This window comes from Ahaetulla prasina, chromosome 12, assembly GCF_028640845.1.
Source record: "Ahaetulla prasina isolate Xishuangbanna chromosome 12, ASM2864084v1, whole genome shotgun sequence".
NCBI classification, from domain to species: domain Eukaryota; kingdom Metazoa; phylum Chordata; class Lepidosauria; order Squamata; family Colubridae; genus Ahaetulla; species Ahaetulla prasina.
In genome coordinates, this window is record NC_080550.1 from 26,330,207 (window position 1) to 26,400,422 (window position 70,216).

Here is a 70,216-nt window from a genome sequence, read left to right on the forward strand (position 1 = left end):
AACCCAAGAGCTTTCTAGGGCAGGGATCTCCAACCTTGGCAACTTTAAACCTGGCGGACTTCAACTCCCAGAATTCCCAGCGGGCAAAGCCGCCCCGTGTCTCTGGGAATTGAAGTCCTCCAGGCTTAAGGTTGCCAAGGTTGGAGACCCCTGTTCTAGAGGCTTCTCAAAGGAAAGCTCCTTTGCTTGTTCTGGGACTATCCCTTGCCACAGCTTTTCTTATTCGCTACACTGTTGCTTCAAGTTCTATTCCATGACCCGGTAGAGCACGGTTTCATCTTTTCCATGGGCCAATCAATTGCAGATTAACTGGGAGATAACAGAGTTGGAATGGAACATGGAGGCCTTCTAGTCCAACCCCCGCCCAAACAGGAGACCCCATACCATTCCGGACAAACGGTTGCCCAGCCTCTTCTTGAAAGCCTCCAGTGATGTAGTAAGGTAGCAAGCAGAGTTAGCAAGCATTAAGTCCAGTATAAATCTCTTTGTTCATGGAAAGTCAAGCCATCTGGCCCACCCATAGCAAGCAAACCTCCTGGGGTTTCTCAAATCCCATCAGCAAGTTCCGTCTGCGCAGCCCCTGCCAGGTCAGGCGGCTCTCCTCCTGGAACAGAACCTCTGGTTGGAGAGCTTGGGGGATAGAGAGACGCATGCAGAGGAACAAGGGCTATTTTGATGAAAAGAAACCGAGCAGGACCTACTTGGCCGGAGAAGCAAGACAATTGCAAGACGGAGGAATAGCCACATTCAAGTATCTGAAGGGCTGTAAAGAAATCGGGTGTATTAGCTGTTTCTCCAGAACAGGAAGACCCAGAGGCTGAACTAGAGCTGGCCCTGTTGCCTAGCTGGAACCTGGAGCCCAAAACCATCTGGTAGGTCAAAGTGACCCCAGTCCAGCCCCAGAAAGCAAGATCAATGGTCCTCAAAGGATCACTTAGCTTGGGCAGTTTCCATCTGGTCTCCAAGCTCCCCTTTCCAGGGAAGGTCCAGGTGCGGAGTGGTTGCGTGGCAGCTTCAGAGAACTCTGGGTCAAGATGATCGAGTCCCCGTACAGTTGGGGGTTCAGACCAGGGTTGGGGAGAGATGGCATTGACTGCACCATGGAGGACCTGTGGCAGGAGCGTCACTCGATGCCACCTATCATGGAACCCTTCTTGGCTGGGTTGGCAAGTTGGGGATGGCAGAACTGCATTGTGCTGGTGCTCCTTCCTCCAGGGCCAGTTCCAGTCAGTATTGATAGGTGGGAGAGTGCCAGGCTGTGGCCCCTGCTCTGTGGGGTGCCTCTGTTCTCTCTCCCCCCTGCTCTTTAGCATTTACAGGAGGCTGTTGGGTGAGGGGATCCATCGTTTGGGGTGAGACATCGTCAGTATGCAGACACCCAGATTTATGTCTCCATGTCCAGCTCCCTTGAGTGATGCCGTGGATATCCTATCCCAGGGCCTAGGGACTGTTGGGGACTGAAGGTTGCAAAACAGGCTCCGACTCAACCCTAGCAAGACAGAGAGGCTGTGGGACCGCTGGAGACAAGACTCTTTCAGGTTTGGTTCTGAAGGGGTTTGCGCTGCTCCAAACAGACCCAGTGTGCAATCTGGGGGGGGGTCCCCCTGGACTCCTGCTCAGAGCAGGTGGCACCCATGATTAGGAAAGCCTTTGCCCACCTCTGGGTGGTGCATCAGTTTCATCCATACTTGTACTGGGAGGCCCTACTCACAGTAACTCATGCCCTTGTAACCTCCAGGTTAGACTACTGTTATACACTCTACTTGGGGCTGCCCTTGAAGACCATTGGGAAACTTCAACAGGTATATAATGCAGCCGCATGGGAAGTAGCTGGTACCACCTATGAAGCACACATAACACCATTTCCTGTGTGAGCTGCATCGGCCACCAGTGTGTTTCAAAGTGCTAGTGGCTCCCTATAAAGCCCGACCTGGCTTGGGACTGAGGGATTGGCTTTTCCCCAGAGTCTCTACCCATCCGGGACCTGCTGCAGATCCCATCTGCCAAAGGGGGTCAGCCGACAGGACCAGAAGGCAGCTTTTTCTGCAGTGGCTCCTGCTCTGAGGAACATCCTCCCTTCAAGAGCAGAATGGCCCCCGCTCTCTTAGGCTCTAAAGGGCTGGCTTTGCTCCCGAGCCTGGGATGCTACGCGTTTCCTGGCTGTACTGTTAACAGGCCAAGTCTCTTGCTCTTCTGTATCTTGAGTTGGATGTTTTAATGCTTTTTTATTGGTTTTATTGTTTAAAAGCTTTTTTTCAAATTTAATTGTAATACTGTGTTTCCCTGAAAATAGGACAGGTCCCGAAAATAAGGCCAAGCCTTATTTTTGGGGTGGGCCTAAATATACTCTCTCCCCCAAAAATAAGCCCCCACCCACATGCACACAGACACAGGTCCCTCACCCCCCCCAACCCTCCCAAGGCAGCCACATCCCTGCAAACTCCTGCGCCCCCCCCCACCCCTTTTGCTGACCGTAGACCTCAAGCACCGGCTCCTGTACCATGGTGGCAGCCCGCCCACTCTCGCCCCCATGCCCAGGCGCTGTATCCACGTAGCCCGCGCTACTGAGTGCCTTCCACAGCAGCCCCAGCGCAAGTATCGCTGCCCCGGGGCTTCCTTGGCAGGGTGGCCACCAGCGGCAAGGAGGCTTCCGTGCACAGCAGGCAATCACAGAGTTTGGCGCATCCCGGATGGCCGAGGTGCTGCTCCCGCCGCCACCTGCAGAGGCCTGGCTCAGCCACGGGCGAGGAGCATTGGCTGTGGCTGTGGCTGGGCCGGCCGAGCTGTGTCTGTTGGGGATGCCCTCGGCATGGCTGCCTGGCATCTCGATGCCAGGCACCTGGAAACCGTAAACTGGACCTGCGATTGGAGTGGACAGGAGCAGGGGGGCAAGGGGGCCCCCCCCGGCGACTGTCACCATAGAGTGGGAAGCACACTCCCAGAGTGGCCGCTACCCTGGCTGGGGTTTGGAAGCCGCAGAGGCAGAGTTTGGGGTAGAGAAAGACAGACTTCTGCTGCTTCTGCTTTTGGCTGCATGCAAGGAAAGCAGAAGAAGCAACAGAAGTCTTTCTTTCTCTCCCCCAAACTCTGCCTCTGTGGCTTCCAAACCCCAGCCAGGGCAGCGGCCACTCTGGGAGTGTGCTTCCCACTCTATGGTGACGGCTCGAGCTGGACCCTGCAGGGAGAGCTACCCAGGCCGTGGCTTCGGGCTTGGTGGCTTCGGGCTGCTCGTGTTCTAGACACACCCACCCACGGGAGGGGAGTGACTTGATGGCGGGAGTCCAGCAGAGAGAGAGCGCAGGCCGCCTGGGGCCTCCTGCACCCCCAAAATAATAAGACCCCCCCCAATAATAAGGCCCTTATTTTGGGGTTCAAAAGAAAATAAGACCCTGTCTTATTTTCAGGGAAACACGGTATATTTTATGAACTGTAAGCCGCTCAGTCATTGATTGAAATGGGTGGCCACAGAAATTAAGCCTACAACCAATTTAGTAAGTAGAGTAAGCATTGGAACCGCCCACTTGCAAGAACCGAGTGGAAGCCATGGGATGATCCTCGGAGCCTCCCGTTCATTGTTTAGGGAAAAGCGGTTTGCGATCCGTCTCTGCGGTCAAGTACAAGAGGCCAGAATTCAGTGGTTCATTACACGGTTTAAGAGGAAGAAACACAAACACTGGGAACAATACAATCACTGAACACACACGGAGGCTGACTGGACTGACTTCGCTCACCCACAAAAGCCAGGAAAAGGCAGCATTTGACTGCCCCCACAGGGGAGGAGACCCGGGTCTCAGGAAGCCGGATGGGGCAGACCAAGCCCATTTTCTGAAGAGGGGTGCAAAGGAACGGACGTCTATCATTTTTTGCTACTCAAGTGTAGGAAGCCTGGCAACAAAGAAATGACCCCCCCCCACAATTCCTTAGGGGCCAAACTGCATACTCTCAATGAAAACATAGGATTTTCAACAAGAGCTTTGGGCCCGTTCAGAGGGAAGCTTTTTGGATTACGGCTGGTGGGAGAAAAGCTGCCTTTGAGGTCAAAAGCACCAGCCTCACCTGACTCAGGTAAATGGGCTAATGCAGGTGCCCAGCCAGGCCTTATGAGTGCCCAAAACAAGGAGTGGGAAGAGCTCAGAACCGTCCCAGGCAGGGAGATCCTTGCCTAAGCTCGGGGTCAAGACCTTCGGGGCCCTTGGAAAGACCTACCGCTGACCATATTGGCAGGAGGACAGGGAGGGCTGGAGCTGCTGCTTAAGGTCAGAGCCACCATCTGGAGAAGACAGGATGGAGCCCAGCCAAGCCAAGGCTGGGCCTGTTTGGGGACCCAGAGGCCACCCAGGAAGGGAGAAGCAGGGGTAGGCCCATAGGAGGGGGGAATTAAGGGCGGGGGAATGTCGTTCTAGCAGCACTCCAAGCACAGGATCACTTGCTAAGCAGCCACTTCCAGGGTGCCTCAGAAGGGCCGCCCTGACCTAGGCTGAAAAGCCCCGATGATGGTGGTCATGAAACAAACTGGTCACTCGGTGGGTCCCAAATGGGGCCCCCAGGATGGCTGCGGATGTGAAACCTTCTGATGCGCCCAGCAAGATGCCTTCTCAACAGCACGACGAGTCAATACAGATACAGCACGATTTAGCCTGTCCGATTCTGGCAGGCACAAGGAGTCCAACAGGAAAGGGGGATAGGTGTGGAAACCCTCCTGCCTGTTTCCCCAGGCGGGGCTGAAGAAGCCATCCAGGACATCTACGGGCTTTGCCAGACAAAGGGAAACACTCAGAAGATGGGGATGTAGTTGTCAATCTTTGCTCGGTGGCGCTGCGCAATGCACTCCGCGATCCAAACAATGTTGCGACATTCTTGCTCCTTCAGTTTCACAAAAGCGTAAAACACACCAAAATGGAACTGGTTCAGGAAGGCCAGCTTGTTCAACTTCACCTGCCAGGAAGAGACACACCTAAGCAGGCATCCTGCTATCCTGGGAAACCCCCTCCGTCCTGAGGAAGAACCCCCTTCTTCAATGGGCTTGGCAGGGGAGATTTTTGCCGGCAGCACCGCATAGAGGGAGCTCCCACGTGACCTCTGCTGTGATGGCCGGCCACCCCCCAGCCCCACCCGAAGGTGCTGCAGATTTGGTGAGCCTGCCAGGCTAAACACTGTCCTTTGAAGCACAGCTATTCCCCTGCTGAAGACAGGCAGCTGCTCTTGAGGGCGCAGCTCACCATTGCCCTGCTCTGGACCAAGGGAGCCCTCTGGGCAGAAGCAGCAGAACGGCCTCTAGGCTGTGCCTGGATTTATAGCTAGGAATTGAGGATTCTCCTCTCTTCTACTGCAACTTTGGCAATGGCATAAAGTTACGGAGGGCAACAAGGCCACACCACAAGTTCTTGGTCCAAAGGCCTTCAGCAAGCCTGATTGCATGGAGTGAAAAACTGCAGAAGACAGCAAAGGACGGCTTTGTATTTCTCGGCTGTCATCTTCTGATGCTGATCATCCTCACAACCCACAGAGGGCAGCCTTAGAAAAGGGTCCCCAGAAGAGACGCAGCACAGGAAGAAAGGGCCCCCTGGCTGCTGCCCCCCTTATTCTCCCTTCCTGGAGGGTGGGGGCTTCCCTCTTTGTCATAGAGTTAAAGAGCTACATGTGTATGGGGAGCTCCCATCTGCTCACCTCGTGCTCAAAGAATCGGTCTTCGAGAGTTTTGTCACCAGGGTTGCTACCTGCTCCTTCAAAGAGCAATTTATATTCCTGCAGGAGAGAGAGAAATGAGGGGAGAAGCTGGCATCCCACACACCCGTAAGGCACCTTTCCTCAAGCAGTAAATGAAATACACTTTGGTTGAGAGGTCGTAAAAGACTCAGAAGGGCAAAAAAAGGCATCACTCAGGCTGCCTTTACGGACATGTGCCAGAGCATTCTCTCCAAGACAGGGGAGAGCCAAATTGGTGGGGGGGGGGGTGGGGGTGGCTAAGGGGCTGCTGACCCTGAGCCCTGATTCTGCTTCGAGGCTGAAAAGCGGCTGGGTGACCTGGGCCAGTCCTCCCCCTGCCCAGCTCACAGGAGGAGAACACCTGAGCTGCCTTGGTTAATCAAAAACAAAGGAAGGGTAAACATCAACACAGTCTCGTCTTCGTTGGACCAGTGCAAGATGAAAGCAAGAAGAAACATCCTAACTTCTCTCAGCAAATGCTATCACCTGTACCGGGAAGAGCAACCCATCCTGAAGTCCAGCCCAAAGATCCAGAGGAGGCCAGGCTGGGCGATGCCTGTACTGAGAAGGAGTCACAAAAAAGACACCGACTCTAATGCAAAACTCAAAGTTCAGAAGGATACCAACGCAGGCAGCACTGGCCACTGTTCAAGCCAGACTGCCCTTGTGAACTGGGCTCTGCGGCTCCCTCACGCTGACCAGCCCCACAACGCACGGGTGACCCAGAGCCCTTACCGGGTAGTAATTGGCCACAGTTTTGACTTGCTCGTAGTCATCTGCCCGAGCGAGCTGAGCCAGGCCCTCGGGGTGGAGTTTGCCACAGTGGGGGAAGAGCTTGGCGCGGTCCTCCTTGGACAGCTCGGTGCCAAAGGAATTGATGGTGATGATGAAGGCTCTGCGATCCGCTTCGAACTAGAGGGAAAGAGGGCCAGGTCAGCAGGGGAAGCAGGTGTGTGTGTGTGTGTGTGTGTGTGTGTGTGTGTGTGTGTGTGTGTGTAACCAAGGCAGCATCGGAGACAGGAGGATGGGGTACAGTCCATTCAAAGGCATAGAAGAGACCAAAGATAAAAATTGTGAAAAGCTAGAAGACACAAAAATATATTAAACTATTTTTTTTTTATTGAAAGAGTTTTAAAAAACAAAAAAATTTTCCCCTTTTCCCCTCCTCCCAAAAACCCTTCCCCTCCTCCCGGCTTCCCGGGTCAATCACAAGGTATTGTTATACATAAACCAAACATAGAATAAAATTTTCCCATCCAATCCAAATAACCACATCCAAAGCTTTTCATCTCCCGACCCCCTCCCCATTACATAAAATAACTTTCTAATTATTCAAAGGCAATCTGATATTTCTTAATCTGATATCTGTTTTGTAGATAATCAATCCATTTTTTCCATTCAATTAAATATCTTTCCTGCGTATTGTCTTTTAAAAACGCTGAGATTTTAAAAATATATTAAACTATTAAGTAGACATAAAAAAAAACAAGAATTCAAAAGAATCTAAACTTAACGACAAGCATTAAATTGCTAAAATGTGTAAACTTTTGTTGAGATTTTAAAGAGAAGAGAAACAGGTTAACTAACGTATGATAAAGTGGGCTTTTTGGTTGCAATGCAGGTAGTCCGAAACTGAACTGGCATTGGAACTTCATCACTAAGCAAGGTGGTTAAGAGAGCCATACCCAATTTTGTGACTTTTTTTGCTGTGGTCATTAAGTGAAAAACTGTGGTCATTAAATGAATCGTGATTAAGTGAACCTGGCTTCACCCATTGATTTTGCTTGTCAGAAGTAATTATGTGTTATGTATAAAGAGACTTCAAATGTTTGTTGGAAAAACAAACAACATGGACATTTTAATCATGCTTGGGTGTAAAAAAATGGATTCAAGTACATAGTTTGATACAGAGGAGTTTAAAGGTTAATATTTAATTAAAGCCAGAACATTTCCTTTTAGGACTAATGGTAAGCCGTTAGCAAAAAGCCACAAAAGTTTATTTAATTACTGCAATTACTGCAATTACTGCAATGAAATTATTATATGCACAGAGATGGGAAAAGGACACCACCCACTGTGGAGGGATGGTTGGTGAAATTGACAGATCTCATCGAGATGGTCAAGTTAACATTTGATTAGAGAAAAGACTATCTGCATTTACTGGACCTAATTCTTACTAATAGAGAACAAGTGATAGAGGGAGTCGAAGATGCCAGAACCTTGGGCGAGAGTGACCATGTCATATTGGAATTCAATATAATGCAAACACAAGCAATAGAACATAATCCAGCCAGTGTCTTAAATTTTAAAAGAGCTGATTTCCACAAACTCAGAGAGAGCCTAAAAAAATTCCATGGATGAAAATCCTAAAGGGGAAAACAACTCAAAGAGCGAAACTCTGACAAATCTGATCATAAAAGCCTAGTCCAACACAAAACCACTGAAAAAGAAAAATGAGAAACCCAACAAGAAACCAGAATGGCTGCACAAAGATCACTCTGATAAACTGAAAGGCAAAAAGACAAAGTATAAAAATGGAAAGAGGGACTAAGTAAGGCAGAGTATCAGCAGATAGCCAGAATCTATAAAGATGAAGTCAGGAAAACAAAGGCTCAGAATGAACAGAGACTTCCAACAAAAGTCAGATGGATTTGTAACTGGCTGGCAAACCATGCTCAACAAGTTGTCCTTAATGGTACTACATCTACATGGAGGAAAGTAAGCAGTTGGGTACCACAAGGTTCCGTCTTAGGCTCAAGACTCTTCAATATCTTCATAAATGACTCAGATAAGGGAATAGAAGGGGAACGCATCAAATTTGCGGATGATACTAAGCCGGCAGGAATAGCCACCACTCTAGAAGATAATCTCAGGATCCAAAAAGATCTTGACAGACTTGAAAACTGGGCCTTATCCAACAAAATGAATTTTAATGTGGGAAAAAGCAAGGTTTTATATCTGGGCAAGAAAAAACAAAGGTACAATTTCCGATTAGGCAAAACCTGGATCAAAAACAGTAACTGTGAGAGGGATCTTGGAGTTCTAGAAGACAATCACTTAAATATGAGCCAGCAGTGTGTGGCAGCAGCCCAAAAAAAAAAGGCTAATACAATCCTTGGTTGCATAAACAGAGGCATAGAATCAAAACCACATGGAAGTATCAGGACTGCTTTATAAATGCTTAGTAAGGCCACACCTGGAATCCTGCATCCAGTTTTGGTCACTACATTACAAAAAAGATGTTAAGACTTCAGAAAAAGTGCAAAGAAGAGCAACTAAGACGATTAAAGGCCTGGAGACTAAAACATATGAAGAACCGCTGCAGGACTTGGGTTTGGCTCCCTTCCAGCTCTATTCTGATTGATTGATTGATGTGATTGGAAACCCCTTATGGACTTTTTGCGTAGAAAAGGGAAAAAAATGAATTTTGTGATTTAAGGTTTTGATGATTAGAAAGGTTATGTTATGGAAAGAAAATTATCACGACGTCACATTAGAAAGAATGTTTAAAATATAGTTGCATTTATAACTGCTGTGAATAAGATTGGATGTTGTGTTGTATATTTTTTCATTCCTTTCTATTTTTCTTTTAACCTTTTTTCGTGCACATTTGCTTTCTTTTTCTCTTCTTTATATTAATTTATATTAGTTTTGAACTATTTAGTAAAAATACATTATCTAAAAAGAAGGTGTGATGACTCGGGGCGTGATCCAAAGGCAACACAGCCAGAGAACCGATAGGAGTCCCTTTATTATCACCAACCCTGCCCCCCAATGTCCCTTTCAAGTCTCCGGCCTGGAGAGAGAGCTCTTCCACCAACCTGTAATAGTCTTTGGCTGGCAATACTTCAGTCCCAAACGTTGTAAAAGAAAACTTTCAACAAAAAAAAATCCAACAAGGCAAAAGAAGAAAAGAAGAAAAGAAGCCAATGTCCAATACCTTGTGCCATATTCAGTTTTTCCAGAAACTGCTTGGACTTGAGCAAAGACCAAAAGGAGCAGAGCTGCCTTCTTACAGGTTGTAAAACAGCTGGGACCCAGCATAGGCAGAGACACCCAAGGCTCCTTCCCTCCTGCCAAGCAAGCAGGAAGCCGGACCCCCACAGAGCAGGTGCTAAGTTGGCTCCTACCTCCAAAATCGGGCACATGGCATCTGCTGTTGTGCCTCCCAGGCTCTTGCAGAACTTGTAGAAGGACTCCAGGTAAGCCTGGGGAGAAATCAGCCAATAGTGAAGACCTGGCCCAGCAAGGCCACCAAGAGCAACCCATGCAAGCTACAGAATGGCCCACAGAGAGTTTGGAGCTGACAGCCTCTTGGAGTTTGGAGCTCCAAGAAGTGGGGGGGGGGGGGAACCGGTTTGGCAGAACAGTGAGCAGCTTTGGGACAGGGGAGAATCTTGAAACCAAATCCCCAGGAGAGACAACCTCTACGTATGCTTGGGAACATACAAAAGCAATCAAAGCAGACAGCATAACTGGTGGGTATTTTGCAGGCTACTTTGGACGTTAGCACTTAACATCTCCTTGCCTTGCTCCCCTCCTGAAATCTCTAAAGGCAGATGGACTGGCTTTTTCTTTTCGGAAGATTCAGCCAGCCAGGCTGGACTATGAAGCCACACAAGGACTTCTTCAAGGAAGCAGACATCCTTGGCCAAACCTGTCTAGCAGCCCCTATGCTCAACTTTCTGCCCAGACCCCTCCCCACATTCCTTTTTCGCTCTGATGTCCACTTGATGACCTCTGGCTCGCGCGAGGGAATCTGTCTGATCAAGCGAAGTAGGCAGAAGCAGCATCCTGGCTTTGCCAGGCATGAAATGAACCAGGAACCAAGCCAGTCCTTGACCTCAGTGCTTGGCGGCCGAGGGAGTGACAGCAGCTGCCCACAGCACCCCTGGCATTTCCCACCTCCTCACCCTCCCTCGTCTCACAAAGTGCCAACGCACTCTTTCAGCAGCACTACCAGTTGTTCTATCATGGCAAAGAATTGGCACGCTGAACTCCTACAGGGCAATCATTCAAGTCTTCCATCAAGTGCTACAAGTGGTCCAACTCACCTTTTGCCCTTCAAATTCAAATGGATGCCCATATTGACTTCTCCGATATAACACGTGTGTTAAATTAATTTCGAGAGTTCTCCTAAACGAGTAAGTCTTCCTCTGGCTGCCATCCAGAGACAAGAGGCAAGCCCAGAGCTTCTCAATCTTTTCTTCACCACGGACACCCCCCCCACCCTTAAACACCATTTGTGGCTACCACCAAGTCTCAAGATTTCTTTAAGCCTTTGCAAGTTTTCTTCAAGCCTTGTGATGACATCTCAAAGACCAGTTGAGACCCCCTGGCTTAACACAGCCTTACAAAAGCAGGACTTCTATAGAAGTTGCTCTCTACCCGTTGTTTACTTTGCAGTTCCTCTGGGGGACTGAAGGAGAGTAAACGGGAGCCTCCAGGGTGCAAGAGGCTGAGGCCTGGCCAACATGGCTGCTGCCCCCCCCCACTATGGAGGAAGAGGGGGCTTTGCCCTGGCCCTTCGGCTTCAGTTCATCCTGCAGACCCAGCAATGTTGCACAAATGGGAGAAGCTTTGTGGCACCGCATTTATTCGTCTCTAAGCACTAACCTTATACAAAGTGTTTCGTATAATTTCTATGTTCATCTCATCCAGGTCCTGCTCAGATATGCAATCCTGGAAAAAGGCGGCTGAAAGATAAGAAAAAGGGTGAGCAGGAGAAGAGAGACCACTCGGCATCCCTGCTCAGGCCTGCAGCTCGCACTGCTTTGTGGAGGAGGAGGAGGAGGAGGAGGAGGAGACCCCTCAGCTAGCAGGCCCTGAGGCTCTCCACAAAGACTCAAGCCAATGACCAAGCTTGGCAAGGCCGCCAGTTCTTCCGTCCATCCAGGACTGAGCCCCATTTGATAGCTGCCCTCTTATCTTACCGAGAGGCGTGTCCACCAGGATGGCATTGTATAGCTCAGCTGGTGTCTGGGCAATATTCACAGCCTCCATCTGCTCAAAGCTGCCCAAGGGATGGCACTTGGGGACCAGTTCTGCAATGGAGCGTTGATGGAGTGTCCCGGTAATCAGCAGAATGACATTATCGATCATGTAGCTGTAGCTGAAAGGAAGCAGCGAGAGCAGGGCTAGGAAGCAAGCAACCCAGGGGGAGGTCCTGTCGCCATCCGCAGGGCCTCGTCCTTCACATATACATTTCCAAAAGGCTTCAAGGGCTTTCTCAACAGCAACACCAGACAAGTGTGGAGTAGACCCCGGACTGGGGCTTCGGCTATTTGGGGAAGTTACAACTTCAAACCTGCTCCCTTGCAAGAAAGAAGTTTAAACTCCTCCTCAAAATCTCAGCGGATGGGGAAGACCTGATGAACAGCCTGAGTCAGCCTGGCATTGTGGCAAAAGCAACTGGATTAGAACTACAAGTCTCTGCCTCGGCCACAGAGGTTTGCTGTGTGTCACCGGGTCAGTCACTTTCAGCCGAGCCACAGCAAACACAAGGAAATCACAGGTCCTCTCCAGGGAGGACAGCCCCTTGGTGCTCAGAAGGGAGCCTGAAGGCCCCTGCCAGAGAGGTGGCAATAGTAGAGCAAGGCTGCGTTACTCTGAGAAGCTTCTCAAAAAGCTGTCAAGCCCGTTTGCTTCAAGTGATGCCTGTCTTACTACAGATCTTTTGTAGTGAAAAGGTAAAAAGGCTCCTCTCCCGAGCAAGCAGAGCACGCAGAACATCCCTTGTGAAGACTGGAAAGCAGGACTGAGCAAGCCTGCCAGATGCCCTTAGTCCCACTGCACAGCCCAGGGCAAGGGAAGGCAGCGTACCCACGTGCCCTTGAAGCCCCCATCTGGGCAGAACAGCAAAGCTGCCAAGCAGACGGTCTTCTGAAGCAGGAGGGCCTGGACCCAAAAGATTCAGGGGGCCAGGAAAGGAGTTTGAGTTCTCTGCTGTACCCCAAGCAGTCCTGAAAGCAACCAGACCCAGCCTCTGATCAGTACAGTCAATGTTTCCATTGCCTGCCAGTGCTCAAGATTTCATCACACTCACCACCACCCCCCCGAGTCCTTTCACGAGTTCTCATGTGACCTCTTTACATTTTTGGCCTTTAACTCTCATTATAAAACCAGGAATTAGTGATAAAAACCACTGGCTGTCCTATTTCTTTGTCTTCCCTTTCTCAAGTCTCTATACAATTCTATCGTCAAATCCTTTCTGTCCAGTTCCTCAGTAAATGACTTTTGAACCATCCGTCCAGGAAGCCAGAGATGCTTAAAATAGCGTTAACCATCCTAGGCTCCTGCCTGCTTCTTCTGTGCATCCTAATTCCACCCGTTCTTCTGCATTTCAGATCCAGCAGCTGCCTCCTCCGTTTCAGGAGGACAATGGAAGGATTCTTTTAGGCAGGCACGGTCAAAAGGGGACTTTGAGAAAGGATTTTATGGACCTCACCAGTTCACTTACACCAGGAACTGCATTTCCTTGAGCCATGGCAGTCCCACAATTTTTGGGAGAAAGTCACTGTCCCTTCCAAGACTGGATGCCATTTTGAAGGAGCACTTCCATCATCCATCAATAACCTCAAATCATCCAGATGTTTAGATATCAGATTTTCAAAGAACTGCTACATTAGGGGCAGGTAACCAGCACACTGCTACTTTCCCAGAGTTTCCTGCCACTTTGGTGCCACGCAAAAACCACAGCGATATAATATTCTGGAATTTAACCGTAAACAATATCCATGGATGTATTCGTGTATTTATCAAATTTATCTGGCTGCCAATCTCACAAGAAATTACTCTGGGTGTAATAATCACCCATTATTTTTGTATCTAGTTTCCTGGGAGCCCCAGACCTGACAGCATAACCAGGGCTTGAGGGACGCCTGGAACTTTGAAAGGGAGAAGGGAGCTGATCCAATGTTTGGGGGTAGAATCTTCCACAAAACGGGTGCCGTGGCAGAGAAGGCCGGCCACCTTGGCCCCACCAAATCTAAGGCCCTGGCTGTAGAAGGAGTGGCAGGACCTGGGGTGGAGTCAAAAAAGGAATCAGCCTGCTATCTCTACATAGCCACAAATGGACTGAGGCAGGGCCTTTCTGAAGTCTGTTGACCCTTCTCTAGTGCCAAAATAGTGCTAACCAGTGGGGGTTCGGGCAAACCGGTAGCAGCAGCGGTAGGAGGCTCTGCCCACCTGCCTGGATGTCATCAAATACGATCCGCGCATGCGCAGAAGTGGCACCTGCACAAGCGAACCGGTAGCAAAGGTAAATGGTTAGCACCCCTGGTGTTAACCATTAGCTGAGTAGATTCCTGGGCACATGCATGATTAGCAATAAAATCAGTTTAATTGGGCCTTGATGTATGTATCTCGTCTTTTGCGCCTGACACTGGCAGAGGGCATCAGCAGCCTCCTCCTCTGCCAATCTAGTGGGACAGGCTGACATAATCACAGATCAGCTGTGTGAATATGAATCTCTCCAGCAGAGTTTCCCAGGGACTTTTCCATTCCTCGGTCAGGAATCTGAAAGCTCCAATGAGCACAGCAGTGCTGACCAAGCTCCACAGGTGCCTTGATATTAGGAGGCCCCTCCCATCCTCTCCTTCTGCCAAGCATTCTTTATAAGGAGACGGGAGAGTGGTGCAGCCCTTCAAAATGGGGAGAGGGGGCAGAGGGGAAAGCAGGGAGGATGTGGGGGCACACACTCCTCAGGAGGGGTTTAGAGAAACCACCTAAAGGGACAGGGGGATCCCAGAGAGGGTTGCGGCTCAGTCTATAGGGGCCCATGAATGCGCTCATAGGCCTGAGAAGAAATGATCTGCAGATAATCCTTCCATTTCCGGCATAAATACTTGGAAAATATATTTCTGAAGCACTTAGTTAGGGATATGATTTGACGGCAAGGGCACCTGGCCCCAGATTTTAGTAGCCTGTTGTATAACTACACTCTAAAAAAAACAGTGGAGCCATGTTGCAACTGCATCTACCTTCAAGATGGGGTGCACAAAATTCTACAATTTTGGGTTGTCCCCAGGGGAGGCAAAATGAGTTGCAAGGGCAGCTTCAACAGTGCGACCAATGGGGACTTCCTGTTTGGCACCGTAGGTGATGGCGGTGATCTTTACGATCACCAACCTCTGGATTATGTGGAATCGCTAGGACAGCTTAAATCTGCTGTCCAGCGGTTCGAAAAACCCTCTTTTCGGGAGAAGAAAAGATGGTGAGCTGAGGGCAGAGGTTGAATTTCCCTAAAGCCCCTGAGAAAAAAGGGGTTTGAAGGGTTAAGTTCCCTCCAGCAACCCAGATCCGAGGATTTTTCTGCTTTGGCGGAACCAATCACCACGACCAAACACCGAGATTTATTTTGGACAATAAAGGATTATACCGGACAGAACGAAAGTGGGAGAACTTTATGCAAGTAGCCAAGCCAATTCCCCGATACTTTGTAACAAGCTTGAAAACAGCAAGAAAATGGAGGCGAATTGTTAACAAGTGGAAAGCGAAAGTGATACTTTTAGCATTTCCCTCTGCTGCTGGTAAATTACATGTTATTTGCTACTTTAACTCTTTAACTCTTTGCTGCCTGCTGATAGAATCTAGGGGAGATTTTTAAATATTGCTTTAAAAGACTGTGTTTCTCAGAGGTTAAGAAGATTTAAAATGAATATTAAGTTGGAAATAAATAAATAATTTTATAGAAGATGGCAGCCAAACAATTAAAGTCTACTGTAACAAAGGGCTCTGGAATCTCATCAGCTGGTGCCTCTCCAGCTCATACAGTGGAGACTAGAACATTGAATTTAGAGGCGTTACAAGAGAACTTAAAAGACTTTATACAAGAAAAATTTAAAGTAATAACTGATGAGATGTCTGAAATGAAAGAGCAGATATTAGAAATCCAAGTGGGAAATAAAGAAGTTAAAGAAGGATTTGTAATTGCAGTACAAAGTTTGGCAACAAATGTGATTTTATTAGAAGAGGAAGTTGAAGAAATTAAGCAACATAATTCAAAATTAGAAAATAAAATGGCTGAATTTCAAAGTAAAATGGAAAAAACAGATGATGAAATAGTTTTGATACAATATAGAAATATGGAATTTGCTCTAAGAACCCGTGGTTTGAAAGAGAATAAAGAAGAGAATTTGCTGAGATATTAGCAGCTCGTCCAGCAGATGTATCAAATTGATAAAATATATTGTGTGAATTCTTGGATAGCAAGGCAAAAAAAGTTGCCAAGGGATGTTGTTATTTATTTTACAAATAGAACAGTGAGAAATCGGATTTTGCAAGCCTCATATAAGGGGGAGAAGATTCAGATTGCTGGTCAAGATATTTTAATATTAAAGGAAATGCCACCAAAAATGTTAAGGGCTAGGAAGGAATTTGCCTTCCTGGTGAATGAACTTAAAAAACGTCAGATTGAATATAGATGGGATATTCCAACTGGTATAATAGTATATTATGCAGGGAAAGTACATCGTCTCAATACAGTTGGAAAAGCAAGAGAATTTTATGTTGAGGAATTAAAAGTTGGAAGTCTTCCTCCATTGGAAGCTAGTTACCATTTTAGAACAGTGGGGAGGGAGAAAAGAGAGAGTAGGAGGTAGGAAAGAGGAGAAGAGGAAGGAAGAGGGGTAGAAGAGGGAGAAGGAAGGTGTAGGGTGGAGGGAGGAGAGGATGTAGATAAGAGAAGGAGAGGAAGGTCTGGAAAGTAAAAGAAGGTAGAAGAGGGAAGAGTGTTAAAAAGGGGGGTGGTGACTGGGCAGGCCTGACTAAATGTATATAACTGTACATTGAATGAGTTGTTTGACATGATTGTAAAAATAAAACTTTTTTACTAAAAAAAAAAAACAGTGCGACCAATGCTCCACCTGTTTTTTACACACCTCCTCTTGCCACAGCCATGCTTGGCTTTGTCTGGCCACACCCTGCAACCACTACGGTTCCTCCATTACTTGGTCTGTGGTGTGGATGTTTGGGTGGTTCAGGGGTGGGGAATTTGTGGTGGGTGGGTGGGGATTGTTACGTGTGTTGGGCCTGGTCTTTGGGTGTTATGTGGATTTCGTTGTACGGGTATACTGTGTATATATGTACAATGACAATATTTTATTTATTTATTTTATTTATTTTATTTTATTAAATTTTTATACCGCCCTTCTCCCGAAGGACTCAGGGCGGTGTACAGCCGAAATAAAATACAGAGTATATACAATTAAAAGAGATTAAAATAAACTATTACTAAATGGCCAGTAATTAAAAGATTTAAAAATTTAAAATATTACTAAAACCCCAATTTAATATCCACTATTTATGCCAGTCCTGCTTGAATGAATAAATATGTTTTTACTCACGACGAAAGGTCCAAAGATCAGGCACTTGACGTAAGCCAGGGGGGAGTTCGTTCCAGAGCGTCGGTGCTCCCACAGAGAAGGCCCTACTCCTGGGGGCCGCCAGCCGACATTGTTTGGCGGACGGCACCCTGAGAAGGCCCTCTCTGTGAGAGCGTAAGGGTCGATGGGAGGCATAAGGTAACAGCAGGCGGTCTCGTAAGTACCCGGGTCCTAAGCCATGGAGCGCTTTAAAGGTGGTAACCAGGATCTTGAAGCGCACCCGAAAGACTACAGGAAGCCAGTGCAGACTACGGAGCAGTGGTGTTACATGGGAGCCACGAGCGGCTCCCATTACCACTCGCGCAGCTGCATTCTGGACTAACTGCAGCCTCCGGGTGCACCTCAAGGGCAGCCCCATGTAGAGAGCATTGCAATAATCCAGCCGAGCGTGAGTGACTGTGCATAAGGCATCCCGGTCAAGGAAGGGACGCAACTGGCGAACCAAGCGAACTTGGTAAAAGGCCCTCCTGGTGACGGCCGCCAGATGTTCATCAAAGGACAGCCGTCCATCCAGGAGGACGCCCAAGTTGCGAACCACCTCCTTTGGGGCCACTAACTCGCCCCCAACAGTCAGCTGCGGATGCCGGCATCCACAGCCACTCCGTCTTGGAGGGATTGAGCTTGAGTCTGTTTCTCCCCATCCAGACCCGTACGACTTCCAGGCACCGGGACAGCACTTCGACCGCTTCGTTGGGGTGGTCCGGGGTGGAAAAGTACAGCTGAGTATCATCAGCGTACAGATGATAACTCACCCCAAAACCACTGATGACCTCACCTCAATAAAGTCATCGTCATCATCATCATCACCGAAGGCAACATAGTTGGACTGCGCAAAGGGGGTCCCTGACTTAGAACTCGTAGCTCTGGGATAAGATTAGTTCCCTGCTTGGGTTTTTTAGCAGCCACTTGCATTAGGCTTTATCCCTGTTCTGGACAAAATAGCAGGGCTGGAAGGGCTCTTGGAGGTCTTCTAGTCCAACCTTCTAGGAAACCCTGCACCGTTCTGGACAAATGGTTGTCCAATCTCTTCACAAAACCCTCTGGTGATGGAGCAGCCACAATTTCTGAAGGCAACTTCCGTCCCACTGATGAATTTTTCTCACCGTTGCGAAACGTCTCCTTATTGACCTTACAAAATATGTGTGTGCGCGCATTTACTTTCAAATCAGGGTTGTCTCCTGGACAATCCCTGCAGTTTTTTCAGCAAGATTTCAGAAGTGGTTTGCCATCGTCTCCTCCCTAGGACTGAGAGAGAGAAAATGGGCCAAGGCCACCCGGCTGGCTTTGGGCTCAAGGCAGGACTAGAGCTCACACTCTGCCCATTTCTGCTTGCAATATTGCAGGTTCAAGTCCCACCAGGCCCAAGGTTGACTCAGCCTTCCATCCTTTATAAGGTAGGTAAAATGAGGACCCAGATTGTTGGGGGCAATAAGTTGACTTTGTATATAGTATACAAATGGATGAAGACTATTGCTTGACATAGTGTAAGCCGCCTTGAGTCTTCGGAGAAGGGCGGGATATAAATGCAAAAAAAAAAAAAAAAATTCTAGTCTGGTGCCTTAATCACTACACCAAACGGGCACTACTCAACCACAAAAGAGAAAACAACCCAAACATGGAATTTCTCACTGTTGTCATGACAAGTCTGCAAAGTTGTCCTCTGGGCCATGATTCTGCACAATACGCAAGTGGCTTCAAAAGAAAACGTCTGAATTGATTCAGATGACTTAGCATATGGCTGTGACCTCTAGATGACCCAACCCGACATCAGGAACCAAGCAGGGACAGCCCCAGCCGGTCGGTCGGTCGTGAGAACTCTTGGCCAGACAGGCCAGTAAAACCACCACGGGGGAAGAAAGCATCTGGAATGCCAAGAGAATCGCAGGAATGCAACCCTCAGGAGCGGAGCTTCCTTTGAAAGGTCGTCCATTGTTTCAAAGTTCTTACACATGAATGCTGCTCTGTTCTTAGAAAGCTTCTTCCTCAGAACAGGGAAGGATCGGCTGCTGCTCCCGTTGGCAGCTTAACAGGCTTTGGCTCGACTCCCCCACCAGGAACTCCTCAGGTTTTACAAGCTAGAAGGTAGGAAGTATATCCCTGATTTTTGCAGATGGTGTGATAGAAAAGCATCTATCAGAACTTAAAGGTTCATCACCCATGCGAGTCATTCAATGACTACCTTGAAAATCGGCCATTATTATCTGGTTGTTGCCGCAGAAAAATCAGCCCAACCTTTCTCGGCCTGGAGCCAGTGGCCATTTCGCCCTCCTCGGCTTCCCCAAGGGACCTCCACCTCCAGTGCCCAGAGGTTTTCTTCAGAGATGCATAAAAGAAGCCAACTTCTCAGACCAGGCCACCCAGTGGAGCAGGTGGCCATTCAAAGCTGTGCCCAGGCCTCTAGTGGAAGATGCCACCAAGGGAACCAACCTTTCCCTCCGCAGGTGAGTGTGGACTGGGGACGAGAGAGACGATGGGACTCAGTTCAAGTAAGGACGGGACTTTTGCAGTACAAGGGGGTTACAGAGGATTCTCTAGTTGAATCCTTGCTCAGTGCAGGAATCGTATTAGCCAAGAGATGGTTCTCTAGCTTCCACTTCAACCTTGACGACTTTAAGCTGCAGGGATTTGGGCTCCCAGCATGCTGGCTGGGGAATTTTCAGAGTTCAAATCCATACAATTTAAACTCACCCAGGTTGAGATGCACTGTTCTACCTTCAATGAAACTCGCGAATTCTTTGTGCCAATGTTTCTATCGCTGAATTATTCCAGAAAGTTGGTTTTCCCTCCCCACCCTACAGTCAACATTATTCTCTGTCTTGCACTGAACAACAAAAGGAGACTGAAGAGTGTGAGTGTTGGTGCAAGAGACCTGGCATGGCAGCCAGATCGGCCAATGCATTGCGCCCAGGAAAGACTGGTGCCAGTTAAGCCGTGTCCGGTTGTGGGGCCCGGCAAGCCAACAGGATATGGAGAAGCTGGATTGGGTTTAGGATGGTAACAGGCCTGGGAAGCAAACTGATAAGGAGGAATGGTTAAACTGTCTGGGCATGTTTATCTTTCAAATAGGGGAGATTTAAAATAAAAGTCTGCACACTTCTAAATAAAAAAAAAATACAATTTTCATGAGGGAATAGACTTATTGTCTGTTTAAACAGGAGGCAGAACAACGACCAATGAATTGAAATTAACTCAACAACTGAATGTTATTATTAAACTCTTTTAAATATACAGATAGTCCAAATGTAATGATTGTAACTGGGATGGGCAACTTTGCCATTAAACAAAGTGGTCATTAACTGGAAAATCACATGATTGCAACAGCGGATGCAAAGAGACAAGACTAGTCATTTTCATACTTTTAAAAACGCTTGCTCCTGGGGAGGAAAGCCATGGCAAATCTAGACAGCGTACTAAAAAGCAGAGACATCACCCTGCAAATAAAAGTGCGTATAGTCAAGGCTATGGTTTTCCCAGTTGCAATGTATGGCTGTGAAGGTTGGACCATAAGAAAGGCTGAGCGCCAAAGAATTGAGGCCTTTGAACTCTGGTGCTGGAGAAGACTCCTGAGAGTCCCTTGGACTGCAAGGCAATCCAACCGGTCAGTCCTAGAGGAGATCAACCCTGACTGCTCTTTAGAAAGCCAGATCCTGAAGATGAAACTGAAATACTTTGGCCACCTTATGAGAAGGAAGGACTCACTGGAGAAGAGCCTAATGCTGGGGAAGATTGAGGGCAAAAGAAGAATGGGACGATAGAGAACGAGGTAGCTGGATGGAGTCACTGAAGCAGTAGACGTGAGCTTAAATGGACTTCAGAAGATGGTAGAGGACAGGAAAGCCTGGAGGAATGTTGTCCATGGGGTTGGGATGGGTCGGACATGACTTCATGACTAACAACAACAAACAAGCCAGCATTTTCTAATTACTGTCCCCAAGATTTAGTATCTGGTCTCATCTTCCCAGCGTTCTTTTCTTCATTTCTTACTTTGTAGAACATTTAGAGAAATTGCCAAATTCTCTGTTTTGGACATCTTAAGCCCCCTTAATCTGGAATTGTCACAAATTTCCCCTCTTTAAATTAAATTCTCTTCAGTTTCTAATGAATTCAACACAGAAATTCAAGGCTAGAATAAGGGGTTGTGATCTTAGGGAACAATTTGTAAGCATCAGGGGCGGGTTTCAAAACCTGTTGCTACCGGTTTGCTGGTGGATGTGCGTGCACTCGCGCTCACATGTGATGCTTCTGCACATGCGCAGAAGCGTTCAGGCAGGTGGGCGGAGCCTCCTGCCACCACTACCGGTTCGCCCGATCAAGGGGCAACCCACCACTGGTAAGCATGAAGTAAGAAAGACTCTAGAAGCTCAAAGCTTCCCCTATATAAACGAATGCAAAGTGTGCTGTGTTTCCACATAACACCCCCCCCCCCCGTGGACTTGAGCCAGCCAGATTCCCAGGGATTTTTGGCCCTGCAGATCCAGCACTTACGTGATGAAATCCAGGAAGCTGGCCAAAGGCTCGTAAGCGTGATTCCGCATGTGGCGGAACTCCACAACCATCTTCTCCTTAAGCTTGTCATCAATGACAGAGACAGTGAGAGGAGAGGCCTCATTTGCCAGGAAGTTCCCATAGTCCGTACTCTGGAGATGAAGCTTCAGATCTGAAAAATTAAAAACAAATTTCAGGCAGGAAAAGTGATGGAAGATAGACCTGGCAATCACTGGCAATAGTTTCCCCCCCTCTAGGCTGGAGCTTGACATTTTTACTTGCCTAATGTATAAGGTACGTCAGCTGCCACCTTAGGCTTACTTGTGCTTCACTACTAGGCAGCGAAAGACTTCCATGAACTGTGGGGGAAAGGGGAATGAAGGGGGAGTACCTCGGGAAAGGAAAGGAAGGGCTGTATCCTTGCCTCAAGGTCACCCAACTGGAGGTGGGGGGGCATACCAAACTATCCTTTAGGAAAACATCTTGCCTGAACCCAATTGGTTGCACTGGGGGAAGCAACAAGAGACAGTTAAGGGAAGGAAAAGTAGAACTTTGGCGCACAATTTTCAGTTTTGGCTTTGCACTACTGCAATACACTTGATTTCTAATAAACTATAACTTTCTCAACAAATGGAGCCAAGGATCGTTTTTATTTAGAACTTTGTGACAGGTCTGAGAAGGTGTACCAAGAGTCTTTCTAGGGATCTGGAAGCATGAGTCCCTTGGGACAAATCTCTGACAAAACAGGCCCCTCTTTCCAGTGCCTTTTCCTATCTAGCTTCTGGAAGGTGTAGCTGCTAGGGAGCCTTGAGTGGCCCTGCATGCTTCAAATCCAGGTCACTGCTGAATCACACTTGAGAACCCAGAAGGAAATACAGTATTCTACAAGAAGATCGCATAGACCAAGGGTTTCCAACCTTGGTCCCTTTAAGACCTGTGGACTTCAACTCCCAGAGTCCCTCAGCCAGCAAAGTTGGCTGAGGAACTCTGGGAGTTGAAGTCCACAAGTCTTAAAGGGACCAAGGTTGGAGACCCCTGGCATAGACTGATGACAAACAATGGCATGACAAAGTAACATTGGAAGATCCACAAGAATCCCATTTGCCTGCAAGCAAGAACTGGTCAGACCACAAAATAGACAAAAGTAATAGAAAATGTAGAAGCTAAAGTGGTCTGGGACTTTAGAATTCAAACAGACAAGCACTTGCCCAGATTCTACAACTGTCAATAAGAAAGACACAACCCGTCTGAACAGTGGACTTGCCAATACCCGGAGACAGCAGAATAGAGAAGGTAACAAAACACCAAGACCTTAAACAGAAACGGAACGACTTCAGCAAAAGAAAGCAAAGATAGCATCAATAGTCATAGGCTCCTTGGCTGCAATCCCAAAACAGCTGGAGCATCACTTGAACAGCATGGGCATTGACAAATTTACCTTGGATCAGTCAATTGCAAAAGGCAGCTGATATCCTGCGACGAAACTTTTAACACCATCAAGCATCAACATTTCCTATCTGAGGTCTTTGGGAAGGACTCGACAGATGGATAAAAATGCCAAATCCAGTGTGAACATCTGCTTTACTATGCGACGAACAATAATAATTGAAGTCCTTTTAGCCAAAGAAATGAAGTGCAAAACACTAGGAATATAGAAGTGGGCCACTGATATGCCTTCAGTCCACTCCTACTCCATACAAGACCCAAATTAAGCATCCTTGAAAGATGGCAGATTATTTTTTTCTACTTTTGTGAGAGACCTGTCTCTCCACCATCCCAATGACTACTCCTGCCAGACTGCTTCCCTGTATCTCCCAGCTCACGCAAATGTTCTTCACATCACAAATGTTCCATATGAAGAAGGGTCTTTTCTTGCTGTTCAAGTCCAATCCCTGCCCCAACAGACTGAGCTAAGGCAGCCAGAATAAACACTAGTTGGGCTTCTCACAGAGCAACTGGCAGCCTTAATCTTCCTCTGACCTTTTCAGTGGTTCAGTTTGACATGCTTTAGCCAGCCAAAGTCTGAAGTCTTGGGGTAGAGATGAGGGGACAGAAAGGGGGGGAAAGTGTGAGAGAGAAACTGATTGGAACCAGATGGAATTGACACGCTTCCAAAGACTTCTCAGATTTTGGGAATCTGGAAGAGTTCAAGGCACTCTCTGCCTTCAGGGAGTCCATGAATTGCATAATTACTTTTCCGTTCGGTATCAAAAAGGCAGAACAGAGAAGGTGAGGGATTATATGCTAAATCAGGAGACCCAGAGCACCACTTTCTTAGTGAGTTGCACAGAGATGGAATGGAGGTAGTCCAAACAGGAGTGCAGCCATGTATGAAGAACAGTCTAGAAAATGTTGACGTTCAGCTTCTGGGTGAAGTTTTACCACATACTAGATGTGTCCAAAATAGCGGGAAAAGTGAGTGAAATGAACAATGGCCAGTGATGATTCTTGGCCAGTTAAAAGTCCTTCTGGGTAAAGGACAGAAGGAGAGATCACCCATCTGTGCCCCGGACAGCTGGTCCTTGCAAGGAGATTGCAGGATGGAAGTCTTGTGGTCTTCTCATGAATAGAGTGGGTGGGGGTCACAGAAAAAAGCAGCTTGCTTGCACTTGTCATGCCCGACTTTTAAAGGACTCTGAGTTTGACCCTTTACTTCTTAAATCAGTTTGAGATATAATCAATTTACAGTTGAAAACAAGAGCACAAAATAAACTTCTTGGACAGTCAGCTTTCCTTCCAAATTACAAAAAGCAACTGTACTTAAATCACTTCCAATTAGAATACTACACAAAAGGGAGAAGTATTGTTTTTTTGATCAACAAACTTAAACCTAAAAAATGTTATTATATTGACGGGATAAATGAAAAAGAGTGATGTTCACTTTTAAACAATAGAGGTTCAGATTGAATTTGGTCTAGAAAGTGAGAGAATTGTTAGAAATGTTTAAAGGTGAACTGCACTGAAAATGACGAAGAGCCTCAGCACTTTGGATTCTGAACAGCTACAGGAATCTGAGGGAGAGATCGCCATATTGGGCATTAGAAATCTTACGTTTTTGGTATAAATATGGAATATAAATGCCTAACGTGGAATATAAATGGGACAAGTGATCCTCAAAAAAGAAGAAAATGATTTCAGTACTTAAAAAATTGAAACAGGATATATAATCTCTTTTAAAAAAGCATGTATTTTAAAAAAGGATTTAATATTTGACTCGTTACCGTTACCCTGATAAATTAAATAAATGAAATACCTGGATAACATCAATGATGAGGAAAGAACAGAAACGTACTGGCTTTTAACTTGTACCAACATGGGGAAAAAGTCTGGCACACAATGAGTGCAACTGCAAACAGAATTCCTGATGCAGCAACAGAAAACAGCTCCCAGGAGTGAAGGGCAGCCTACTTGAGGTTCTGGTTCATGGCTCAAGAGGATGAGATGCTCCTAACCTGGTCTGGGTGGGGTTCTTCTATGCCCCTGGTTGCTGTTTAGGATCACTCAGCTGTTGCTGGATTTGAAAGAGTTGAAACAATTGCAGCCAGAATGGCAAAAGTCAACTTAGCAAAGGTTCCCTCTGTCTTGGTGACAAGTCCTGCAAGGCACTTTGCTGCACATCTCTCTTAAGAAGTATCCAGGCATTAGCAGATTAACAGAGTTGGAGGAGACCTTCTAGGCCATCTAGTCCTTGGATATTAGGATAAATTATCATGTATGTATCCTAATATCCAAGCGAAATGTTGGAGGTGTGATTGTGATGATGCTACATATTTTCATATTTGGTGGACTTGCAAGAAAATTAAGGTCTTTTGGATAAGAATTTGGTGGATTATTCAAAATGTACTGAAGAAGAAGATAAAGTTCCTGCCACAATTTTTCCTTTTGGGAATTATAATGGATTGTACAGGGATTGAGACTAAATTGATTTTGAACTTAATAACAGCAGCAAGACTGTTGATTGGACAATACTGGAAGAAAGAAGAGATACCTACAATAGAAGAATGGATATTGAAAGTTATTAATTTGGCTGAGATGGCTAAAATCTCAGCTTTTAAAAGACAATACGCAGGAAAGATATTTAATTGAATGGAAAAATGGATTGATTATCTACAAAACAGATATCAGATTAAGAAATATCAGATTGCCTTTGAATAATTAGGAAGTTATTTTATGTAATGGGGAGGGGGTTGGGAGGCGAAAAGCTTTGGATGTGGTTATTTGGATTGGACTTTACCTTGTGACTGACCCGGGAAGCCGGGGAGGAGGGGGTGTTTTGTGTTTTTTTTTGGGAGGGAGGGGGAAAAAAGGGGGAAAAATGTTTTTGTTTTTTTAAAACTCTTTCAATTAAAAAAAAAAAAAAAGAAGTATCCAGGCATTAGCAGATTAACAGAGTTGGAGGAGACCTTCTAGGCCATCTAGTCCAACCCCTTCCCCCGCCCCCCCCACAGCAGGAGACCCTACACCATTTCTGACAGATGGGGGAGTCCAGTCTCTTCTTGAAAGCTTCCAGTGATGAAGCTCCCACAACTTCCAAAGGCAACAATTACAACAGGCGCAGAATGAAAGGAACAGCCAGGCCACTGATATGAGACAGAGGAACATCTCCTTGCACAATTTAAGTGTTTTTTTTTTTTTACAAAAAGAATGAGCTGACAGCCTGCAGGGTCCCATCTCCCACCAGAAACCGGCGGATGGGGAGGCTGCAGAGGCCCCGCTGCCTCAACTGGGGATGCAAGAACCCCATTTCGCTCCCACAACGCCACAAAATGGTAAAAGTGCTTCACTTTTAATACTTTTAACGATTTTAATTCCTCCCCCCTCTCCCCCGTTTTTAATTTGTTCTGTGTTTTTAAAGCTTATAAGCCGCTTCGGGTGTTGAAATAAAATTTGCAGATGACACCAAGCTGGCAGGAATAGCCAACACTCCAGAAGATAGGCTCAAGTTACAGAAAGATCTTGACAGACTTGAACATTGGGCGCTATCTAACAAAATGAAATTCAACAGTGAAAAAAGTAAGGTTCTACATTTAGGCCAAAAAAACAAAATGCACCAGTACCGTATATGTGGTACCTTGCTCAATAGTAGTACCTGTGAGAGGGATCTTGGAGTCCTAGTGGATAACCATTTAGATATGAGCCAGCAGTGTGCAGCAGCTGTTAAAAAAGCCAACACAGTTCTGGGCTGCATAAACAGAGGGATAGAATCAAGATCACGTGAAGTGTTAGTGCCACTTTATAATGCCTTGGTAAGGCCACACTTGGAATATTGCATCCAGTTTTGGTCGCCACGATGTAAAAAAGATGTTGAGACTCTAGAAAGAGTGCAGAGAAGAGCAACAAAGATGATTAGGGGACTGGAGGCTAAAACATATGAAGAACGGTTGCAGGAACTGGGTATGTCTAATTTAACAAAAAGAAGGACTAGGGGAGACATGATAGCAGTGTTCCAATATCTCAGGGGTGGCCACAAAGAAGAGGGAGTCAAACTATTCTCCAAAGCACCTGAGGGTAGAACAAGAAGCAACGGATGGAAACTGATCAAGGAGAGAAGCAACCTAGAACTAAGGAGAAATTTCCTGACAGTTAGAACAATTAATAAGTGGAACGACTTGCCTTCAGAAGTTGTGAATGCTCCAACACTGGAAATTTTTAAGAAAATATTGGATAACCATCTGACTGAGATGGTGTAGGGTTTCCTGCCTGGGCAGGGGGTTGGACTAGAAGGCCTCCAAGGTCCCTTCCAACTCTGATGTTATGTTATGTTATGAACATTAAACAAGGAAGCTCATCTTTCATATTTCCAGTCATTTAAAAGCAAAGACAGGAAAGCAAACCAGGCACCTGCCCCACTTGAAACGGCAAGCAAAGCGGCCAGGCCAAGAGAAGGAGGCCGCTTCCCCATTTTTTTAGGGCCGGCGCCAGAGCACCGCCGACCCACCGCCAGGCCCGGATCGCCGCGCCGGTCGACCGAGGCGGTGCGGGGCCCTCGGCCTCCTCGACTCCGAAGCCGCGGGGCAGCCCGGCGCTTAGCCCAGGCCAGGCCAGGCCGCCCCGCAAAAAGGGCGGAGCGGCGCATCTGCGAGGCGGGAGAGGCCCCGTCGGTCCGGGAGCCGAGCGCGGTGGGGGGGAGGGAGGGAGGCGCCACCGACCTTCCAGGCTCTCGCACTGGACCAGGTTGAGGTAGTCGGCCTGGCTGAGCACCCCGGCCTTGAAGCCGCGCACCAGGCCCTCCAGGTAGCCGCTGTCTACGTTGAAGTAAAGCTCCGGGAAGCAGGAGAGCAACATGGCGGCGGCGGCGGCGGAAGAGGAGCCCGGTCTGTCCCGTGACGCCCGGCACTTCCGCCGCCGCAGTAGCGGCCATAGAGACGCACGGAGGAGCGGCTTCCGGCGCCTCCAGATCACCCCTCTGCGGGAGATCCGCGGCGGGGCGCCCCTACCTGGTCGGGCCCGGGAAAGCACCGCTGGAGGGCTTGTCCTCGGGAAGGTTCGGTTGTTGGAAGGGGAGTGAGACGCCGAGGGAGTCGGGGTGGCTGGGCCGTTCCGCGCTCCTTGGCCCCCCGAAGCGCCCTTTCAGCTGCCAGCCTCGCTTCCCAGCCGCTGCCGGGCATTTGAGAAACAGGAAAGCCTCCGAGTTCAATTTATGATGGAGGCATTACTTGGAATCTGGAATTTGTAAGGCTGATCCTTATCTAAGTTGTTGTTTATTTTATTTTATTTTGTCACAACAGTATACACAAAACAACATGTATTGAAGAAAATATATAAGTAAAAAATATGCATCGATAATATTAATTTGATATAATGAAGGGAACAATAGGACAGGAACGGTAGGCACTATTGTGCTCTTATGCACGCCCCTTATAGTCCTCTTAGGAATGGGGTGAGGTCAATAGGAGAAAGATTTTGGTTGAAGATTTTGGGATTTTGAGTAGAGACTATGGAGTCAGGTAGTGAGTTCCAAGCGTTAACAACTCTGTTGCAGAAGTCATATTTTCTGCAATCAAGTTTGAAGCGGTTGACATTTACCTTGAATCTATTTTTTGCTCTTGTAATATTGCGATTGAAGCTGAAGTAGTCTTTTATAGGAAGGATATTGCAATAGATGATTTTGTGTGTTAAACACAGGTCATGTCGGAGTCATGACTTTTTTATCTTTATCTTTATATTGTTATAGTTGCAATCTTGTAGGTTGAACAAGCACCCTTCCATTTTTAATTGCTCTGTGGAAGGAAGAAATATATAGACGAGCTGTATTCAAGACCAATTCTTGAATACAGAATTCAAGACTACAGAATACAAACAAAATACCTGATGCCACCAGACTTGAAATCCTGGGTTTAGAAAACTTAGAACTCCGCCGCCTTCGACAGGACCTGAGTTTAACTCATAGAATCATCTATTGCAATGTCCTTCCTGTTGAAGACTACTTCAGCTTCAATTGCAACAATACACGAGCACGCAATAGATTTAAGCTTAATGTGAACCGCTCCAATCTTGATTGCAGAAAATATGACTTCAGTAACAGAGTTGTTGATGCTTGGAATAAACTACCTGTGGTCTCTTCCCAAAATCCCCAAATCTTCAACCAAAAACTGACCTCACCCCATTCCTAAGAGGTCTGTAAGGGGCGTCCATAAGAGCACAAGCGTGCCTACTGTTCCTGTCCTATTGTTTCCTTTCATTATATCCAATTAATATAGTTGTTGCATACTCATACTTACATATATGCTTATATATTGTATAGTTATTACATGCTTATGCTTATATATACTGTTGTGACAAATAAAATAAATAAATAAATAAATAAATGGTGGCCAAGCCCGCCGAAGCGGCTGGGAAGCGAGGCCGGCAACGGGCCAAGGAAATGGGCTCCTGGACCCAAAACAGCACCGCCTGCCTCGCCCGCTTCCGACAGCTGCCAAGGAGGGAGGGAGTTCCTTCCTTAGAGCAGCAGGTCTAAAAACCCGGGAAGACGCCTGGGCTGGCAGGCACCTCTGGGCGTCTTTTCTCCTGAGAGTCGCCCTCGCCCGCCCGCCTGCCTTCCTCGCTCCCTCCGTCGGGTCTTCGTATACAGGGTGACTCCCTTTCTGGGCCTGGCTATGAAATGCCCGCGTTTGCCCTGCCTTCCCCTCCTTCAGAAGGCAAGGGTTATTCCAGAACATTCCCTTGCTGGAAAGCGGCAGTACCTCCCAAGGGGTCTTTAACCATTTGGGGAAGTCCCCCCAAGAAGGCAGTGCCAGGAACCCCTGAAAGAGTGCAGGGAATAAAAACAGCCTTTCTCCTCAGCAGAGGAAAAAAAAAAAACCCGAGGCAAGGGCTCAGGAGATGATTGCAAGTCTGGGCAGGCTGGCAAAAGCTATTATTAAAAATGAAGCAGATCCTGAAAAAATTGCTTCAGGAATCAGGCTAAAAATAACTCACCAAGGCAAAACCAGAACTCCCATTTTCCTGGCCCCTGATAGGATTAACCCCCAGGATAGGAAAGGCAAAGGTCCTGGGATAGGATTAACTCAGGAAGGCAGGATCCAGGGCAATCACTTCAACCAAAGGCATGTATCTTCAAAGGAAAATCAAACAAAAGGCCTATATAGGTTTGCCTCCCCAATCTGCTTGCCAGCCAGGAACGCTGCAGCTGTGTCACTTTTTGCTTCTTGCAAAAGCAAGACCCCTCTGGCTATCACTAGATGTTACAAGACAAACAACTATCCTGCTGATTTTTTCATTTTTGCAGCACCATTCCTGTTACCTGTTCGTTCTTTCCTCCCAAATCCCATGTTTCTACAACCTGAAAGATAACAAAAGACAAAGGTTCTGGAGAATCCTGGGCTGGCAGATACAGTTCGTTTAGTGACCGTTGGAAGTTACGACGACACTGCAAAAAGTGACTTATGACCATTTTTCACACTTACGACCGTTGCCGCATCCCCAAGGTCATGTGATTTACATTCTTGACAACTGGTTCATATTTATGATGGTTGCAGTGTCTTGGATCATGTTGTTGTGTCTCGTCCGATCTCACCACCACAGCCGGGGTCTGCTTATCTGCTTCCGAACGCTGAAGAATGTCCTAGCATGCCTCCCGGCCCCAGCCCTGGCTCCATGCCCAGACAGGCTGAAGAAGAGCAAGTATCTCCAGCCCCCAGCCCTGGCTCCATGCCTAAGCAAACGGAGCAACTAGACCCCTCCCCCTCCTCCACAGCATGTGAGTCTGAGGGAGGTCAATTACCAACAGCTGCCGATTGGAGTGACCCTCGCGTCAGAAGACTTGATAGGCGGAGGCAACAGAAGGAAGGGAGGGGCAGGCCTGGATAAGTGCTGAGTCATGGAGCCACACCCCATGGCCTATATAAAGGATCTGCTTTCTGGCAGTCTCTGAGTCAGGCAAAGTCTAAACATATCTTGCTGAAGTCACTTTCTGGTCTCCTGCCTGCCCTGAGGACTTTGCTAGGACTTTGGCAGAGCTGCAGAGGCATGCCTGATTCGGATTTCCCTGACCCGGCCGTCAGCGGAGGAGTGGGACACGACACATGTGAGCACTTTTTGTGACCTGGCAAGCAAAGTCAATGGGAAAGCCAGAGTCACTTAACAATGCTGTTACTAATTTAACAACTGCATTGATTCACTTAATAAATGTGACAAGAAATGTCATAAAATGGGGCAAAACTCACTTCACAAATTTCTCACTTAGCAACATAAATTTTGCCTCAATTGTGGTCGTAAGTCAAGGACTATCTATAGTATACCTAGGACAAGTTCTCCAGAGGTACTCTTTGAGTAATTTTTACATTTGTTTTTTATTCTCTTTGTACTGTTCGCCATTCTCATGGGTGCTACCATATTTTTCACATGTCTGAGATCTGTTTTTGAGTCACCTCTCTATATTTTTTCGTTCTGGTTTGGAGAATAGGGAATAGTACTCCCATTAGAAGAGACCACAGACAGTTTGGCTCCTGCCTCCTGAGTTGAGGCAAAAGGATATTTTTGTAAAAAAAAAAAAAAAGATTCTGAACACCATATTGCAATCTGGAAAACAGAAATCCATGGAAAGTAGGGATAGGTTTGAACAATAAGGTAAAAGTCAAGAGTATGGAAATAGTGGAAATAAGATGAGAGGCTGGAGACCCTGTTTCGCTGAAGGTTGGGTGAAAGCTTAAACAGGTTTTTTTAAAAAAAAAATTATATCCCGCCCTTCTCCGAAGACTCAGGGCGGCTTACATTGTGTAAGGCAATAGTCTCATTCTATTTGTATATTTATATACAAAGTCAACTTATTGCCCCCCCAACAATCTGGGTCCTCATTTTACCTACCTTATAAAGGATGGAAGGCTGAGTCAACCTTGGGCCTGGTGGGACTCGAGCCTGCAGTAATTGTAACTGCAGGCAGCTGTGTGTTAATAACAGGCTGCATTAGCCTGGTGAGCCACTTCCCAGCCCTTGAAGCTAAAGCTAAAACAGCTTTTAGCTTTCTGGTTTTCCTTAACATAATCAATGGGGGTGAAAAAGGTCACATTTCATGGATTCTTTCTCATAGGCGATTTATTGGAATGTAAAAGGAATATACTGTATATGGACCCCACATCTATTCAAGATTATTAAATAGCAGCCTGCACAATGCAAGCTAGTTCCTGCCACAGGGGAAAGTGCTGCTGAATTTCTTGCAGAAGCAGTTAGCGTTGAAAAAGCGGCAGTAGCAAGTGGCACATGGGTCACAGCATGGCAGTTTGTGCCCAAGGCAGGATTCCTGGACACGGACACATCTCCGCGGGGAACGCCCTTCCCGCTCCTGGGCCTGCAGGGCAGCTGACATCATCTGCAAGGAGACCACAAAGAGGGTCACAGTGGGGCCACATTTAACAAAGGGTCTGAGAAGTTCTAAAATGAACCTACCTGGAAAATATATTAAACATGCAAAGTTGCTTTTTGTTAAGGAGAGAACACCATGCTTGTATGTATGGCAGTTTAATCAGTTTTTTCCCGAAGGCCATCACTCTGCTAAACAAATAATTCCCTCAACACTGTCAGACTATTTACTGAATCTGCACTACTATTAATCGTTTCATAGTTCCCATCACCAATCTCTTTCCACTTATGACTGTATGACTATAACTTGTTGCTGGCAATCCTTATGATTTATATTGATATATTGATCATCGATTGTGTTGTAAATGTTGTACCTTAATGAACGTATCTTTTCTTTTACGTACACTGAGAGCATATGCACCAAGACAAATTCCTTGTGTGTCCAATCACACTTGGCCAATAAAAAAAATAAAAATTCTAATGTGCATGTTTCAAAATGAGTGAAGGCATAAATTAGAAAAATAGTCTGGGACTTTTTTAAGCCAGGGTTTATTACTGAATCTCCAAGCCTTGTTTATAGATTATGAATGGATCTCTAAGAGGGGCGCTTAGCCTGGTCAGCCACCAGTATGCAAACCTGAGTATCTCAGAACTTCTACTAGTAATGCAGCTTCCAGGAGGAGAATTGATCGGCCCATATTTTTGCCAACCTTTTAATGTTTTGAATAAGACACAGCCGTGAAAAACACAGCTAAAAGTAAGCCTTAAATTCATCTACTAACATTTTAAAGAAAATATACTGCAGCAGCCGAACAGATCCAGAACTGTTTCTACAGCAGAAATGGTGTCAGAAGGACAGTCATTAGTCTTCAATGCCAGCAGTAGCAGAAACAGCCAAGTCTAAAACTGCTCTGAAAGCCTAAGTTATGGTCCGTATCTTAGTCATTTAGGTGCCAGGAGATTAGTTGGGCTCCACCATAGGGTTAGAGCACCATGGCATCCCTTGCCTGCTCCTTCTTAGCTCCACTCTTCACATTTAGGCAGAAAAACTCTTCACTGGTATGTAAAGCTTGAATAAAAATAAACCAACATAGTTATAATGTTTATCCACATGGAAGGAAGCATGCAGTGAGGTACTCCAAGGGTCTTGTTTGGGGGCCAGTCCTCTTCAACATCTTCATAAATGATCTAGACGAGGGGATAGGAGGAGGATAGATTCAAGATTCAAAAGGATCTTGCCAGACTTGAGTATAGGGCAGCGGTGAAATCTGACTGGATCTATCTGGCTTGTGAGAACCGGTAGGGCCAGTGGCGGGAAGCTCCGCCCACCTGCTGGCACGTCTTCACATCCCGTTTTTTTTACCCTCTGCATGCACAGAAGAGGTGTGCGCGCACTCCCATTCCCGAACCAGTAGTGAAGTGGATTTCATCGCTGGCATAGGGCCTAGCTGATAAGGTATCATAGGTCAACCAATTCTACAAAGCATCTGAAGGCAGGACAAGAAACAATGGAGAAATTTCCTGACAATGAGAATAATAAATTAGTTGCCTTCAGAAGTTGTGGTTGCTCCATCACTGGAGGTTTTGAGGAAGAAGGTTTTGTCTGAAACGCTTGAGCAGGATGCTGAACTAGAAGACCTCCAAGCTCGCTTCCAACTACTGTATGTTATTCTGTTAAAATGTAGTTCAGTGGGGAGAAAAGGTCCTGCACTTTTTCTTTTAAGAAAAAACAAATGCACAGTATAAGCAGCTGAACAAGAGCAACTCTTGAGAGGGATCTAGGAGTCCTGATGGACCACCAATTAAATAGGAGCCAACAATGTGCTGCAACTGCCAAACACGCCAATGCAGTCCTGGGTGTTGTGTCTTGCCTGCCCTCAGAGCAGCCGGGGCCTTCTTATCTGCTCCCGAACACGGAGGAATGTATGCCTCCCGGCCCCAGTCCTGGCTCCATGCCCAGACAAACTGCAGAAGAAGGAGCACCTCCCGGCCCCAGCCCTGGCTCCATGCCCAGGCAAACGGAGCAGCTAGACCCCCCCCCTCCTCCACAGCATGTGAGCCTGAGGAGGGTTTATTACCAACTGCTGATTGGAGTGACCCTCGCATCAGAAGACTGGATAGGCGGAGGCAACAGAAGGAAGGGAGGGGCAGGCCTTAATGAGTGCTGAGTCATGGAGCCACATCCCATGGCCTATATAAAGGATCTGCTTTCTGGCAGTCTCTGAGTCAGGCAAAGTCGAACTTATCTTGCTGAAGTCACTTACTGGTCTCCTGCCTGCTCTGAGGACTTTGCTAGGACTTTGGGCAGAGCTGCAGAGGCAAGCCTGATTCGGATTTCCCTGACCCGGCCGTCAGCGGAGGAGTGGGACACGACACTGGGCGGCATCAACAGAGGGATAGTATCAAGATCACAAGAAGTGATAGTATTGTTTATTACTGGAGAAGCCACACTTGGAATACTGCATCATCACCATGATCCAGAAAAGATGCTGAGACCCTAGAAAGAGTGCAGAGAAGAGCAACTAGGATGATAAAAGACTGCAGGTTAAATTGTATAAGGACTGTTTAAGGGAACTAGGTAGGTCTAGTCGAATGAATAGAAGGAATAGGGGTGAAAGGAGAGCCATCTTCTGGTACATGAGGGACAACAGAGAGGTGACTTATTCTCCAAAGCACCCCAGGGCAGGACAAGAAACAATAGGTGGAAGCTTGTTAAAGAGAAATCCAACCTTGAACGAAGGAAAAACTTCCTTTCAGTGAATGTAACCAATGAAACCGTTTGCATCCCAGAGCTGTGGGTGCTCCATTACTGGAGGTTTTCAAGAAAAGATTGGGCAACCATTTTGAGGATTCAGTTGCTTAAAACACTGCTCCTGTGCGCTCCCACGTGCCTTAAAGCAGAGGAAAGAAGGAGAACTGGTGTGGACAAATTCAACTGCGATGACTTGAGGATGGGATTTCACTTGGAAGCTGTCAAGATCAGTGGTGAAATCTAATTTTTTTTGCCACCGGTTCTGTGGGCGTGGCTTGGTGGGCATGCTATGGCTTGGTGGGCGTGGCATGGTGGGTGTGGCAGGGGAAGGATACTGCAAAATCTCCATTCCCACTCCACTCTGAGGCCAGCCAGAGGTGGTACTCAAAATTTCCGCTACCGGTTCTCCAGAACCTGTCTGAACCTGCTGGATTTCACCCCTGGTCAAGATACTTTCCTAAAGCCTATTTCCAGATGGTTTGACACAATCGTTAAAGAGCTTCCATATCTAACGTTGCACAAGGAAGCTTCCATGTAGACAGTCAGCAAACTAATCTGGTTATCAAGAAATTTCTTCTGCTGAAAGACAATGGGGACCCCCCCAAACATGGCCTACTCTGGTCTAAACTGTGAGGATTGCTTTGTGTAAAAATTGAATTCCAACAAATGGGGCCTTCTGCATGCAAATCAGGGGTTACTGAATAGCAAACATTTCTGTAGGTTAAAAGCTTTCAGGGCTGGGAAGGAAGGACCCTCCTCTTACATCTATAGAGGAGTCTGCAAAGTTCCTATCCATCAAAGCAGAAAACAGTCAGCAGTTATTTTTTGGAAACCTGCTTTTTGCAGGAGCAGAAAGAATGAGTCAAAAATGATTGAGGTTACCATCATGCTGGCTTCTGGCGCAAGATCATCTTGGACTCTTGGTGTTTCCAGAGCCACTTGTTTAAAATCTGTGAAAGAAAGTAAGAAAGTTAAATTAAATTCCAAGAGCTGAAGGAGTTTGAGAAACCAAACTGGACTGAGGCCTATTTCAGAAGCCCCATAGTATTGTGGGAAAGGAGAAAGGAGTTTATTGTTTTTACAGAAATTGTAGAAGAGTATACTAATCTTTGAAATGAATACATTGTGTACTTATCTAATCTCATAAATGTTGCTCAAGCCTAAAGCTGCAAGTAGGAACAAAGGGATGAGAGGCCCCTGGGAAGTTCAAAACTGGTTTTAGCTAGAATTTGCTGGCATGGTAATTGGTTTACGGACAACCCCCAGAAACTAATAGCTATTAAAGATAAATTGTAAATAAGGTGCAGGGAATAATCTATTCATTTGAGGCGCCTCGGATAGATTGTGACAGCCTGAATACTCAGCCAATGAGGAGGTAAACCTGTGACAGTGATAGGGAATATATAGAAAGTATATTGACGGCTTAGGGTATGTCCACTCTACCTGCGATTATGTGATACACCCTCTTTGCATTGTAAAATAAAAACTACCATTGTTTTCTTTTATAAGTTTTGGCTTGCACTCATTTCAAAACCTAGTCAACGAATCCCACCATATGAATAAAGCTAACAAATAATTCTCCATCAAACCAATACACCATTAAAACCTCTGGCTTCAAATGCTTAAGACGTCACCTGCATTCTTACCATCAGTCGTTGATCAGAAGGCAATTCCAGCAGAGACCCAGGTAGGGGTGGAAAAAGTTCAGTGAGAACAACCCCCACCACCCCCAGGTAATGTAGGCAGCTCTGTTCTATCTGTTGAGCTTTATTATTATTATTATTATTATTATTATTATTATTATTATTATTATTATTATTATTATTATTATTATTATTATTATTATTATTTCATTTTGTCACAACAGGTTTTTTTAAATTTGCATTTATATCCCGCCCTTCTCCAAAGACTCAGGGCGGCTTACACTATGTTAAGCAATAGTCTTATATATACATACAGTATATGTAAACATTGTCATAAAAACAACAACACATCATATAAACATATATATAGGCTAGAATATGTATAAAATATAAAATATAGGCTAAAATATGTATATATATAAGCAAAAGTATTAATTTGATATAATGAAAGGGAACAATAGGACGGGAACAATAGGCACTCTTGTGCTCTTATGCACGCCCCTTTTAGTCCTCTTAGGAATGGGGTGAGGTCAATAGTAGACAGTTTTTGGTTGAAGATTTTGGGATTTTGAGAAGAGCCACAGAGTTAGGTAGTGAGTTCCAAGCGTTAACAACTCTGTTACAGAAGTCATATTTCCTGCAATCAAGGTTGAAGCGGTTAACATTAAGTTTGAATCTATTGTTTGCTCTTGTATTATTGCGATTGAAGCTGAAGTAGTCTTTAACAGGAAGGATATTGCAATAGATGATTTGGTGTGTTAAACACAGGTCTTGTCAGAGTCGGCTGAGTTCTAAGTTTTCTAATCCTAGGATTTCGAGTCTGGTGGCGTAAGGTATTTTGTTTTTTTCAGAGAAGCGGAGAACTCTTCTTGTAAAATATTTCTGGACGCGTTCAATTGTATTAATGTCTGAGATATGGTATGGGTTCAGCTCTCATTAGAGTCATGATGGTCCATTGGGTGTTAAATGTAAGGAAATTGGGAGAGAGATGGTAACCTCCACGCCAAATCTCCAAGAGTAGTTCTAAGCAAGAGAAGGCATTGCCCATGAGGATTAGTTCTCGCTAAATAGAACAGAGCATATTAAGGTTGGAAGGGACCTTGGAGGTCTTCTAGTTCATCCCCTGCCTGTGGCAAGAGACTCTATACCTGAGAGAAGGCTGCCCAGTCTCTTCTTGAAAACCTGCAGCGATGGAGTGCCCACAACTTCTAATGGGAAGCCATTCCACTGATTAATTGTTCTCAGTGATAGAAAAAATTTCCTTAGTTCTAGGTTGGTTCATGCCTTGATAGGTTTTGGTACTTCTTGTCATGCCCTCAGGTGCTTTGGAAAATAAGTCGACCTCCTCTTCTCTCTGACAGCCCCTCAAGACTATTCCATCGCCCCTGGGGTTAGACTAGACTTTCTTGGTTCCCTTATTCATTATATGGCTATATATTTCAGACCCCTAGTCACCTTTGTTGCTTTCCTTTGCACTCTTTCTAGAGTCTCACCATCTTTTTTTATTGTGGTGACCAGAAGTACACACAGTATTCCAAGAGTGATTTTTAGCAGTGCAGTATAAAGTGCTACTGTCACTTCACATGATCTTGAAACTATCCCTCTGCTGATGCAACCTTGGACTGCATTAGCTTTTTTGGCAGCAGAAGCACACAACTGGCTCAGACTTAAGTGGTGGTCCACTAGGACACCTAGATCTGCCTCACTTGTGCTCGCATGGAACCAGGTAATACCTGTTCTGTCGAAGTGTTGTCTCGGTGTTTGGAGGCCGTGCGGGTCTGGATGGGGAGAAACAGGCTCAAGCTCAACCCCTCCAAGACTGAGTGGCTGTGGATGCCGGCATCCCGGTACAGTCAGCTGCAACCGCTGCTGACTGTTGGAGGCGAATCATTGGCCCCAATGGAGAGGGTGCGCAATCTAGGCGTTCTCCTGGATGGACGGTTGTCTTTTGAAGATCACTTGGCGACCGTCTCCAGGAGAGCTTTTTACCAGGTACGCCTGGTTCGCCAGTTGCGCCCCTTTCTAGGGATTCCCTATGCACGGTCACTCATGCCCTCGTCACTTCTTGCCTGGACTACTGCAATGCTCTCCACATTGGGCTCCCCTTGAGGAGCACCCGGAGGCTCCAGTTGGTCCAGAATGCAGTTGCGCGGGTAATAGAGGGAACCACTCGTGGCTCTCATATAACACCTATCCTGCGCAGGCTGCACTGGCTGCCTGTGGTCTTCCGGGTGCACTTCAAGGTGCTTAGGACCGGGATATCTTCAGGACCGCCTTCTGTTACCACATGCCTCCCACTGCCCGGTGCGCTCCCACAGAGAGGGTCTCCTCAGGGTGCCGTCAGCCAAACAGTGTCGGCTGGCGACCCCCAGGGGGAGAGCCTTCTCTGTGGGGGCACCTACCCTCTGGAATGAGCTTCCCCCAGGACTTCGACAACTTCCTGACCTCCGGACCTTTCACCGCGAGCTGAAGACGTATTTATTCTTCCGAGCAGGACTGGTATAAAAAAGGTTTTTTTTAAAAAAATTGGATTTTAAATGGGGTTTTATTTTATAATATGTATTTTATAATTTAATTTATTGGCCACATCGAATAAGTTTTTTAATAGTGATTTTATTGTATTGTATTGTATTGTATTTTATCTGGCTGTTAACCGCCCTGAGTCCTTCGGGAGAAGGGCGGTATAAAAATTAAATAATAATAATAATAATAATAATAATAATAATAATAATAATTATTATTATTATTATTATTATTATTATTATTATTATTATTATTATTATTATTCTGTAACTCTGCATTTTGTTTTTCTTGCCTATGACCTTACTTCTACCACCACAGAACCGCTTCTTTGAATCTGGCAAGGTCCTTCTGAATTTTGAATCAATCCTCCTCCTATCCCCTTGTCTAGATCATTTATGAAGATGCTGAAGAGGACTGGCCCCCAAACAAGACCCTTGGAGTACCTCACTGCATGCTTCCTTTCATGTGGATAAACATAAACATAGATCAGTTTTACATAGCAGTGGAGAGTTTTTCTGCCTAAATGTGAAGAGTGGAGCTGAGAATGAGCAGGCAAGGGATGCCATGGTGCTCTAACCCTATGGTGGGGCCCAACTAATCTCCTGGCGCCTAAATGACTAAGATACGGACCATAACTTAGGCTTTCAGAGCAGTTTTAGACTTGGCTGTTTCTGCTACTGCTGGCATTGAAGACTAATGACTGTCTTTCTGACACCGTTTCTGCTATAGAAACAGTTCTGGATCCTGTTCGGCTGCTGCAGTATATTTTCTTTAAAATGTTAGTAGATGAATGAGGAATAGAGGAATCAGTATGAGAAGACAGATGTTAGATATATATTTGGTGGGGGATGTTTAATAGTTTAAAAAAAAAACAGGACTGAATGCTGATGGTTATTTCTGGTCATGTTTGGTTGTTTTTTCCGTGTGACTTTTTATTTTTACAAGAAGAGTTCTCCATTCCTCTGAAAACAACAAAATACCTTATCCCACCAGACTTGAAATCCTAGGCTTAGAAAACTTGGAACTCCGTCGCCTTCGACAAGACCTAAGCTTAACTCACAGAATCATCTATTGTAATGTCCTTCCGGTTAAAGACTACTTCAGCTTTAATTGCAATAATACTAGAGCAACTAATAGATTTAAACTTAATGTCAACCGCTTTAATCTAGATTGCAGAAAATATGACTTCTGTAACAGAATCATCAGTGCTTGGAATACTTTACCTGACTCTGTGGTCTCTTCCCATAATCCCAAAAGTTTTATCCAAAAACTTTCTACTATTGATCTCACCCCATTCCTAAGAGGACCATAAGGGGCGTGCATAAGCGCACAAACGTGCCTACCGTTCCTGTCCTATTGTCTTTATATATATATATATATATATATATATATATATATATATATATATATATATATATATATATATGTTTATTTACTATATAATCTTTTTGTATGATACCTACATGTATTGTTGTGACAAAAATAAATAAATAAATAAATAAAAATAAATGACTGAAATTTGACTATTAGAAGATAATAGAGGACAAAGGTGATTAAGGGTTCCAGGACTATCCTATTTGTGGTGCTGGATGGAGTTGCACTGCCCCAGACAGACCCAGTGTACAATTTGGGGTTCCTCCTGGCCTCGTGAGTCATAGAGAGGGGGAACCGTGGTTCGGAGCACCTTTGCACAGCTTCATATGCACCAGTTGCACCTCTTCCTAGGTTGGCAGGTTCTGCTCACTGTCACTCATGCCCTAATCACCTCCCAATTGGTTGCCTGTAATGTGCTCTGCATGGGATGAAGAGTTTCCGGGAACTTCAACTGGTCACAATGCAGCAGCCTGGCCAGTGACTAAATGGTGTGTTTCTCAGCACAGTACAACTCTGTTCCATCAGCTGCACCGGTTGCCACAATGGGTCAAGGGGCATGCTTTGACCTTTAATGGCATGGGGATGGGTTATTCGAAGGATGCCTCTTCCTGATTACATCTCATCCCATGACATTGAGCATACAACAAATTTTGGCTAACAAAATCAAAACAGCCACCAAGAGAAAACTATCTGGTATGGGAAGGTGTGGGAAAGGTGTGGGAAATTCTCTTCTTTCTAAGAATGAATCCTGTCATTTCTATCAACTTCTTTTACTGACCAACAACCAAACATGGGAACATCTGGAAGCTGCATGGAGAAGACATGGAAACACCTACCTGGGATGTGGACCTCCTTGACCATCTCAAGGCCTGGGGAACTGGGCCTGGCTGTCTCTTCCAGGACGGGTCCCCTCTCGTCCAGATGGCCATGGCCAGAAGCCAGGAAGGCAAGGGTCACCTGTAGGACTCCCAAGGACAGCAGCAGTTGCCTCAACATGATCCCTGCACGTCACCTGCAGGCCAAATGGATGGGGAAGAGTTCAAGGGTTGTGGGAGACCCACCCAGAGCCACCAAGCAACAGTCGAGCAGAAAGCTGAGCTTGCCACCACATGGTCTCCATCCATCACTGCACAGACACTCATTCGAGACCCTTCTACCAGTGGTGGGATTCAGCCAGTTCGCACCACTTTGGGAGAACCGGTTGTTAACTTTCTGAGCAGTTTGGCAGACTGGTTGTTGGAATAAATCATTAGGGCAGAGAACCGGTTGTTAAATTACTTGAATCCCACCACTGCCTTCTACCCATCTCCCTCTTCATTACTTTGCCACAGCAGGTGATTTTCAATTACTCAAAAGGCAGAAATGGATGTTCTATATGATTTTCACTTTAAAAAACACATTTCGCCAGCGTGCATCATGCAAGAGTCCAAACTAAGTCTGGCTAACGGCAGCACTGGGAGTAGCAGATTGTGCCTATTCAGATTTGCCATGAGACCAGGCAAGCCTTTGCCTGAGGTTCCTGCTCTGTGAGGGGGGTTGGATAGGAAATCTCCAAAGTGCCTCCAGTTCTATAATTCTGGGGATCTATGATCAGTAGACTTTTTCTGTAATTTCCCAGAGACACCTGGGCCCTTATTGTCAGTACAGGCACGATGTTATTTGATTCAGAAGACAACATATTTACTGTACTTCACTGTGCTGTTCAGATGTCTGAGGTGAACATCTCCATTGGAGGGCATATATCGCCCCCCCCCCGAATTAAGTGCAGAAAATCGAGGGGGGGGGCGCATGCTTGTTTTCCTTCATAAGGGCCTTTGTGTGCGTCATAGCTGAGACTAATGCAGGTTAATTGAGCTATTAGAAGAGCAGGTGTGCCTCCCAAAGGATGTGAACGGCAGTGAACAAAAATATCTATATCTACATCTATATCCCATAAAAGATAATAAAAACTAATTAAATAAGATGTTCCCATTAAAACAGTATCTTCACTGACATTCTGGCCCCAGAGTTATTTTAGCCAGCAAATAACAATACCTTACATTTGAAGCTAGACTGCCTGGGGATTGATTGCAACTCTCCAGGGTTCTCCACTTAAGGGAGGAGTGAGGGTGGTGGGCTGCAGGGACAACAGAGGGGAAATGTTCTTTCAGGCTTGCAATGCAGTCCTGATAAGGAGCACAGCTAGATTAACCGGTTCTATTCTATTGTAAGGTTACATTAACAGAATCTTGCAAGTCTGAAAGTTCATCTCTTCCCCGGCAAGAAACGGGGGGTGGGGGGCACACACCCTAGTTCCACACCCACTTTCCAGGCTAAGCTGCCTCTGCTCTGCTCTGGCTACAGCTCTTCCCCTGCCCCCCAAGCTCACTCCCACATGCATCAGGCCCATGGATGGAACCCAAGTGTGCTTTGGGTAGCAGATCACAATTCACAGGCTGTCTTGTGAATTGTCTATAGCACATTTTTAAGTGCTATATCTCAAGTCATTTAGGGTTTGACAGATTGATGAGATCAGATATCAAGATTTGAGAATCCAATTGCAGAGACTCTGGCATAAACCAGTGCAGGTGGTTCCAGTGGTACTCGGCACATTGGGAGCTGTGCCTAAAGACCTAGGCAAGCACTTAAAAGCAATTGGCGCTGACAAGATCATCATTGGACAGCTGCAGAAGGCCACCTAACTGGGATCTGCTCGCATAATCCGCCGATACATCACGCAGTCCTAAACGCTTGGGAAGTGTTCGACTAGTGATCTGTGATACGAAATCCAGCATAGTTATTTCATTTGCTGTGTATACTGTCATTTTGTGTAAATAAAATAATATTAATAATACCATTATTGAAAAGGGGAAGTCAAGAAGATAATAAATAGGATAAATAATACTACTACAGCAGCCACACTTTATGGATCAATATACCGGTACATGTTCATTAGACAGACAATTAGGTGTTCGGCTAGCTAGTCTGAAATGGCATAGATACTTTCCCTTTTTTGAAGTCCAGAAGATTTGGCTTCCTCTGGTCCTCTGGCACCAGGATTTCTTCAGGATCCCAAAAAGGGGTTCTCAGGCAGAATAGATCTGGTCCTAGAAGTTTAAGCTCCTTCATGGGAGTCATTTACCTCCTAAGCATTTTATTTCTCTTTATTTGCGGTGTCTCTCCTTTAACTTAGGAGGGTTCTTTCGGGTGTTTCCTTATTTTGGGTGTCAATTCTGCTTGAGTCCGTTTGGACTCTTTCCCATCCAGGAGAAGACTAAGCGAAGACGTTATGGGGCTTTGAGGGACAGGAGGAAGGGCCACCCAGTGTTATGGGGGCTTCATCACTGGACATTATCAAAACTAGACGGGACAACCGTTTGACCGGGATGATATAAGATCTCCTGTCTTGAGCAGGGGACTGGACTAGAAGGTCTCCAAAGCCCCTCCCAGCCCCATGATTTCTATGAAAAGATGGTTTAGATAAATAAGTAATTTAATTTGATCAAACAAAGGTATTCTAGGAGGTGCAAATTTTATTTATTTATTCATTCAATTAATTTTTATCCTGGTTTTATTACTTGATAGGTAACTCAGGGCAGCAAACATTTTGCTATCACCATGTGGCTGGATCACTTGCTCCCTCTTTCAGTGGCAGGAACACAGCCCCTTCTCATCCCTCGCAGGAGAACAGACGTATGCACAGCCCCCTCCCATTCTGGGGTAGGGTCTCTAGTCGGGGCTTGCAAACTCAGGTCTACTCAGCTCCAGGATGCCTCTGTCGGGTCTAATCCTGGCTTGTTTGCTCCCACTTTAGTGCAAATTGGTGGTGATGGGGGAGGAGTTAATAACCCCTCTGCCTGTCCAAATGCTGCCCTTCCTGCCCCTGAGGATGTCTTGTTCCTATGAGGTGTCCCTCTCTTTCTCTCTCCCCCTCCCTCCCTCCTCCCCTCAATTAATGCAGCCCCCTGTTCTCACCAACTTTTGCCCTATAGCCTTTTTCCATCTAGAACTAGACCAATTTGCTAGACCAATTTGCTAGACCAATTCTAGAATACAGCTCGCCTGTTTGGAACCCTCACCACATCTCTGACATCAATACAATTGAACGTGTCCAGAAATATTTTACAAGAAGAGTTCTCCATTCCTCTGAAAACAATAGAATACCTTATCCCACCAGACTTGAAATCCTAGGCTTAGAAAACTTGGAACTCCGTCGCCTTCAACAAGACCTAAGCTTAACTCACAGAATCATCTATTGTAATGTCCTTCCGGTTAAAGACTACTTCAGCTTTAATTGCAATAATACTAGAGCAACTAATAGATTTAAACTTAATGTCAACCGCCTTAATCTAGACTGCAGAAAATATGACTTCTGTAACAGAATCATCAGTGCTTGGAATACTTTACCTGACTCTGTGGTCTCTTCCCATAATCCTAAAAGCTTTATCCAAAAACTTTCTACTATTGATCTCACCCCATTCCTAAGAGGACCATAAGGGGCGTGCATAAGCGCACAAACGTGCCTACCGTTCCTGTCGTATTGTTTTTCTTTTCTTCTTTCTATATATATGCTTATACCTCCTTATATTTACCCATATATGTTTATATACTATATAATCTTTTGTATGATTCCTACATATATTGTTGTGACAAAATAAATAAAATAAATAAAATAAATAAATAAATAAACTAGAGATTGATTTTACCTTCTTTCCAAAATTGGATTTTGTTCCTGGCTAAGGTCTAATTCAAGGTGGCTCAGTGGCTAAGATGCTGAGCTTGTCGCTCGAAAGGTCGGTAGCTCAGCGGTTCGAATCCCTAATGCTGCCATGTAACGGGGTGAGCTCCCGTTACTTGGCCCAGCTTCTGCCAACCCAGCAGTTTGAAAGCACGTTAAAAAATGCAAGTAGAAAAACAGGGACCACCTTTGCGTTCCGTGCGCCTTTGATGTTGAGCCACATGCCGGCCACATGACCACAGAGACGTCTTCAGACAGCGCTGGCTCTTCGGCTTTGAAACGGAGATGAGCACCACCCCCTAGAGTCAGGAACGACTAGCACATATGTGCGAGGGGAACCTTTACCTTTACCTTGTGGTCTAATTCAGTCATTCTTTGTTAGGCTAGAACGGGGAAGTCTTTCCATGGCTTTGTCTCTGCAAGATTCAGCTGCTCAATTGTCCCTGGGGAATGCAGCCCCCTTCTCTGTCCCAGATTGGGGTTCCGACACCAAAGCTGCGGCAGCCTTGCCCCTCTCAGGCCAGCTCAGGAGGGCACCTGTGCCAGGGGAGGCATCCCACAGAGGCTCAGTTTTCTCTCCTGCAGCATCTCTGGGGTTGAGAGAGCTGGCTTTTCTGCTGCTACCTGAGGGGCTATGCTTAGTTCCTATCCCTCCCCCCCCCCATCTTCCCACATTTAAGGATTCAACACTTATGTTTTCCACAGTTCGAAGGGTTAGGATTCTTCATTTCAACCCGGCATCTTCATCTGGGAGAGAAGGACATGCTCATATGTTTCAAACCCTGCTGACTTCTTACTCACCAGAGTCTCAGCAGAAGGTGGCAAAGCCAACTTCTATCTTGGGGATGCAGGTATGAACTTAGAGATGCCCGAGTGGACAGTTCATTTAACTTAGAGAAGTTGGTCCCTATTCCATGCCTGACTCAGGGATGATAGTGACAAGAGCAATGGCACTGTAAAAAATTTTCTTTTTTTCTTCCCTCTTCCTTTTTTCCCCTTCCTTTCTTTCCTCCCTTCCCTTTCCCCACACCCAGCAGTCAGGACACCTTTTAATGATGACCTAAAAAAGATGCATGAGAACCAGAGCAGGGACTGACAGAGCAGGTAGCAAATCTTGTATAGTAGATACAGGAGAGCTCTCTGATCTATGGGGTCTTTCCAATCTGGCGAGTGCTTTCTGACCCACAGCATTTCAGTTTCCCCCCTTGCAGCTGCCTAAAGATCACTCGAGTTGCTCTGGTTCTATCCCCCCTTGCAAAAGGTTCAGAGAGCCCTGCAGGTAATTCTCATTTCCCCACCTCCATTCTAAGGTAGGTGATGATGAAGTTGGGGAGCAAGAGTCTGCCTTCATCTCCCCGCCATAATCATCCTTCTGCCCATCCCTGCCTCCCTCTGGAGCTCCTCTTTCAGACATTCTCCCAAAGGAAAAGGAGAGAGTTGACCCACCACCAGAAAGTCTACCCTGTTCCCAGGCTGTGGCTCCCATCCGTGGACCAGGATGCAGCCACAGCTCAGACTCCTTACCACACGGGATGGAAGTTCGCTGTACCTGGAAGGGTTTGCCAGCCTCTCTGTCAAAAGGTCGAAGCTCTGAAGAGAAGCTGGTTGACCACAGCTTTATATCCATCGCTCGGAATCAGTTGAGCACATGGTGGCGATCTAATGGGTGGGAGGGATTCTGAACAAACATAATATTGATGCTCCTCCTGTGGTCTCCCGAGAGGCACCTGGAGGAATATCACACGTCTCCTCCTGGGATATCACTGTGGGTCCTACCAAATCCCCAGCCGTTTAGGATAAAGAGGTTCCTTCAACACAGAGGCTGCTTGAAGAGCACTTCATGTACAACAGCATGGGGAGAAAGCATGGGACGCCATTAAATGAAAAGAAAATAGCATAAAACTAAACTATCAACCTGTTTGAAAACCAGGATAGTTTATTAGATTTCTGCAATATGAAGGATTCCTTGCATTAAGTCTCAAAGGTCCATCTGGTTGTTTAATGGCAATTGTGAGGAAGACTCCAATCCTTTGTCTAATTGTCCCTCAAATTAACTGGAGTTTGATCCCTGATCTCTCTGGTTTTTAGACCCCCAGCAGGCAGAAGAAGCCAGATGTCAACCAGGAGACTTGCGCCACCATAGCTCTTGCTCTCTCCCCCAGCCTGCCACTGATCCTATTGCAGGCTATCCCCCCACAGCCCATTTAGTCACACACACCCCAGCGCCACGGCTGCTGCCCACCATCTGATTGGCTGGGAGCTATCTGTCCCGTGCAGCCAAAGGTATCTGGGCGAATGGGCAGGAAGAGCCAGGGGCCAATTGGTCCTGGAGAATGGCCGGGGGAGGGCCAGCAGAGGAGAAAAGCTGGCTGAGATGGCCAAGGGTCGGTGCCTAAATGTCTCATTCCATCCAGAAAATCCCCATTTTTATCTGAAGCTTATCCCACAGAAGGGAACCAGCCCTGGCTGGGAAGAAGAGGCTGGCAAAGAAGGCTAGAGTGGTAGGGAAGGTGGAGGGGCAAAGGGCTCAGCCATGAGCAACCTGGAGGGGAATCGGGAAAGGGAGCAGGATTTGCTTGCTGGAACCAAATGAGTTTTAAAAAAAGTTTTTTATTTCTCATAAACATAACATAAATGTACAGTCTCTTAGCCATTACTGACCATACATATTATCTTCATATTAGTTCATTCTTCATCCTAGAGATTTAAAGTACACTCAGAGTTGCTCTTCTACTCTTCCGTATCTCCCTTCTTTCACAACAATCCTTCCTCGAGCCAAATGAGCTTCTTGGAGAGCCTCCCCACTGGATCCTTCCAGAGCATCGTTGCCACTTTGGATTGAGCTGCCCCGTATAGGTGACTCACCTTACCACCTGTGGCTGCACCAAATGGGAAGAAATCCCACTCTAAGGGATTCAGAGCCATTGTTGATTTCCCGGACCCAGCCGTCAGCGGAGGAGTGGGACACGACAGCCATAAAGAATAAAAGCAGATGAAGCAACAATCAGGACATCACCCCGTGAACAAAGGGGGAGGGGGTCTGACAACCACTTTGTGCCCACCTTGGATGCCATCCTCCCTGTTGAGGACACTGAATTGACCAGTCCATCTTTATTTATTTATTTATTATTCGAATTTATATACCGCCCTATCTCCCAAAGGACTCAGGGCGGTTCACAGGCAGATAAAAAACATATATATACAAATTAAGAAAACCATTAAGAGACATATTCAAAAAGCCTAATTATTAAAAATAATATCAATATTAAAACCAATTAAAACCCCTATAAAATTTAAAAAATTTAAAATTTAAAAAATTTAAAAACTAGTCCAGTCCCGCGCAGATAAATAGGTGTGTTTTAAGCTCGCAACGGAAGGTTCGGAGGTCTGGAAGTTGACGGAGTCCTGGGGGGAGTTCGTTCCAGAGGGTGGGAGCCCCCACAGAGAAGGCCCTTCCCCTGGGCGTCGCCAGACAACTGAGACCTGGGAAACCAAGCAGCTTGGAAGCGGTCAAGTGTGCTTTTAGGGAAATGAGGATTTTTTCCCCAGGTTCTGGGATACGGGATTCAAATGGCAGAAGTCAATGAAGTTGTCTATCTGAGTGGTATAGACAACAATTGTTACTGATATAAACAGGAGCCCTGAGCAAGCACAGAAGGGAAGCAAACAGGAGTTTTTCAGCCATGACGAAGAGAGTTGTGTGACTGGGATTGTGTGCTTCAGCTGAGCCGGGAGATGTTCATCTCCTTCTGAGCTGCTGACCACCGGGTGCCTGGCTGCTCTTATTTTATTTATTTATTTATTTATTCGTACTTTTATACCGCCCTATCTCCCTAGGGACTCAGGGCGGTGTACAGCCATATAAAAACAACATAAATATACAAAGTAAAACATTAATCTAAAAAACTTATTAAATAGGCCAAATATTTAAAATAGACATATAAATAATAAAACCCAATTTAAAACCAAATCTAAAATTTAAACAATTAAAATTTAAAAATCTAGTCCAGTCCTGCGCAGATAAATAGATGTGTCTTAAGCTCGCGGCGGAAGGTCCGAAGGTCAGGAAGTTGACGAAGTCCTGGGGGAAGCTCGTTCCAGAGGGTGGGAGCCCCCACAGAAAAGGCCCTTCCCCTGGGCGTCGCCAGTCGGCACTGCCTAGCTGATGGCACCCTGAGGAGTCCCTCCCTGTGAGAGCGCACGGGCCGGTGGGAGGCATTCGGAGGCAGCAGACGGTCCCGTAAGTAACCCGGCCCTATGCCATGGAGCGCTTTAAAGATCATTACCAAAACCTTGAAGCGCACCCGGAAAACCACAGGCAGCCAGTGCAGTCTGCGCAGGAGAGGTGTTACATGGGAGCCACGAGGGGCTCCCTCTATCACCCGCGCAGCCGCATTCTGAACTACCTGGAGTCTCCGGGTGCTCCTCTTTGCTACTAAGCAGAGACTGTGGCAGGCAGGCAGTCAGATTCCAAAAGGCCAACTGAGGGAGAAAACACAGAGCACCGTCACGATTTACCAGTAAAATTCGGAGAAAATGTGCTTTTAAGACAAGAGATTTATTTAGACAAGCAAGCAAATCTATGCTTAAAATAGGAGAGAAATTCAAACCTTTCTTCTGGGGATACCTAGAGAAATGGACAGGAACCGGTAGGAATCAACAGTCATATCCTGCAATATTTGTGGTATACAGATAGTCCTCGACATACAACAGTTCATTTAGTGACCATTCAAATTTACAATGACACTGAAAAATGTGACATACGACCATTTTTCAGTTACCGCCTTTACCATATCCCCATGATCATGTGATCAAAATTCAGATGCTTGGCAACCGATTCATATTTATGATCCTTGCTGTGTCCCAAGGTCATGTGATCATATTTTGCAATCTTCTCACAATGGGGAAGCCAGATTCACTTAACAACCGGGCTACTAACTTATCAATTGTAGTGATTCACTTAACAACTGTGGCAAGAAAGGTCGTAAAATGGGGGGCAAAGCTCACTTAACAAAGGTTTCACTTAACAACAGAAATTTTGGGTTCAATTGTGGCTGTAAATCGAGGACTACCTGTATTGTTCCTGCTCAAGAAGAAACTGGCACATGTTTGCAGCAAAAGCATCAAGAAGCCATGGCGAGATTAGTGATGACGACAGTCCAGCTGGTGAGGAAGGAGGGGGATTTAGCCTTTCTGAGAACGTTCTCCTTAAGGAAGGCAATCAAAGAAAGGAGGAAGCCCAGCGGAAGAGAAAGAAACGTGGAAGTTATTCTGCACCAGAATTCAGAAACGAGGGTCCGTCCTTTGCTGCCCATCTTGCTTATTGCAACAAAGGGATCTCACAGAGGCTGTTTTAAGGGGGCTCCATTGGGGAGGCCTGTGGGGCAAACTGAACTCAGATGCCCCCTTCTTCTTTTTTTTTAATTTTCTTTTTGTCACAACAGTATACACAAACAATTGTCATAGATAAAACAACATGTCTTGAAGAAAATATATAAGTAAAAAATATGCATCAACTATGTTAATTTGATATAACGAAGGGAACAATAGGACAGGAACGGTAGGCACTCTTGTGCTCTTATGCACGCCCCTTATAGATCTTGACAGGGTGGTTTCTCTCATCCTGACCCACATCTCAGCAATCAGTGAGGCTGCTGGCCATGAGGATGTCTTTGCAGGAGCCTCTCTTTGGCCACCTAAGATTATGGCAGGCAGACTTTTCTGCTGGGCCCCGCCCGTTGTGGCTTAGGGGCCTTGGCCTTTGCTCACAGGGCCCTCCCTGTCCTGGGAACTGTGGTCCTGTGTCTTAAAAAAAAGAGGTTCCTGGTGCCTGATCTGGGCCCGATTCTGGAGGTGCCACTCTGGTGGAATTTGCCGGGTGTGTGTGTGTGTGTGTGTGTGGCTGCAGGGGCCCTGAGACCGCGAAGGTGACACACACTTGCAAATACAGACCCACCCAGGTGGCCTGGCTGTTGCGGGATGGGGGGGAATCTCACTTGGTGCAGGGAAGGCAGCCAAGGTGGGGGGGGGGGATCGACTGCCTCGGGTGCAGGATGTGCAGGGAAGCTCTGGCCCCTTGCGGGTGTCTGAGCTGCCCCCAGGGGCGCTTCCCTCCTGGGCGGTCAGGAGAACCAACCTAAAGATCCGCCCAGACTTCGAGATGATTTCGCTTCAATGAAAAGCCACCCAAAGGGACAAGAATTGCGGGAACTTCGCTTTGGGTTCAGGCGGCGGCAACCGGCCCAGCCAGCTTGGCTCCGAAAGGGCCTCCTTGGGCAGAGGCAGCTTCCCTCTCGGCCCGTCTGAGCCGCGCTCCTTTCTCCCCGCAGCTCTTCGGGGGCCGGCAAAGGAACCGCATCTCAACTTTCAGCCGAGCGACCGGCCGGGGGAGGCTTGGCAGGGCCGGGGGGGTGGGGAGGGGAGGGGGCCCATCTGGCCGCCCCAGCCGAGCCCCGCACCGCCTCGGTCGCTCGGAGGCAGCCGGGCCGGAGGGGCGATTCTGGGAAGGGCCGCCTGGCCGCCCCCGCCAATCCATCAAGGCGCTAATGGGCGCTGCGGGGCCTTTCCGGGAAAACGCCGCGCCCGAAAGAGCCCCGGGGCCGAAGAAGCCTGCTGGGGGGGGGGAGGGAGGGGAGGGGAAGCCGGGGGTCAGCAGGCCCCCCTCCCCCCCCCCGCCGATCGGGGCTGCGCTGAGCTTCCAGGCCCGGCGGGGGAGGAGCCGCCGCTGCGGTTGGGCCCCCATCCCGCGGGGGTCTCCGGCTGGAGGGGGGCGGGCTGGGGAGCGTGCGGAGAATGGACCCCCTCCCCACAAGCCCCCAGGCGGCCTGGCTGGCCGGGAGGCCTCGGCACCGCGAGCCAGACGGAGGCACCCGGCCGTCCCTTCGCCCCCTGGGACCCCGCAGTGTGGGGAGGGGGCAGGCGGGCCCTCCGGCCGATGCCGCCCCCCCCCCCATCGGCTCGCGAAGAGCCCGGCGGGTTCCTCGACTCGGGGACCTTAAGAAAGGCGGACCGCTCGGCTGGAGGCTTCTGGGTGATGAAGTCCACCGATCAATTCCCGCAACACTGTCAAACTATTTACTACAGGGGTCTGCAACCTTGGTCCCTTTAAGACTTGTGGACTTCAACTCCCAGAGTCCCTCAGCCAGCAAAGCTGGCTGAGGAACTCTGGGAGTTGAAGTCCACAAGTCTTAAAGAGACCAAGGTTGCAGACCCCTGATCTACGCTACTATTAATCTTCTCATCGTTTTCATCACCAATCTCTTTCCACTTATGACTGTATGACTGTAACTTTTTGTTGCTATCATTAAGGGTTAAATTGTACCCTATTGTAACTGCTGTACCTAGATGAAGGTATCTTTTCTTTTATGTATTTAACTATCTATTCTTTTAGCTGTTTTTTATGTATTATATGGTTTCTGTTGTTGTTTTTTGACTGTGAACCGCCCTGAGTCCTTCGGGAGATGGGCGGTATACAAATATAATAAATAATAATAATAATAATAATAATAATAATAATAATGTACACTGAGAGCATCTGCACCAAGACAAATTCCTTGTGTGTCCAATCACACTTGGCCAATAAAAATTCTATTCTATTCTGTTCTATTCTGTTCTATTCTATTCTATTCTATTCTATTCTACCTCAAGCTCCCCGAGGCTGAGAAGCGGCGCCTCCAGCCCTGCTGGGCTTTGCGGGGTTCCGGGGGGGGGGAGGGGGCGGACGGGGGCGGTTGCCAATGGGAACCGGGGCTGAATGGTGACGGGCGAAGGTCTGCAGCCCGAGAGCGCGAAGCCTGCGCTTGTTTGCCGCAAAAGCTGGAGCCGGTAAACAGGGCCGCTCAGCTCAGCGGAAGGGAAGCCATTAGCACCGCCGCTCAGAGAAGGCGGCTGCCGCCCACGCGCTGCCGTTGCGCTGAAAGCTTTTTAATCTGCAAGCGAAGCGTCGCACGGATGTTCTGGCCCTGACATTCAATCAAGGGCAACATGAAAACGCGCTTCCAGGAAACCAGAAACTCCCAAACAGCCATTAAGATGCACGGTCAACATGCGGCTTCCCCACCCACCCCACCCACCCCCCAAAACTAATGCAGGGATGTGAAGCCGACGCCAGAAATAAAACTAATGTTGTTGACCCTGATCAAAAGTTTCCTTCCGATGAAAGAAGGTGCTGCGTCCAGCAATTGTCTGGGTTTAGGTCTGTCTTCCAGCAGCTGCTGCTCACCTTCCAGCTCCAAAGAGAGACTTAAAAGTTTATTTCTGCTTGGCTGTGGTTACAATGGCCTTTTGCAACCCTTGGAGCATTGTGAATTGTCTGGGGGGAGGGGGGGAGAAATTAAATCCATTTTCTTTAGCTTAACATCTCGGTCGCTAGAATCAGAAAACCCCATTTTGGGTGCAACCCCCTATCCAGTGAAGAAGAAAAATAACAGCTCTCAAAAGAAACCAGCATGGCTGCATAAAGAACTCTTGATAAAAGAAGACAAAACAAACAAGTATAAAAGAGGAGCACATAACTAAGGCAGAATACCAGCAAATAGCCTCAGCCTGCAAAGATGAAGTAAGTAAGGAAAGCTAAGGCTCAAAATGAAGTAAACCTTGTGACAAAAGTCAAAAATAACAAGAAAAAGCTTCTTTCAACATGTAAAACACAAGAAAAAAGTCAAGAAAATGATCCATGAAAGAAAGTGACAAGAAGGTCACAAGCAACAGGGAGAAAGCAGAACTGCTTAAATCATTTTTTGCACCTGTCTTTACAAATAGGAAAAACAGTCCAATCTATCAAAAACAGTACCGTAAAAAACAGATAATATAAATTAAAGTAGGGAAGAAAATGGTAACTGAGCACTTGTCCACCCCAGATGAGTTCAAATCACCAGGATCAGACAGGTTACACCCCAAGGTTCTGAAGGAAATGGCAGACATGATCTCAGAATCATTGAATTATATCTTCCAAAGATCCTGGAGCACTGGGGAACTACCAGAGGACTGGAAAAGTGCTGATGTAGTTCCCATCTTCAAAAAAAAAGGGGGGGTGAAGGGTCCAGGAAACTACAGACCTATAAGCCTGACCTGAATACCTGGGAAGATTCTGGAAAAAATAAGCAACAAATCAGTAAATACCTAGACCACGGGTGTCAAACTCGCAGCGTCACATCATCATGTGATGTTTTGTGACGTGTTTCCCTTCGCAGAGCTGGGGTGGGCATGGCCTGCATGTGACACATCCAACCCACAGGCCGCCAATTTGCCACCCAACTTAGAGGCAAACAAAGCCATAACTAAAAGCCAACATGGGCTTGTCAAAAACAGATCATGCTGGACAAGTCTTATTGCATTCTTTGACAAAGTGACAAAATTACTAAAGAATGCTGTGGATATAATTTACTTGGACTTTAGTAAGGCATTTGACAAAGTAATCACAATTTAATACACAATAAGATAGAAAAATGTGGGTTAAAACCATCACCACCAGATGGATTCATAACTGGTTCACCAGCTGCACTCAATATATAGTCCTCAATGGAACTACATGTACATGGAGGGAAGTATGCAGCGGAGTACTCCAAGGCTCTGTTTTAATGATTTGGATGAGGGGATAGATAGGGAACTCATCAAATTGGTAGATGACACCAAGCTGGCAGGAATAGCCAACACTCCAGAAGATAGGCTTAAGATACAGAAGGATCTTGACAAACTTGAACATTGGGCGCTATCTAACAAAATGGAGACAGATAAACCTCCAAATGGCCTCAACAACTCTCTAAAAGAATGCAAATGACCACCTGTTTGCAAGGAATATAAAACCATCCATTCTCCATCATCCAGTCAGAGCTGAAGAAGCTTCTTGGATGAGAACTTGAACATTGGACCCTATCTAACAAAATGAAATTCAAGGGGGAAAACTTTAAGATTCTGCATTTAGGCAAGAAAAACCAAATGCACAGGTATAGTATAGATCAGTGGTAGTCAACCTGGTCCCTACCACACACTAGTGGGCATCCCAGCTTTCATCGTGGGCGGTAGGGGTTTTGTCTGATACTGAAGCACTTTCCTTTTTTTTTTAAATTTAATTGACTTTTTAAAAAAAATTCATAGCATTATTTAAAAACATTTTCATTAGGTTTTCATAAAATTCCCCGTGACAATTTAAATTTCTGAAAATATACTATTTGTATCACCCGCGCCTAAGTTTATTTCACGTTACGTAAGTGAAACTAAATGGCGTTATAGTGCGACCGCAAACAAAAGAGCCTCGTCCCAGAATAGCTCGCACATCTCCCCCCACACCACCCAGCTGTAACAGACAAGCAGAGCTGGTAGCCGGCGCCCCCCCTCCCAAACCCAATCCACCATGCGCAAGTGGCATGTGCAGACAGCGATTCACGGCGCATTACTTTGGAACTGGTGGGTGGTTAGAAAATTTTACTACTAACAGAGATAGAAAAGTGGGTGGTAGGTATAAAAAGGTTGACTACCCCTGGTATAGATGGTACCTGGCTCAATGGTAGTAATTGTGAGAGGGATCTTGGTGTTCTAGTGGACAATCCCTTACATAGGAGCAAGCTGTGTGCTGCAGTTGCCAAAAAAGCCAACACAGTTCTAGGCTGCATTAACAGAGAGAAAGAATCAAGATCACATGAAATATTAATACCACTTTATAATGCCTTGATAAGACCACAGTTGAAATACTGCATCCAGTTTGATCGCCACGATGTGAAAAATTTGTTGAGACTCTAGAAAGTATGCAGAGAAGAGCAGCAAAAATGATTAGGGGACTGGAGGCGAAAACATATAAGAAACGAATATGTTGGAATCTGCCTCACTGTACCTTAAATCTACTTAAATCTACTCAGTTATGCCTCTACCCTGGAATGAGACAGGACCTCAAGTACATGAATTCTTGTGTTTGAAAAGAGCTATCATACCCCTCCCAGTCTGCAAGGCAAAATATTCCCAATTCCTTCCACCTTCCATTGCCAAATTTAATTTCAAGTCTCCTGATCTCCTTTTGCTTTTTAATAAACCTAGTATTCCAGCTCCTTGAATGCTTCTTAAAGTTTCCCAGATGGCTTCACTAGAAATAAGGTGAGTCCTTTGAGTGAAAGATCACTTCTGGTGATTTTGGAGTTTATATTTCTGTTGAGGCAGCCTAAAATTGCATCGCTTCAATTTACCATCAACTAACATATTTTCCCCAAATTCCATTAGGGAGCCGGATTTCCCACTGTGTATTTGACATTTGTTTGTTAAGTGAGGTGATTTGCACTGTATTAAATTTCATTCCGTGAGGGTTTCCGCCCATTTCTCCATCCAATCTTGATCATTCAGAATTGAATTTCTTCTTTCCATTTTTTATAACCTGAAGGTTTTGTGAATATCGCCCCTGCATTTTTGTTGAAGTCACTGAAGAGTTGGGAGGGTTGTGGCACCACACTCCACAGTCTTCAGTCTGACTGCAGCCCACACAATTCCCTGTGGGTCTCTGGTGGCCAAAAATCAGGACCTTAGTATATGGTGGTTGGGACTCCGCTTGGGCACCTTATTAAAATGTACAAAAATAGGTAAACGGAGCTGTCAGACACGGCCAGGATGTGGAAGGTACAGCCAAGTTGCCTCCACGGCACAGCCTGAAGAGCCTCCGTTCCTCCACGAAGAAAAGGAGGGACGGCTGAAAGTTTGTCCAGCCGCATTGAAACCGGACCCGGGTCAGGTTCAACCAGTTCGGGGACAGGCTCCCTCCTGTGCAAGAAGCCCCGGGGAAGGCTCCGCTTGTAAGGCGACGAGCGCCTCGGTCTTCTCGCTCAGAGCGGCTGGAAGAGACATTGGCAAATGTTTCTTTAAATGCCCGGGAGCGCTCCGTGTCACGAGAAGCAGCTCCGCGTTCGCGGGGGAGATTTTCCGGCGGAGCCGATCCCGCGCCCGCCTTCCGTCCTGCCCCGGGAGAAGCGCCGCCCGCTCCGGCCTCGCCGCCATCCGAGCCCGAGTCGCCGGCCGCCGGAGTAGCTCTGCCCAGCCGGTAGGCCCGCGCCGAAGCGGCCGAGCGCGGCGGGCCCCGGCGATGGAGGGCCAGATGGCGGGGCTGTACGACCTGGGCCGCCGGCTGGGCAGGGGCCACTTTGCCGAGGTGCGGCTGGCCCGGCACGTCTTCACGGGCGAGCGCGTGGCCGTCAAGGTGATCGAGAAGGGCCGGCTGGGCGGCGCGGCGGCGGCGCGGCTGCGGCGGGAGGTGGGTTGCATGAAGCTGGTGCAGCACCCCAACGTGGTGCGCCTCTACCAGGTGCTGGAGACGCCGGCCCGGCTCTACCTGGTGCTGGAGCTGGGCGACGGCGGGGACCTCTTCGACCTGCTGACGCGGCGGCCGGGCGGGCTGGACGAGGCGCGGGCCAAGGGCTACTTCGCCCAGGTGGTGCACGCCATCTCCTACTGCCACCGGCTGCACGTCGTGCACCGCGACCTCAAGCCCGAGAACGTGCTCTTCTTCCAGCAGCAAGGGGTGGTCAAGCTCACCGACTTCGGCTTCAGCAGCTGCTTCCAGCCGGGCACCATGCTGGCCACCAGCTGCGGCTCCCTCGCCTACTCGGCGCCCGAGATCCTGCTGGGCGAGGAGTACGACGCCCCCGCCGTGGGTAAGAGCCGGTCCGCCCCGAGCGGGCTTCGGGCCCCGCAAAGGTCGGACGGCCCCGAGGCTTCTCGGCTGCGCCAAAGAGAAGAGGCAACGCGAAGCCTGGAGGCCCGGCCGAGGCCTCGGCAGGATGTCGAGTGTCCGAGTTCGGGGGGAGGGAGGGAAGGTGGCGCTGGGTGGACCGGGCCCGTCTTGGCCTTGGGCCGGCGAGGCAACTCCTGGGGTGGGGGGAATTATGTGGGGGGGGGAGTCCCTTGCTGAGCTGGCTTGTAAGACTTTCTCTTCGGGCTCCTGGCTTCTGGGAAGCACAAGCAACCTCCAGAGCCGGGCAGAGAAGTTCCCAAGGCCTAAAGCTGGTTTTGCCCCGTGTGCAGAAGGGCTGCCTGAGGGAGGGATAGCCCTGGTGCCCCTGCCTCAGCAATGGGGGTTGAGCAGCATCCATCGGGGCCCTGAGGGGATCCAGGAATTTCTTTGGGTTGCAGCTGTTCAGTGGGAAAAATTCAGGGAGAAGCAGGACAGAGGGAGCCTTCCTTTCTGAACATTTTCAGATGACTAGAAGTTTCTTCTCCCCTTTCCAAGGGCTGAAATCCATTTATAACTTCATCTTCCGCAGCCCCTTCAGGGTGGCCCATCACCCCCATGCCTCCCTTTCCCCTTTAGGAGATGCTTCATGGCCTTTGTGTCAGAGCGATCTCTTTTATAATCCCTTTTATCAGCCCTTGCTCGCAGGATCTGTTGGCAGATTCCAGCAGATTTTCTTCTCTAGAGATCCAGAGAAAAAATGGGAGAATTCACACAGAGGTTTTAAAAACTCCCGAGTGCGAGAAAACCACATAATATCTGCATCATCCCTATTTTAGACAGAGGAGAGACTGGCCCGTTGGCTGAGGAACTCCTGGCAATGGTGAAAAGGAGTATGGGGAGGGGGGGTTGTCACTAAAAATTCTGCTGTACTGTTTAGTTTAGTTCCCATATGGGGGGAGGGGTTTGTTAGAATTTACCATGGATATTATCCCTGTGAGATGCTGGGAGCCTTGAAGAATTTGGCAGCATGTACATTTGATCAATCAATCTGGATAGTTGAGGGATTAGGTAGAGAACAAATATTATTCTAGATGACTTTTTCCCAAGCTGGAACTGACACAATTCCTCGACAGATAAATACCTTTCCCATGTCATTCTTGTAGCGTGTCGTTTGTAAATCCCCTTTCAACCCTTTCTCAATCTTGTCAGGCAGAATCTGTTCCTCTTCCGTAGCATATTTTAGATACAGTCTCTCCATAGAAGCAGATGGTTCTGTTGACACTATTACAGTTAATTTATGAATCCATTGTTCAAAAATATCCTTTAATATGACATGGAAAAAATGTTATGCTGGACATATAGAAGAAACTGGCTGATGACTTAATAATTAAAATGGATATATAAATAAACTGAGAAAGTGACCTGGATAATTTTCCTGCATTGGAGTTACAAGAGGATTGTTAAAGCTTTGAAGAATTTTGTGAGATGGGACAAAAAAAAAAGGAGAAAAGAAATCAAGTTCTACAATATTTAAGATTGTTAGAAGTGGAAGGAAGGAATATAATATTGGTTTATTTGATCAAGGTTGACATAGATATGTTGTTATTTCTAGTAATCTTTAATGAACCAGCAGAACTGAAATGATGATGCTTTATGGATTTGTTTATAGATAAGAAATCAGATGTTGGGAGAAGAGATAATTTGTTGTCTTTTTTAGATAAAGTGATAAATCTATGTAGGAATTTCCCGTGTTAATCCCATTTTTCAAAATGGATATTCTCGAAAATCTTATAAAGTGTCATCTTTAGCCATCCTGAATCTGCTTCTGGTAAATTTTCTGATGTATGCTTTGGTTTAAAATCGGAACAAATTGGAATCCTCACCCAGATCAGTCAAATGGATGGATCCATTTGATTCCTTACTGAAATTGAGAAGCTACCACATGATTCCGGTCTGGAACTTCTCTGCAAGTTGGAGAGTCTCCCCCACTTCCTTCCAGGGTCAAAACCTTCCTGGGTCTTTGGTTGTTGACCCTTAGGAAAATCAGTTCTTTCAAACTCTTTTCATGAGAAGATGTTGAAACTAAGGACTGGCCCTTCTCGGGCACTTCTCCTGAATACTCGCTGGATACTCTTGAGTGGGGTGCTTGAAGCTGAGCTCAGCATTCCAGGCCATAGAATCACAGGACTGGAAGAGACCTTGGAGCTCTTCTACTCCAACCCCCTGCTCAAGCAGGAGACCCTATACCATTTCAGACAAATGGCTATCCAATCCCGTCTTAAAGCCTCCCGTGTTGAAGTACCCACAACTCCAGGAGACAAGCGATTCCATTCTCACAGCCAGGACATTTCTCCTTACTTGCAGGTTGGATCTCTCTTTAATGGTCTTTCACCTGTCACTTCTTGTCCTGCCTTCAGGTGCTTTGGAGAACAAGCTGACTCCCTCTTCTCTGTGACAGCTCCTCAAATACTTTTATCATATCATCCTAATCCTTCTCTTTGATACGCTGGACGTACCTAGCTCCCTGAACCGTTCGTCATACGGTTTAGCCTCCAGATCCCTCACCATCTTTGTTGCTCTTCTCTGCATTCTTTCTAGGGTCTCACATCATTTTTTGCATTGTGATGGCCAGAATTGTGGCCTCACTGGTGCAGTGTAAAGAAATACTAACATCTCACGATCTTGATGCTATCCCTCTGTTCAGTGGTGGGATGCAGCCAGTTTCGCACCCCTTCGGGAGAACCGGTTGTTAACTTTCTGAGCAGTTTGGCGAACTGGTTGTTGGAAGAAATCATTAGGGCGGAGAACCGGTTGTTAAATTACTTGGATCCCACCACTGCCTCTGTTTATGCAGCACACGGCTGGCTCCTACTTAGATAATCAGGAGTCCACTAGGTCTCCTAAATCCCTCTCAGAGTTGCTATTGTTCAGCAGGTACCATTTATTCTATTTACTCAGGTGAGTCTGACTAAAACCAAAGCAACTGGGACAAATGCTTAACTGTGATTTGGAAATTATATGAATGCAACAGCCCAAAATGATACCATTGTTTTTAATCTACATGACAGTAATGCTTATGTTCCATTTGCAATCCAGCCATACATTTTTTTCGTGTATCTTATGCCTCTACATTTGACTTTTGTTTCAGTGTACAATTATTGTGGCTATGGAGATTTAAATTCTTTCAAAGGAAAGAAATCTCTCCTGACCATATTTCCATCAGTTCAAGCTTCAGCCGTGACCTCAAACTGCTTCTTACAATATCCTAAAAACTGAACCAAAATAGAATTTGGTTTTTGGAGTAGCTCCATTACTTGCTAGCATTTTGTCTTTTCACCCAACAGCTGATATATGGATTCTTGTTTCTTTTGAAGGTATCTAAAGAATACCTCTTTGTTATTTTTAATATGATTTGCCAACCTCAATTCATTGTATACCTTTGTTTTCTTGATGCTGTTTCTAGACAACTGAACATCTTTTTTTTTTTGGTGATTTAGCTATCTGTCTCCTTTCATTTTGATTTCCCATTCTTCCATTTTCTCTCATTGTTACATTCTTACAACTGAAAATGATTCCTAAATTCTTTTTAGGAATTCTCACTCCTTTTGACCTCTTTTCCACATTACCTTTCTTGCCCTGAGGAAGGGTTTATAAAATCTGCTTCTCTTGATATTTCAAAAAGGTGCCCAGCTACTGAGCTACAGGTTCCTAATCTCAAGGCTTTCTTCAGCCCCTCGATAGCTTGTACCACATTTCTATCCCAGGCTGTTAAGCCCTTCGTAATATTGATGGTTTGGAGGATTTGACTGGCATACAAATAGGACATCGGCCTTGAGTCCCCTTGAGTCCGAACACAGTTTGCATTGGAAGTCAGTGGAATAAGTGGATTTGATTGGATTACTTAGGGCAATGGGGTCCTTTTGCAGCAAGGAGCTGTGAAGGGGAAGAAGAGAGGCGTGTTGGAGGGCTGAGCCCAGAGCACAGGGAGGGCTCCTGTTCAGCCCACTTTCTCTTTTTCTTCTCTCTTAGATATCTGGAGCTTGGGTGTCATCCTTTACATGCTGGTCTGTGGACATCCCCCTTTCCAGGAGGCCAACGACAGCGAGACCCTGACCATGATCCTGGACTGTCGCTATGTGATACCATCGGGCATCTCTCTCCTGTGTGCAGAGTAGGCAGCCCCTTCCTTCTTTCCTCCCTCTTTGTCACTGCCTTGTTCCTTAGGAAGCCGTCTCAACCTCCCTGGCTATTGTGTTCATAGCATAGTGGCATGTGGGCAAGTGCCAGCAGGAAACCCCCAGGCGGTGCCATTTATTTATTGTCACATTTCTATGCCTCCAAAATATTTTGAGTGATTCACAACAATCAAAGAAGTTACAATAAACCCCATTAAAGGGCAAGAAAAAAAGATGGCAAGCATGGCAAACCAAATGGGATGAGGCCGGGGTACTTGGGGACGAGGTGGGACTTTGTGGTTCCTCGTAACTAGATCAGACAGGGGCCATCTGGGTCACAGGCGCTCAGACTCATCATAGAGGGCAGGCACTGTAGGGAGATTCCCAGCGTCCCAAGAGCTGAATCGAAGGAACCTGACACGCACCCACTCTGCAGGCTCAAGTCAGCTGGGAAGATACTATGGGAGATGGGCAGTAACCAGGCCCTTTGCCAGGTAGGGCTTTGTGGGTAATGACTAGCATCTTGAATTGCACCTAGAAGCAAAGTCGCCAATGGTGCAGCTTCACAGAAAAGGTGTTATGTAGGCATAGGTCTAGATGAGGTGGGTGGCACATATCCAATAAGTCAGTACATAAATAAATAAATACCGAGGCATGCCTGTGCTGCTGCATTCTGGACACGTTGAAGCTTCCAGGTGGTCTTCAAGGGCAGCCTTACATAGAGCATTTTGCAGTAGTCAAGTCTTTCACGAGGTGAAAGCTCAGCCGCAGAGTCTGTGGTTTGGGTGCACAAGGCCTGTTTGGATTATTGTTCTGGTCTAACTGTTCGATGGTTGAGGGGAACAGATCGCCTGGCTGGGTGCTCTGCTGGGAGACTTTTGAGCCATGCAGGCTTTCTGCTGAGCAAAGAAACATCAGTGGCCCAGGAATAAGGAGCAGAGCAGACTCCCCCCCTCCCCCTCCTTCAGCACCGTGATGCCTTTCCAAGGTCCCATTTCACCTCCACTCTGAGCAGGGTCTTGGGGGGCAGCGGCTGAGTCACTCTCGCTCTTCTTTGCACAGCCTTATTGTCCAGATGCTGCAGCGGGACCCCAAGCAAAGGGCTTCCTTGGAGCTAATTGAAAACCACCCGTGGCTCCAGGGGGTGGACCCCTCGCCAGCCAGCCATTCTCTACTGCCGCTGACATCACACCGGAGGGTTTTGGAGGAGGAGCACGAGATCATCATCCAGACCATGATGTGTGGCCACATTGCAGACCGAGAAACCATCCAGGAGTGAGTGAGGGTCCCGGGGTGGGCATTGGCACAAATCACTCCGATTGATGAAGGAAGGTTGTGCAAGGGGAATGTGATTTGGGCATCAGTATCACGGCCACCGCACAGGAATTTGAGCTGACTTTCAGTTGGTTGGGTCAGAGCTTCACTAACTTAAATGATCAGGTTGATATTTTGGGGCTTCTTTAATGCTCGAAGGTCAACGATGCCCATGAACTTCTGACTGTGAAACGTCAATCATAGTTTTGAAATGGACTTAAATGGAGATTGATTAATGACCACTCATTCAAAGACCATTTGAAGTTTGAAGGGCCGGATAGCTCAGGCTGGTAATAGCCTGTTATTAAGAACACAGAAGCCTGCAATTATTGCAGGTTCAAGCCCGGCCCAAGGTTGACTCAGCCTTCCATCCTTTATAAGGTAGGTAAAATGAGGACCCAGATTGTTGGGGGGGCAATAAGTTGACTTTGTAAAAAATATACAAATAGAATGAGACTATTGCCTTATACACTGTAAGCCGCCCTGAGTCTTCGGAGAAGGGCGGGGTATAAATGTAAAAAATAAAATAAAAAAAAAAAGTTACAATGGTCCTGAACAAGTGGTACTTGAGAGCACACCTAGAAATTCTAGCTGCCCCAGCATCCCTACATTCATAGGATTGCCACTTGTGACATTCTCTGCCAGCTTCCCACAAGCAAAATCATTGGGGAAGCTGGCAGAGAAAATTGCAAGTTGCTCCCTCTGCTTTTTCTCCCGAGGAGCCGTGCCACAGAGTGCAAGAATTCATGCACACATTTTTGCAGTGGAATCTCTCCCCAGACTGCCTACTCGCACATGGCCACTCAAGGTGGCTTAAAAATATAATATAAAATAAATAAAAAATAAGAAACAATAAAAATAATAACCTCCCACCCTGGTGATAACACACATTCATACCAGCCATGATCCTTGCTTAATGGCAGCAACCGAGACTGCAGGATTGCCATTGATTAAGCAATATAGGCACATGACATCATGCTTTACAATTGCATTGCTCGGTGATCAAAATTCCAGTCCCGGTTATTGTTGTTAAGCAAGGACTACCTGGTTTACATTCCCATTTGCCTGTAGAGGACAAAGTGAATCTATAGCCATGTAAGGTGTTGGTGAACTACAGGAGCCCGGAACCCAACCTCCCTGGCTAATGGTGTGGCATGCTGTGGATTTCAGCTCAGCAGCTTCCAGACAGCCGTGGGTTCCCCATTCCTGGCTTAAAACATGGCACACAGCTTGCCCAAACCTGTGATCCCATAACTGGCCTACAACAGGAGGAACCAGTCCCAAAGTGTCAGGTTGCTGAACAGAATCCAACAGTGAATAAGCTGGACATGTCCTCTGGGGGACAGAGCCATAGAATAAGGGAAGATGTTCAGTGGACCATGACCTCCAGTTATCTGTCATCAAGCCACATACCTGGACCCAAGGTGAGGCTGGTATTCCAGATGTGCTTCAAACCCAAGGAGAAATCCATAATTAAGGCAGCTGGACCAAGCTGCATGTAGAAACAGACTTTTGTTCCCAAACTATTCTCTTAGTTTGTGTTGTTAAGGAATTGAACACAAGGGCATTCTGGTATGCAGCCAGTGGAGTTTACAGTCTAGGCCGGAGGGCAATCAGTCAGTTACCGGGGAGCCCTGAAAGTGGGCAGAGCCTCGGAAGTCTCTTCTTGTGTCCATGCCTGACTCTTTCCACTTGGCATCTCCCTGCAGAGCCCTGGAGGCCAAGCGCTACAATCACGTCACTGCCACCTACTTCCTGCTGGCCGAACGGATTCTGCGTGAGAAGCAGGAGAAACAGACCCTGGCTGAGCAGCTCCAGAACAGGCAAGCCCCCCTCGGCCCTTGAAGCGTTGGTCTCAGCTGGGGGGGGGATTCGCAGCTGCTCACCTCCTCTCTTTGCTCCTTCTTCCTCAGGAGCCCACCAGGTGAGTCCAGTCCCGCTCTGCCCACAGAGCTGCCCCCAGCCACCAAGGGCACTCTGGAGACTGTCACAGTGGAGTACGCCGGGAAGCCTCTCCTTTCCCGCTCAGCCTCGGGTGAGGGCAGGTCCTCTTCCAGCTTCCGTGGATGTGGGCAGCCTCTGGGGGCCCTCATCCAGCCCTCCCTCATGGAGACGGGCATCGCCAAGAGCACCCTCGCCTTGCAGCAGATTTCAGAGGAGGAGGAGGAAGAAGAGGAGGAGGCAGAAGGGAAGCCGGGCCTCTCCCGAAGGCGGACCTCCTCCTTGAACCAAGAGCAGATGAGCCGCTTCCAGAGCACCGCGTCGTCCCTGCTCTTCTGCCGAGCCCTTGCGGCCCACTACAAAGTAGGGAAGAGCCTCCTCCCTGCACACGCCAAGTCCTCCTGCCTGGAACAAGGGCCTGGGACGGCTCCAGCAGCTCCGCCGGAGCAAGCATCCCCGAGCAGCCAGTCAGGGACAGGCCGAGCCCCACAGACGGAGGAGCCAGGCAGCAGCCTCAGCTTGCAAGGTGGGGGGAGGCCTGCTGAACCCCCAGGGGAAGCCACCCCGCTAGGCAGCCAGGGAGGGGGCCCTGTCAGACCAGAGGGGGAGCCTGGCCGAATTGAGCCCCTCCTGGCAGAGGAAGAGGACCAGAGTGACCTCCTTCCATTGAGAGGAGGAGATCCTGTCCAGGAGGAACTCTTGGAGCCCCAGAGCAGCACAGCTCTTCTGCAGGGCGGCTGTGCCCCAGGAACCACTGGAACCGACCTGGTGCCAGGAGCAGAGGGCAAGGGCCCGGAGCTGGGGCCGTCCCACGGGGCCAAAGCCTGCTGCGATGCCCAGAGCCATGGCAGCGGCCATGACAGCCTCGCTGACAGCATCATCAAGCTGGACCCGGCCAAAGGCAAGAACGCTAACCTGAAGGATCGGCTCCTGCAGTTCCCGCTCTGCGAAAAGGCCCTGGCCTTTCGGATGCAGCCCAGCTCCAGAGAGAGCCTGCTGTCCTTGGGGCAGTTCAACTGTTGCCATGTCATCTAGGCCTGCAAGAGAGAAGAGCAAGGAGAGCCGAGATGGATCTCCAGGGGAGAGCAGGGCAGCAGCAGTGTCCAGTTGCCAAGATCCGTGCTTGGCTGCCTACATCCTCCCTCAGGAGGGGCTTCCTCTGTGAGAACCAAGCAGCTCCCAGAATCCACAGCACCTTTGGCCGGGCTGTTTCCCCTTATGTTCCACTGCACCCTCTTCCTGGTCTGTGATGGAGGAAGTCTTCAGCTCGCTCTGGTGCAACTGGAAGCTTTGGAGAACTTGGAAATTAGAAGGAAGTCAAGGCTGGGCTCTTCAGAGTCAGAAGTGAACTTGGGATGTCCGCTGACCCTGGAGGTCTTGGAGAAGCCTTTCCAGGAGATGCAGGATCTCTCCATGCCTCTCCAGACTTCCTAGTTTAACTGAAGGTAATCGGCCTACTACACCTGGAGGGGGGGGGTATTTATACCAAGCAGGTGGCGGGCTTGATTTTTCCTGGCAGAGCCACCTGCTTGGAAGCGGCCTTGGCCATCTCCCCCTTGTGGCGCTTCCAGGCCAGGGAAGGTCATGCACACGCCCAACGTCTCCATCAGCAGCTGTTGAGGAGCTGGCAGCTGTGGTGGGCCTTGGTCCCTTTTCTTTCTGGTTGCCCTCTCTCCACCCTGGCAGAGCAGCGGGCTTCCTCCCTTTCTGGGCCCACTCTCTCAATTTTGGGAGTGTGTGCTGCTGTGGTCTCCACTTTGAAGCCCAGCTCAGTCCTGGACCCAGGACCGGGCTGGGGATAAAGCGTAAGCGTGGCAGAGTCAGATTGGGGACCTTTGTGCAGTGCAGGTGTGAGCAGGGCAGGCAGATGTTCATTGCTAGGTCCCTACATCTGGATTTGCTGTTAGGCTTGGTTGGCTCCTGCCCTCCTTCCTGCCCCCAGTCTGTGGGGGACGATAATCCCTTCGGCCAGGCCTCCGTTGCTGTCGCTTCCTCCATCCCGAACTCTGTCCAGGCTGCCAAGGAGCGTGTGGGTCTCCCAAAGCATTGGGGCTCTTTTAACCCTAGGAGGTGGGCAGCTTTTTATAGCAACTGAGATATTTTAGCATATTTTAAGGTTTCTCACCTAGCCGTGGTTGGCCCTAGGTGCCAACAGACCTTCTTCCCAGCATGAACCAAGCTGTCGGGTCGCCCTCCTTTGCCTGCAGGGCTGGAAGAGGAGCTCGGAAGGCCCTGGCTGGGCAGAGAGGGCAGAAGAGGGCACTTATTTCCCCCCACCCACCCCCGCTCAGTCTCCCGTGTTTCTCCCCTCTCCCGCCTGGCCCCCCATCCTGCCACTTGTGCCCAAACTCCCACCCTCTCCCAGAGGCTTCTGGGGAAAAGCAGGTCTCCCTCTCTGTATTTATCCTCTTTTCTTGCTGGCAAGGAATGGGTGGGGGTGGGGGCGAAGGGACTGAGCTCTTGGAGTTCTGTGTCACATGCACTGATGGGATCAAAGGGAAAGCAAGGCCAACCCAATAAAATGTTCAATCTGGATCCCAAAGCAACTTGTGTCTCCTTGTCAATAAAAAGGTGAGGATTTTATTCTGGTTGGTACCACTGAGCCTGGCTGTGCAGGCACCTCGGCTCTCGCTCTGCAGGCCAGCCAAACCCCCCAAGGGGGGTGGGAACCCAGCCCACCATTCACCTCCCTAGGCCTTCATTGGCTCTGCCAGAGCCAGGTAGCTTCAGGGGTCTCCGTCTTTCCCACCTGCAACCCCAGAGGAGCCTTTCAAGGGAAATCCTCCATCTCAAGCTGGGGAGGGCTTTTCTGATGATACTTTCCCCTGTGGGGGGAGCCGCAGTCTAGAAGCCTTTTGTGGTTTCTCTGAGAACAGAAGAGCAAAAGGCCTCCCTGTTCTAAATGTGTTTTGTTTGGCAGCTGAGTGAAGGAGCTTTGCCCTCGCTGCAGTGTCTCCTGTATTGAAAGCCACTCATTCTGATGATAAATTGTCCTTCGGAGGACAGCTGCATTGGGAGGAAAAACCAATACATGAAGATCCAACAATGGAAATACGCCATTAGCCTGTTCTCTATCAGTCAACCTTTTGACTGAATTGTCCCAGTCAATTCATGGGTTTCTTCTGGTGGGAGGTTTTGATTGTGGGAAGGGGGCTATCTCAAGCTGGGTGGGTTCATTTGAAGCCATGCCTGTTGCTCCACAGGAAGGCTGAAACCTAGGGAATAGCTGTCTTCCCTTGGCCATCAGCTGGTCATACCTTCAAGCATCCTGAGCTCTGGGGAGAAATGATGCTTGAATCCCGGGATTGATGTGGACCCTGCGGTTGGATGCACCACTGAGGACTCTTAAGGGGACTAAAAGGACTGAGAAGCGTCTCTAGCCAGCCTGGCTGATTCTTACAGGGTCAGAAGCTCCTGGGAAGCCCACCGGCGGGGAAAAATCCACTCCCCTCTGTCCCAAAGGTGCTTTTTCAAGAGGCAGGAGCTTCTTGGATGAGAAGCGAAACGTCTTCAAAGAAAAACCAGAAAGTCCAGTTGTCTCTTGAAAAAGCACCTGGGACAACCATGACCTGGATGACTGAGAATCTCCATAGCTCTCTGGGCTCTCTGGTTCTTGCTCAGTACTATATGTAGCTTGGTCTAGGATGTTGACGGTTTCCCAGTTGAAACTATGGTTGAGTCTGTCCATATGTGAGAAGATTAAGGATTTATCGCATATATTTAGACTTTGATTGCTTTTTCCCATGAAGGCTCTTTTTAGCCTTTATCCTGGGCATTAGTTATTCATAGCATGTTTGTCTGTTACAAAGACTCAAAGCATCTTAGAATAGAATAGAATTCTGTATCGGTCAAGTGTGATTGGACACACAAGGAATTTTTCTCCGGTGCATAAGCTCTCAGCGTACATACAAACAACAAAGTGATAAGTCATAGATCATAAATCATAAGATAAAAGGATTGATAAATCATAATATACCAGAAAGCAATCCAAACCCAATCATTTTTCTTGGGCTCTCTGTCACTCCATGACCCGTGTATGAGTCATCTACAACCTGCCATGTTAGGACTGCAACAGCCACTATGTAGGACAGACAAGCAGAAGACTGGCAGAGCCATCCATGAACACCAACTAGAGGTCAGGATGAGAAATCCTTAATCTCACCACACACAGACACACTCGACCATAGTTTCAGCTGAGAAAGTGTCAGCAACCTAGACCAAGCTAAATCCAAAAAATGCTAGGGAATACCTGGAAGCTTGACTCAGAGACAAATCAACCACAATAGACACACACATACATAGAGAGAGGGGCAAGCTACAGTTATACTCCTTCAAAAGAGGCAATCAAAAAGCCAAAAAGGAAACAAGCCCAGAACACTTCCTCTCAGGTAGCCTAGACCCAGGCAAGCAGGGATTTGCACCAAGCCACAATCAAGTAGAAAACAATATCCCAATCATTTAACTAGCAGGTAGAAAACCATATCCTCACTAACACGGGCAGTTGGCAAACTACATAAACAAGAGCAAACCCTACACACCCTTCCACTGAAGATGCTACCTGGCTAGGTTATGAAAGGTCTGCAGGCAAACAACCCAGCTCATAGACCACCAAAGACCCCAGAGACAAAGATGCTGGGCTTACAAGGACATTGTGGTATCTGATCAACCACTATCTGGCATTTTTCAAGTGTGTGTAGAATTGCTTGTGAAAATACCATGACCTTAGATTGGTTTCCCCACCAGGGCACAAAGCAGC

At 47.2% G+C, this 70,216-nt stretch overlaps 3 protein-coding genes across 3 annotated transcripts; 1 reads left to right on the forward strand and 2 right to left on the reverse strand.

The window, feature by feature from the left end:
* Positions 1 to 3,638: 3,638 nt before the first annotated feature.
* ATP6V0D1 (ATPase H+ transporting V0 subunit d1) lies at positions 3,639 to 27,909 on the reverse strand. The gene is made up of 8 exons (XM_058155202.1): positions 27,725 to 27,909; positions 21,576 to 21,747; positions 11,640 to 11,818; positions 11,323 to 11,402; positions 9,837 to 9,914; positions 6,442 to 6,618; positions 5,668 to 5,745; positions 3,639 to 4,935 (listed from the first exon to the last, which is right to left on the reverse strand). Exons 1-8 carry the CDS (start codon positions 27,858 to 27,860, stop codon positions 4,774 to 4,776), a joined length of 1,062 nt encoding a protein of 353 aa, XP_058011185.1. The 5' UTR covers positions 27,861 to 27,909; the 3' UTR covers positions 3,639 to 4,773.
* A 3,910-nt stretch (positions 27,910 to 31,819) lies between these two features.
* On the reverse strand, positions 31,820 to 52,432 carry AGRP (agouti related neuropeptide). Its single transcript, XM_058155600.1, has 4 exons — positions 51,521 to 52,432; positions 41,504 to 41,679; positions 36,010 to 36,077; positions 31,820 to 32,385 (listed from the first exon to the last, which is right to left on the reverse strand). Exons 2-4 carry the CDS (start codon positions 41,661 to 41,663, stop codon positions 32,194 to 32,196), a joined length of 420 nt encoding a protein of 139 aa, XP_058011583.1. The 5' UTR covers positions 41,664 to 41,679; positions 51,521 to 52,432; the 3' UTR covers positions 31,820 to 32,193.
* A 4,373-nt stretch (positions 52,433 to 56,805) lies between these two features.
* Positions 56,806 to 68,004, forward strand: LOC131184204 (SNF-related serine/threonine-protein kinase-like). Its single transcript, XM_058155272.1, has 5 exons — positions 56,806 to 58,010; positions 62,060 to 62,201; positions 63,268 to 63,480; positions 65,229 to 65,342; positions 65,433 to 68,004. The coding sequence occupies exons 1-5, from the start codon at positions 57,443 to 57,445 to the stop codon at positions 66,493 to 66,495; spliced, it is 2,100 nt and encodes a 699-aa protein (XP_058011255.1). The 5' UTR covers positions 56,806 to 57,442; the 3' UTR covers positions 66,496 to 68,004.
* Positions 68,005 to 70,216: the final 2,212 nt, after the last annotated feature.

Bases quoted from the DNA above. Each gene is read 5' to 3' on its own strand.
- LOC131184204 (XM_058155272.1), top strand. From the start codon at position 57,443: ATGGAGGGCCAGATGGCGGGGCTGTACGACCTGGGCCGCCGGCTGGGC. The intron at 58,011-62,059 runs GTAAGAGCCGGT...CTTCTCTCTTAG, and splicing joins GTACGACGCCCCCGCCGTGG to ATATCTGGAGCTTGGGTGTC. The intron at 62,202-63,267 runs GTAGGCAGCCCC...TTCTTTGCACAG, and splicing joins ATCTCTCTCCTGTGTGCAGA to CCTTATTGTCCAGATGCTGC.
- ATP6V0D1 (XM_058155202.1), bottom strand. From the start codon at position 27,860: ATGTTGCTCTCCTGCTTCCCGGAGCTTTACTTCAACGTAGACAGCGGC. The intron at 5,746-6,441 runs GTAAGGGCTCTG...TCTCTCCTGCAG, and splicing joins CTGTGGCCAATTACTACCCG to GAATATAAATTGCTCTTTGA. The intron at 4,936-5,667 runs GTGAGCAGATGG...TCTTCCTGGCAG, and splicing joins ACCGATTCTTTGAGCACGAG to GTGAAGTTGAACAAGCTGGC.
- AGRP (XM_058155600.1), bottom strand. From the start codon at position 41,663: ATGTTGAGGCAACTGCTGCTGTCCTTGGGAGTCCTACAGGTGACCCTT. The intron at 36,078-41,503 runs GTAGGTGTTTCC...TTTCTTTCACAG, and splicing joins CAAGGAGGTCCACATCCCAG to ATTTTAAACAAGTGGCTCTG. The intron at 32,386-36,009 runs GTAACCTCAATC...GTCTCCTTGCAG, and splicing joins CGCCAGAAGCCAGCATGATG to ATGATGTCAGCTGCCCTGCA.